Raw genomic sequence first — 60311 nt, forward strand, 5'->3', positions numbered from 1 at the left:
TTACCCCAAATTTGTTCTAGTGTTTGGGGGAATTAGGGAGACACAATGGTCCATCTATGCATATATAAAAATGAGCACATGTTTATTTTTGGAATTTTTTTTTAATATGAAGATGTGATTATTATATTAAAGCTGTCATTTTAGACAAATGTACATTGTTTGTATAAGTTTATCATAAACTCGTTTTCTAGGAGATCAATCCTTAACTGTAGGCAGGCTATCGCTCACGTAATCTTTGTTCTGCGAGAATGGCTTTCTCTGATAGCCCGGGGCGCAGCTGGCTCAATACCCAGCAGCACAGGAGTTTGGGGGCTTATATTATTGAACGACTCAAGTTAATCATGGAATACAGAGTATTTGTATTACGAGTACTAAGATTTACAAAATTATACTTTTTTTCTTGAGTATAAATCACAAAATATGCTTTAAAAGTTTAAATATAAAGTATGTGAATATATAGAAGTTCAAATGGTGCAAGTTAAAAAGAACGAAGGAAGTATGCCTTTGCTTGTTTTTCCATAAGTGAAACTGATAGTATTATTAGTAATGTATCTTGTTGACTTGTTGGTGAACACATGCTAACTGATATCGCTCACTAATCACTGTACACACTAACAACACCCACTTTGGTGTAATCACAAATATGTTCTAATATTTTTTTCTAGTTAAGCTTATATCTTTCGTTTGTTGCATAGCACTTTTTGGTTTTCAAAGTGAAAGAGGATTTAGTTGTTACTTTGTTTTTACAAAAGCTTCAATGAACTGAAAATTAATACTTGTATGTATATTTAATTGATGTAGAATTACATTGATTGTGGATAATATATTACGAGATTCGTGAAAAACTTCATCCGGATTTATGAATATGTATATGTTATGTCTTTGTCCGATTGTACATGACAATATATATCATGCTATGCGTTGTTACTGACTTTATTGTTAATTAACTAGATCTTTTTGTATCACTTTCAATTCACGATTTTATGTTTAGAATTATGATCGTGGTAAAAATACCGTAAAATACATGAAATGAAAACTCAATGGATATGTCAAAAGTTAATGATCATAAAGTTAAGTTGATGAATAGTGTTAATAGTCAATGGAACAACTAATATGACATAATTCAGGTCAATGATCATATGAATAGTGTTAAAAGTCAATGGAATAACTAATATGACAAAATTCAATGGAGAAAGTATATTATTATTGTCGTCTAAAAGTATCAGTATGAAATATAATTTGAACTAAATGTAACAACTCAAGTATACTTTATAAAATACCCATTTGGTGCAACACGACTTAGCTTGGCATGGCACATTATGGGTTGTGCATCAATGCACGTGCCTGAATTACACAATCTTGGTAAGAAAATACTTTTTCTTAGCTCATTTCAAGCATATCCTGCAAAAACACAATGCAATGTGGAATTGCACAATCTAACCCTTGTCTAACTTTACTAGTTTCGTTTCTCTCTCTTTTTCCCTTGTTCCCTTTGTATGGGATAATACCGGCACCAATATGGAGCAGGTAACCAAGTCGGATTTTCGCATTTGGATCACAACCAATACTGGCCCATTACTATATCAGCCTATTTCGCCATCTATGTGGAGACCTGCTTCCACCCAAAGCCAACTTGACAAGACACTCACGCGGACCGACACGTGGCACCTGCTTGGAGATTTCTATAAATATCCCAACATATCTTACTTCTAAGGTACAATTTTCTTAACCTAACCACTCTCAAATCACAATTCTACTTATATCATTTCATTACCGACTTTAGCATCGGAGCGGTTATGCTCGGACAAATTCTGAGGGCAGCTAATCTACATTGATTGTGCAGATATCCAGTTAGACGATAAACCATTATCAGCCCAGATACAAGTTATCGAAGCTTACCAGGAACACCCTTCTCTCCTTAACTGCTATCCAAACATAGTGGTAAGCGTTTAATTAATACCGAAAAGTTAATTCCAAAAAAAACAATAATAAAATAAAATAAAAGTGACGCGGTTTGGGAGACATGCAATTCATTAGCAAGCATGCTCACAAAGTAAGAAACAGTAGTAGTTTGGTGTGGAGTACTCGTTAATAGTTAGTGGTAAAGGTTACGTTGTGGATCTTATCACAATTCACGAGATGGCGTAAAGAGTTGATGGTTCACGCCATCTTATTAAAAGTGTAGGCAACAAAATCAAGCAGTCGGTTATTTTTTCATACTAAGAGATCCTTATTAAATGATGGCTTCCAATGAAACTATACATTTTTCTTGCTCTTAATCATCAACTTTTTTTGGTGTTCATGCGGCGAACGTTCGATAAATTGCTCATCAATTGAGATAGGGTCGGCCACCTAGCATGAGGTAACTTCACTTTAATCACTTCAATCTCTCTGTCTAAAAAAAAAACTTCACTTTAATCATGAAATTTGAAAAGAGAATTAAAAATAAAAGTGTAAGAAAAGAAAATGAATTATTTCTTAAATAGATGTTCGTTCCATGCATTTAAAATTAGTTGTCATATTGTCACAACTTTCGTAACTATACAGTATAATTGAAGTAATTTATGCATTTTGCTTAACTTGATCTCAAGTTACTTGCTCATTTTAATTTTGGGGTGTTTCATTTACATTATTGATTGCTCTCATGCTCTTTACCATAAGAGTATTTGTTACTACTTTGAATGTTAATCAAAGGGTTGGCTCGGACCTGTTTCGAGCTAACATGTGGGCCATTCAAGCTGATTAATAAGAACAGGAGGGAAAGCTTCCAGCCATCAATAACTTAGTACTAAAAGCGAAACCAGTGATAACACATGCCATCCAGTCTTCCACTGATTGAAAATTTTCCCTCCACTTTTTTATTATTATTATTTTTTTGTCTATCCTTCATAAAAAGTATTTTATAGCCTAATATTTACGGATTTACCTTCCACTTTGGTGATTATATATTTTCCATATACACTCAAATGAAATATTTTTATATGTATATATTTTACATTAACTACTTTTGTTATAAAAATGAGCATAAATATATTGTATATTAAAAAACTATAATTTGTTTTTTTAGTATACAATTGTTAAATTAATATCATACTTCACTATATAATTAAGTAAAATCCGTGCATTACACGAGACTTTAACTAGCATAGATTATAAGCTTGAAAATTCAAAGGCTTCTTTATTTTTATTTGCCTCGGATTTTCGTGCCAAAAATGGGTAGCTCTAGCTCTACTCTTGCATCTTCTTCTTATTAATCATTTATGTAATGACATTCTAGGTTCTAATGAATATGACCCCATAATTTTTGAACCTGAACGAACGCAATTTTTTCCTTCATCCTCCTCCTTCATATTCTCTGCCACGCAAGGAAGGACGCACATGCCAAGGGAGAAGAACAAGAAAGGTAAATTATATTTCAGTGTCCATTTTTGCAAGTCAAATAAGCGTAAAAGGATCAAGCTCGGAGTATTTTATGACTCATGTCCGTGATCTTATGTATCTGCCTTCCTCTTTTTTTATATTGTCAAGCAAACCATGAATGTTGTACCCCCAATCCCCAGTTTAGATCTTGTGTTAATATAGCTAAGAGAGCTAAACTCTCGCCTTGTTTTTCTTTGAGTGTCAACTCAGTTGTGAGCTAGCCTCTTTTTTGGACCGTTGTAAAAATAAAAAATAAAAAAATAATAAAAAAAGGACATTTTAGGAAAAGCTAAACATAAATGAATCATGTTGTGACTAATTTTTTTAAATTTTTTTTGATTATATTCAATACCATGTGTACAATTGTACATTACTCAAGTGATATTATTTTATTCAATAAATAGGGTTTTTTTTTTCTTTTTTTTTTACAGGAACTAATAGTTTAATTTTAAAAATAATACAGTTCTTTCATTTTTTTTTACTGTAGTACATCATTATTAGTAAAATATTAATCGGCAGAGCATACATTAGAAACCGTAAAAAAAATGAAAAAAAAAAAATTATGAAACAAAGGATACACAGTTTTTTTGTTTTTTTTTAGGAAAAGGATACACGTAGCTACTAATACATACAGTAATAAGCAAAAAAAATCTTTTGTCATAAAACTTGTTGTATGCTTTATTTTATACGGTTGATTATCTCCTTCAAATAATTGGCTAGTTAATTTTTAAAATAATAATTAGTGTTTCGGGTGAAAACAATGGGACCTTGTCGAAGGTCCGATGAAGTGGAGAAGACTAGATTCGATCCAAGTAATGTTGGGCCGAAGGTTTCCTGCACAGTAAACACACGTAAACTAGCCTCGGGGGTGTTGCCGAGGAAGGCCCCTCCGATGCTAAAGTCAGTACAGTGCGTAGAAAGAGAACACTATGCAAGAGAATTAGTTGCTTGAGGCTTTGCTTGAATGAATGTACAAATGTAATATTGATGGCTTTTATACCTCTGCATACATGGAGAAGTTGGGCCTTAGCCCAATTGGCTAACCTTGAGGACTGATCTTTGACTTTAGCACAATTGGAGAGATGAACCTTGACCTTGGGCTTTTAATTGGATCATTTAATGCCTAAGCCCAATTGGACTAAATTGGACCCAAACAATTTGCCCCCCAGACCCGATTTGGAAGGATGACGGGTCGGGTTTGATTTAATCAGAAAAGGAGGGAAGTGAATGATTTAATTAATCCAAAAATTTGAATTTAAACCGTAATTAAACCGTAATTAATGAGATAACAACAGTTAAGGCGGATAATTGTGGAAGTTGGACGGATAATGGGCAATTTAATCGCAAGGTCGTGTGTTTAACGGTTACTTAATGGGGTATTTAAGAGAAATTGAAACGCGGACTCCCCGTATTCCCATTTCTGGAGATATAATCAGAGGCGCGTCATCTCTCCTCACTTATTCACAAACACAAACCCAGAATTCTCGAGAGAACCCAAGAACCCGCATCAAAACTTCGCAAACTCCCCGAGCATTAAGCTTAGAAACTGAGACTTGCCACTACCAATTCGTAAATCGGCAACTTTCGCTTCAGATTAAGGTAAATTCCTTTGATTTTAGTTTATTTTTCTTCGAATTTGAACTCCTTCCCCTTTTTTTTCGACTTTTTTCTTCGAAATTATCAATGGCGAGAGGAGTTAGGGGTAGAGCCCGTGCTCCAAGAAGAGCAAGGCCAATTCCCGATCCCAGGAACAGGATTGGGACCTGGAATGGACGAAGAGCAGAGTCTGACCCTGCCGAAGGGATCAGGGCGACTCCAGTTTCCTCGGCTCCTCCTCAGAGAACGGAGGGGCCGAGCGCTTCTGGGCGGGACGATGAAATTCCCGCTGTCCTTTGGGATATCCTTCCCGGGTTTTCAGAGTGGGAGGATGCCGAAGTAGCTTCGGCCATGATAAAGAACCGCCCCTACTCATGGTGGGTGGAGAATGCCGAACAGTATCGGTTTGCCGAACAAATTGAGTTGCATTACGGCATCCTTGAAGCTGATGGGTATTGGTGCCGAATGCCCGTGGCATCCGATAGAATCCATCGTCCACCCCCGGGGTATGTGGGGGTGTACACAAGACAACTTCAGTATGGGCTGAGGTTCCCTTTGGACGTATTCGTCCGAGACTTGCTGATCCATTACAATATTTCCCTATGTCAGCTAACTCCTACTAGCATCCGAAGGGTGATGACATACTTATGGGTCTGCAAGTTCTTCAGATATGTGCCGAACCTGCACTGCTTCAAAAAGCTTCATCGGCTAGTGCCAAATATTCAAAGTGGGCACGGAAGTCATGGTTCTGGGTGGTACCGGATTGAGTCTCGGCCCCAGTACCTAACCATGTGGCCGAACGACTCTTCAGACAAGGACTGGAGAGGTCAATGGATTTGGGTTAGGGCACCCACGGACCCGGGCCACCCTTGCGTCTTCAGCGCTCCCCGGTACCTTGCTGAGCCTGATCCCGACATGGGAAGTTTAGGTCCCCCCGCAGATAACGGCCCAGATCCAAACCTTAATCAACAAAATATCTTCGGCAAGCTGCCGAACCGGGGGGGCAGCGGCCGAATGCAGCATATCCCGGAGACTTGGCTCCCCGATACGCATTATGTTTTCCAAGAGAACATGCTAGCAGCTGTCGGCCTCAGCCGAAAGTTTAAGGATGGTAAGCTTCTTCGGCTGGGGCCGAGGCTTTTTAATTATCTCTTTTTCTCCTTTCACTTCGCTTTTTTATGCTGTGCCAACCTAACTGAACTGACCTTTCCCCTTTTCTTTTTCAGAGCGGGACGAGACCAACGTCGGCATTAACTACGCTCGTCTTGGCGTCAACCGAGAACGAGTTGTAACTGATCGGGCCCCCTCTATCACTGAACCGCGACATAGAGAAGTTCATCTAGACTCTTCCCACTTCCAAATTGAGGTTGTTGCTCTGTATCAAAGGCAGAAGCCTTGGTGGAAGAAGAGAGATCCCTGGTTTCAGCTGCTGGACGAAGAAGCTGAAGCTGCCCGTACGGCCAAAGAGGTTGCACGGGTTATTGAAGCTTGTGAAGGAGGAGAAGGGTCCTCCAGGGCTGCTGAAGAAGAAGCTGCAGCTAGGGCAGCTGAAGAAAACGAGGCTTTGCTGAAGACCTCGGTGAGCTTTCAGACTTAATTTTGTCTGTTTCTGTTTGTTGTTTTGTTTTTACTCACATTCTTCCTCCCCCCCTGTCTTTTACAGTCTGAAGAGAGTAATAAACACAGAGAAGGGAAAGCCCCTATTCGTTCCGAAGACCAGATACAAGAAGAGTCCTCAGACTCAGACATGGACGAGCAGCCGCTTCAGAAAAGGCGCCGAAGAATGGCCATCATCGGCCCCCATGACTTTCAGCGGAGGCCGATGACCATCGGCGTCGAAATAAGGGAACCCGAGGAAGGAAATGATCGCCGAGGGTTCCCCGGCCACCACCTCAATCACCTCCAAAGACCCCTCTGCCACCTCCCGAGATGGAGGTGGATCAGAAAACTCCCGAACCTAAGGGAAGGGTCCAAGAAGAAGTTCAAGAGAGTGCTGCTGAGCACAAGAATGAGGATGCCGTGATGCCCAGTGCTGAGGGTTTCACGGCAGACATTGCAAGAGAGGTTGAGGCTTTCGTCCTCACCCCTGAAGAAGAAGAGGTCATAATAATTGACTCTTCTGAGAAGGAGGATGCTGAGCCATCCAAAGTTAAAGAAGCTCCGTCGTCATCCTTTCCTTCCTTCCAGACTCTGTAATCTGGAGAAATGGTTTCTCGGCCCCCCGAATTCCAATCCCAGATCACATCTGGGACCTCATATGGGGTCAGAACCGAGAAGGTGCTGCAGCCTACTTCGGCGATTTTGCTGGCACGTCCGAAGTAGATAGGGCAAGAATCTGGTCGCTGAAGGCCACTACTGGGATGGGCGAATCCAGCAGATCAGTTCCTGACCCAGCCAGGTCTAACCAACTGCTGATGATGCAGGTGATTTTCCTTGCCTTTATCTCCTCTAAAATTCAGCTCTATTTTTTATTTTAACTTGTGCTCCTGTTTTCAGTTTGTGCACAATCTGACTCTCACCGTAGAGCTGATAGATACCCTACAAGATAGGGTAGACGCTGCCGAGCACGACAAAAAGGTAGCCGAAGAGGAGTTAAAGCTTTCTAAGCTGAAGCAAGCAGCAGCTGAAGAGAAGCAGCAGAAGGGTGAAGAATACGAGAAAAAAGCTGCTGAAGCCTTCAAAACCTTCTGCGATGCTATGGAGAAGGAAGTTTTTCCCCCACTGATGGAAGGGGAAAAATTCCTCCAAGAGCACATGGGAGTGGACATCTCCAAATTCAAGGCTACCATTGAGAGCCGAATCCAGGAAGGAGCTGCTGCACAAGCTGAAGTGCAGCAACGGCTAGAAGCTCTTGAAGCCAGCAGAATGGCTGCTGAAGAGATGCTCCAAGCCAGGGATGTCCAACTCTCAGAGGCTGCTGCTGCCGCTGAAGCTCAGAGAGCTAAGCTCCAAGAAGGTGAGGATCAGCTGATGGCCAAAAAGGAAGAAGTGGCCCAGGCCCAGACAGAGGCTTCCCAAGTTCAGCAGCAGCTGAATGAGCTAAAAGGTTCCTCCTTCAAGCTCGCCGATGAGCTGAAGAAATCCAAGGAAGACTTGGAGGAGACCAAGAAGAAGTTGGCTGATGCTGAGGCTCTACTCAAAGTCTGTGTCTATACCTAGGAAGAATATGAAATGGGTTTCAGAAACGGGTTCAGAGTGTGCCGAAGAGTCTGCCTTCATGCTGAGCCGAAGTTGGACTGGTCCAAATGTGCTGAATGGGTCCAGAATCCCGAAGACCCTCATATGAAGTATGCAACTCCAGTCGAAGCTGAAATCCTTAAGGCTGAGGAAGCCGAAGAAGAAGCTGAGAGAATGGAGTTGGAGGCTGAACAGAGGGAAAGGGAGGCTCGGCAGAGTGCAAAGCCTGCTTCTTCTGCTGCTGGGGCTGAGACCACCATGAGGCCCAACAATGCTGACCAGTTTGATCCTCGGGCTGAAGCATAGGAACTCGGGCAGTCGTCTTCAGAATCTTGCGGTTCATCATGCGCTCAACTTTAGACTTGCCGCTTTCTGAATTTTTTGCCTTGTTTGTTTTTTGCTTCAGCTTGCCTTGTCGTACAAAACAATTTATTTTTTTGCTTCTGTACGTATTTCGGCAGCTGTTATTTTCCGCTTGTGGGCGGCTGCCGATATAGTTTCTTAACTTATTTGAACTTGTAGCTCAATTTCTGAGCATAAATTATTAATTTGATGTTCTTTTCTTCAGCTGCTTTGTTTTTTGAGTGCTTTACTGTTTCTTCAATTCTGCTGAACATAAACTTGCACTGGTAGTGCTTCTTGCCCCCCAGAAATTGAAGTATGGCTTCAGCTGAATAAACAATTTCTTTATTTCTTAAAAATGGGTATTCGAAACACTGGGCCAACTAAAGGCAATGCTTCGGATAATGGCTTTCTGGGATAGGAAATATCCCAGAATTGTCCATGGACTCATGCCTTTGGAGAACAAATCTTACTGAAGCTTGACTTCAGCTGAAAGAATAGAGTTCTTTAAAAGAGAGTCAGAATCAGAAACCTAGTTACCCGAAGGCGAAGGTTTGAGACGTGGCTGAATAAACAATTTCCAACAGTTGCTGTTATCCTTGATTTTCTGTCTATCATTGAAAAATGGATATCCGAAACACAGGGCCAACTGAAGGCAATGTTTCGGATAATGGCTTTCTGGGATACAAGGCTCAGTTAAGGCAATATCCCAGAATTGTCCATTACTGGAGAAGTATTTGACTTCAGCTGAAAGACCAGTGTTCTTTAAAAAGACGAGTTTTGTCAGCAATCTGAAACCCAGTTACCCGAAGGCGAAGGTTTCAGACGAGGCTGAATAAAAAACCCTTAAAGAGTAGATAGAACCAAGAAAACTTTGAAAGGATAAAAAGTTGCAAACATTTATATAAATGGTGGCTCCAAGGCCTTTCATTAGTTCAAAATGTACTTACAAAGATTGTCCTGCCCCGAAGGGTTTACACGTGATATTTTTTCAGTACATCAGCGTTCCAGTGATTTTTCAACTCAGTTCCATCCAACTGCCGAAGTCGGTATGTCCTGGCTGAAGCTCATCACAGATTTCATAAGGCCCTTCCCATGCAGCTGAGAGTTTCCCATGGATTCGGCCTTTCTGAACTGCAGCAGCATTCCGAGGACAAGGTCTCCAGTTTTAAGAGGCCTTGCATGGACCCTTCGGTTATAAAATTTGCTGATTCTCTGCTTATAAGCGGCCATCCTGTCTCGGGCTGAGTCTCTTACTTCGTCGAGGAAATCGAGAGATTCCCTCATCAGTCGCTCATTCTCAGCCGAGAAGTGGTGCACTCGTAGGCTCTCAGAGCCAATTTCCACTGGAAGAACGGCTTCGGCACCATACACCAGTTTAAAAGGTGAATAGCCCGTTGCCTCTTTTTCAGTTGTCCGAAGGGACCAAAGGGTTCCAGGGAGCTCCTCCAGCCACTTGGACTTTTGATCTTCCACCCTCTTCTTGAGGGCATTTAGGATCTGTTTATTTGCAGCTTCGGCTTGTCCGTTACTTTGCGGGTGGCATACCGCTGAATATGCCAGTTTGATGCCGAACTGATCTGTATACCGCTTCAACGGTAAGTTATCAAATTGCCTCACATGATCGAAGACAAATACTCTCGGGATGCCAAAACGAGTGATGATATTCTGCCAGATAAATTTTCTGACAGTTTGCTCTGTAATGTTCGAGGCTGCTTCGGCCTCGATCCATTTACTGAAGTAGTCAACACCAACTATCAGCCATTTTTTCTGGTACACAGCCTCTGGAAATGGTCCTAGTATATCCAGTCCCCATTGGGCAAACGGGAGTGGATTAAGGATCGGCTGAAGATCCCTTGCTGGCTGGTGGATAACTGGAGCGTATTTTTGACATTTTTCGCATTTCCGGACCAGCTCCTTAGCATCTGCGATCATGGTGGGCCAGTAATATCCAGCCCTCAATGCCTTGTGGGCTAAGGTCCTTCCCCCAATGTGGTTCCCACAGATGCCGAGGTGAATCTCCCGTAGGATATAATCTGCATCTGTTGGTCCCACGCATTTCAGCAATGGGCCTGAGAAGGACTTTTTCAGAAGTTCCCCCCTGAAGACAATGAACCTTGAGCTGGTTCTCTTCATCTTGGAGGCCAAAGCTTTATCTTTGGGAGTTTCTCCCCGAAGCTTGAAAGCTAGGATGGGGTCCATCCGACTAGGCTCTGGGTCAGCGCAGCACACTTCAGGTGCTTCGTCGACACTTCTCTCTCGACGCACTTCTACATATACAGATCTGTTCAGCTCGGTAAGAGATGAACTGGCAAGTTTGGAGAGTGCATCGGCTTGAGTATTCTGACCCCTTGGGATCAGCTGAACCTCAAAAGTTTTCAGCTCTGCAATGACTGACTTGGTCTTGGCAAGATAAGCTATCATGGAGGGCTCTTTGGCCTCGTAGCTGCCGCTAATCTGATATGCAACTAGCTGAGAGTCTTTTTTCAGGCAGACATGATCGGCTTCCAGGGAGATGCACAATTCTAGGCCGGCGATTGCTGCCTCATATTCGGCTTCGTTGTTCGAGGCCTTAAAATTAAAATTTTAGTGCATACTCAAAGGATTTGCCTTCGGGAGAAGTTATCACTACTCCTGCCCCCGAACCGTTTTCGGTGGAAGATCCATCCGTAAACACGGTCCAGACTTTCTTTTCATTGTCTAGCGCTTCTTGGTATGAGCATTCGGCCAAGAAATCCGCTAGAGCTTGAGCCTTAATGGCAGCCCTCGGACGGTAGCTGATGCTGAATTCGGTGAGCTCAAAAGCCCACTTGGCTAGCCTACCAGATTTTTCAACCTTGCCGAGAACTTTTTCCAACGGCTGATCAGTTAAGACCACTATCTGATGGCAATCAAAATAGGGCCTCAGCTTCCGAGCAGCTACTACTACCGCGAAAGCGACTTTCTCGAGTAGAGGGTAGCGAGTCTCGGCATCCGTCAGTGTATGACTGACAAAGTAGATCGGTTGCTGACTTTTACTTTCTTCCTTCAGCAGTACTGCACTGATGGTGGCTGGGCTAACGGCCACATACAGGTACAAAGTTTCTCCTTCTGCTGGGCTAGCCAGCGTTGGGAGTTGAGCCAGATGCTCCCGAAGCTGTTTAAAGGCGTCTTTTTGCTCTTCCTCCCAAACGAGCTCTTTTGTTTTCGGGAGTTTCAGGTCTTTGAAGAAAGGTAACCCCTTATCCGAAGCTCTGGAAATGAACCTCGAGAGGGCGGCCATTCTTCCGGTGAGCCGCTGAACATCCCGCTTTGTTTTCGGCTCAGGAAGGTCGAGCGCTGCTTTGACTTTGGAGGGATTGGCATCAATCCCCCTTTTGCTGACTATGAACCCAAGGAATTTCCCTGACTTCACGCCGAAGACACACTTCTTCGGATTCAGCTTCATTTGATGCTTTCTTAAGGTGGCGAAAGTTTCAGCCAGGTCCTTAACATGGTCCTCAGGTTTTTTGCTTTTGACGATCGAATCGTCGACATAGACTTCCATGTTTCGGCCCTTTTGATCGGAAAAAACTTGATCCACCAGATAGGTTGCCCCCGCATTTTTCAATCCGAAGGGCATCATTTTGTAATTGTACACCCCAGCGTTCGTGACGAATGCTGTCTTTGCTCGATCGTCGGGGTGCATGAAGATCTGATGATACCCCGAGAATGCGTCCATGAAACTAAGCAAGGCATGGCCACTTGTCGAATCGACTAGCTGATCGATCCTCGGCAAGGGATAGAAATCCTTCGGACAAGCCTTATTTAGGTCCGTGAAGTCAACGCACATCCTTCAGGTACCATTGGCCTTCTGAACCATCACCACATTTGCCAGCCATTCTAGATATTGGCAAGGTTCGATGAAGCCTGCCTCCAGCAATTTTTTGACCTCGGCTGCGATGTCTCGGTTCTTATTAGCGGAGTAATTCCGCTTCTTTTGCTTAATTGGTCGACACGTTGGGTCAACATTAAGCTTATGGGAGATGAGGTCTGGACTTATCCCGGGCATATCAGCTGCCGAGAAAGCAAACACATCTCTGTTGTCCCGAAGGAGCTGAATAAGTTCACAACGGGTATTCGGATCAAGGTCCATCCCGATTGTTACACATTTCTCAACGTCTCCTTCGGCCAACTCAACTGTTTCAGTCTGTTGGTCCATGTCCATTGCTGATGGACTGGACTCTTCATAATCTGGCCTGCTGCCTATGTCAGCAGGTGTCCCAGTCTTTTTGTTCTTCGGCTGGCTCTCTGAGTCTTGCTGTTCAGCTGAAGAGCTAGCCTTTTCCTTTTCGGGCCCTTTACCTCTGGGTACAGATCCCTGGGCCGAAGCACTTAGGCCTTTCGGCTTTTTTGTGCTTGGCTCTCTTTCTTTTTCTTTCTCCTCCTCATCCTTGTCGTCATCTGGGCGACTACTGGATGGCTTGAGGTAGTTGCACCTTCGGGCGTCCTTTTGGTTGCCCTGTATCCTTTCGGGGAAGCCAGCGTCTGAGACGTAAATCATCAGCTGATGATAAGTTGAGACGACCCCTTGGATCTCATGAATTATGGGTCTCCCCAAAATCACGTTGTACACTGAAGGAGCGTCAATGACCAAAAATTCAATCATGACGTTCCTAGCTGCCTCATCGCAGCCGATGGTGATAGGAAGTGTCACCTTCCCATCTGGATAAGTTGAAGCCCCGTTGAACCCGAATACCGGGTAGGGTACCGGCGTAAGGTGCTTGGGCTTCAGCTTGATTTGATTGTAGGCCTTTCGGAACAGAATGTTTGCTCCGCTGCCACCGTCAACAAGGACCTTACTGACGCCGTGGTTAGCCACCGTGGCGATGATCACCAACGGATCCTCGTGAGGGAACGTTATCCCCCGGCAGTCGGCGGCTGTGAACGTCATGTTCGGCACCGGCGATTGGGGAGACTGAATGTCAGCGTTGTTCACCTGGTGAGTCAAAGCCCTAAGGTGTCACTTGTGCTCCCTCCGAGAACATATTCCTCCCGAGATAACATTGATCGGAGAGAATTTCCCCTCCGGTTTTTTACTGTTCTTCCGGGGGAAGTCGAGGTCTTACCGAGAGTCCTTTGCTGACTTCTCAGACTCTTTTTTCTCGCGGTGATCCGCGATGTATTTTTTCAAGTATCCCTTCCGGACCATGTCCTCTATCTGGTCCTTCAGTTGGATACACTCCTCAGTGTTGTGTCCCGGAGACTCGTGGAACTCGCACCACTGATTTTTATTTTTTCGCTGATACCACTCTGGGAGTGGTCTCGGCTTTCGGTAACTCTGCTCCTCCTTCGTCACGCTGTAAATTTTGGCGCGTGGAAGAGAGAGCGGAGTGTAGGACTCGTATCTGCCTGTGTATGAGGCAGATTTTTCCTTCTTTGGGTCGCTGGCCGAAGATTGCTCCGAGGCCTTTGACTTTCCCTTTGCCTTATGGCCTTGGCCTTCAGACAAGGGTATTTGTCTTTGTTTCCCTCCCCCAAATTGAGGTTGGGTTTTCGCTTTGTTCCATTCTTCGGCTCGGATGAACTTATCCGAGGCATTTAGAGCTTCCTCCAAGGTCTGCGGGGTATGCATGACCATGAAGTCTAGGAACTTCCCGGGCTGAAGGCCATTCTGCATTGCAAAAACGGCTAGCCCCTGGTCCAGCTGAGAGACGCTGGATGACTCGTTACTGAAACGGGTCAGATAGTCTCGGAGGCTTTCGGTTTCCCCCTGTTGCAGACTCATGAGTTCTGCAGTAGTCTTCTCTCGGCGGTTTGCCGTGGAAAACTTGCTCCTAAACTTGGAGGACAGATCATCCCACCCTGTTATGGAGCCTTGCTTTACTCCCTTGGAGATCCACGCTTGCGCGACCCCCTTGAGAGTGGTTGGGAAATATTTGCACCAAGTCGCTTCGGATCTGGGGCAAAGATGCATATGAGTCTCATACGAGGCCACGTGATCCTTCGGATCCGAGGTCCCGTCATATGTGATGTGCGACGGTATTTTAACCGTGGGCACGTGCTCTTCCAGTATCCATTGCTCGAATGGCGAACTGGCGGGTAGCATAACGGCCTTGCCCTTGTTCCTGGCCGAAGGGACCGCGCTCCGCCCTCTTAGAGAGGTAGGAGTGGTTTTCGTCCCTGGCTGGGAAGTTTGGGCCTCGGCCGCAGGGAACGAGAGGCGACTGTGCACGCTCGGTTCCTTGCCGCCGAGTCGGTCGAGGACGCTTCGGCGAACAGTCTCAGGTTGTTCTCGGTGGGTGGATTCTGGCCGAGAAGCTGAGCTGCTGCTCTTATGCGTTTCTGGTCGGGAGGATGAGGATCCTTTGAAAAATTGAGGGTTCTTTTTCCTCTCTTTTTCATTTTTCCAGGTATCCTCTTCCCACTCTTCCAGTTCCCGGAAGGAAGGAAGCTTCCCACCATCATGGTCTAGCTTCCTCCGTTGATGTCGGGTATACGGAGGAGTTCGATCACGAGGTGGTGGCATATTTTGTGCCCTCATTGCCTCCATGAGCACTGCCAGCGCTCTTGCCACCTCCTCCGAGCTGGGCCCCGTCAAAGGGGTCCTCGGCCGAGTATGGGAATGAGGGCGCACAGTCGATGGTTGGCTTTGGGGCACTGCATGTGTCCTATGATCGGACTCACCCCTGCTAGACCGAGAGCGACTCGGCCTATGATGAGAGTTATGAATTACGGGAGAAAGGGAATCCTCCCTGTATGATCCTCCCCCCGAGCTGGCACCCTTGGGAGAGTTCCGGTCCGACGAGGGTGATGGTGTAGGGGTTTTAGGCTTTTCGCCCGCTCCTTGACGGAGGCCTTTGCTCTTGCGGTTCTTAGCCATTGCTACTAAGATAATTGCAAGATGATCTTGGTTAGAAATTTGGCTTAAAGATTTTTGAAAGTCGTCCCCACAGACGGCGCCAAATTGTTTCGGGTGAAAACAATGGGACCTTGTCGAAGGTCCGATGAAGTGGAGAAGACTAGATTCGATCCAAGTAATGTTGGGCCGAAGGTTTCCTGCACAGTAAACACACGTAAACTAGCCTCGGGGGTGTTGCCGAGGAAGGCCCCTCCGATGCTAAAGTCAGTACAGTGCGTAGAAAGAGAACACTATGCAAGAGAATTTGTTGCTTGAGGCTTTTCTTGAATGAATGTACAAATGTAATATTGATGGCTTTTATACCTCTGCATACATGGAGAAGTTGGGCCTTAGCCCAATTGGCTTGCCTTGAGGACTGATCTTTGACTTTAGCACAATTGGAGAGATGAACCTTGACCTTGGGCTTTCAATTGGATCATTTAATGCCTAAGCCCAATTGGACTAAATTAGACCCAAACATTTTGTAAACTAGTAATGTTGCATTGATATGATTTAATTTTGGAATATTTCTATTTTCCTATCAAATAGTACATTGTTTGAGTTGATGACTTATTATATATTGTGTAGTTTCAATGCAAAAACTAAGTTTTGATTCGATCTCCAGGATTGTATCCGATGATCGTTGTGCATACATGGAGTTTTTTTCGGTCTCCATTTGTTTTTATGGTGATGATGGTTGCAAAGGGGTCACAGGACAGATCTCGGCTTGTGATGAAGATGAAGATTTTGTTCTGTTTGACGGAGCCTTGGGATATCACAATTCTCATGAAACCGTAAATCCAACGGGGCCTAGACGTAGTTATCGCGGTGATCATTTTTTAATTAGCGTCGACCTCGAGGATGGCGAGGGTCGTGAAATAAGTTGTGGGTGTGTGGGATATGATTTCAGCAACGCACATATAGTTTATAATATGCGCATGTGTTCAATTATCCGAGGCAAACATGGTTTTGCAGCTCTTCATTACACTATTTTCAGTGATGCAATTCAAAGTAAACTCAAGTTTACATTATCTCCTGTTACTTTTTTTACTAATGTAAATTATCAAGTTTATGGGAAGATAGTTACAAGTTATAGCAGCTACAAATACAGTACACACTATCAGAAGAAATACTACCGGAGTATGGTTTTTAAAAAGGGCAAGGAAGAGGCTGTAAAACTTGGTGTTATACCGTTGTCAAAATCAGTGGTTGCTGTGCCACTTAATGGAAGTAGTTCACTGATTGTTTCAGCAAAGCTGCATGTGTTACTTAATGGTAACCATATTGAGACTGTGCAATATGTGCAGACATTTAACCCACGATGTCCGAAAAGAACACATTCCAAAAAATCACGAGATGAGTCTACGGGTAAAAACTTTCGTTTTCAAGCATCTATCAAGTGGACGAAATTTGATATCTAGCTTTTCATTTGATCCAGCCCAGAGTATGTAACCCTGCAATTATTTAAAATACATATGAATATATCATATTGCTACTAAGATGAGTGATATGTGTGTTTTTATAATTGTTGAATGTGATTGGTGATGATCTTGGGTTTCTTTGATTAGATATCTTGGTCTGTAGGGAATTTATATTTCGTTTATTGTTATGTTTTGTCGAAAATTTTGTCTTAGTGTGTAAATTCTGTGTCTGAAGATAGATGTGTTGATTATAGGAAGGAATGATACATTCAATATAAAATTATTTGGAGTTTGTGTCTTTGTGATACCTACTTGGGTAATCTATGAGAGATCATTTGAACTGAATGATTATAATGTGCTTCATTTATTGAAAACATAGGTGCAAGGTATTGTTGGTATTAAAGCGTTATTAATAGTGATTAACATGCTATTGTGCCAGGTTTTGTGCTACATTTTATGTATATATATGAGTGCAAAGTAACTTGTTGAATTTTAATTGTTTCAGGTATGAATTACAAGTTTAAAGAGGCTCTATGCTATGTGATCCTATTGATGACGGTGAGAGATTGAAGAGGAAGCAAAAGACTAATGTTTAATTGTCCTTTAAATTAATCACAAAAGACTGATGTTTAATTGTCCTTTAAATTTTAGTTGGTTGTTATCTATGATTAGGATTTGTGTTTTGTTGCTATCTACCGTTGGAGCTCAGTTTGGTGGAATATTCTTTCATGTCAGATCCATTTGAACTAATTGTGTTTGTGATTGCTATTTTATAGTATGAACTTGATATTTGGCATGATTGATTGAGAGTATTTGGCCATATTTGCACATAATAATTTTACTTGAGCTTGATTTTCTGTAATTTCTATATATTATATGCAAATCCTTTGGAGCTGCTCAAGGAGTTAAAGATTCATTAAGGGACCCTTGTATATGAACTCTTACAGCTCTGAAATCAATGTCGGTTGAGCTCAAGCCATCATCAAACTCTTCAACTTCAATCATTTGCCCAATCTAATTCTAGAAATACATCTTAATTGATAGATTTGTGCTGGCTGACTTTGCATAAAAATTAATACTATGATTTTTTCTTTGTTGTTATAAGACACTGATCTTATTCTGGTATACACGGTTTTGAACAAGATACAGTTCTTGATACCTGTTCATCTAGTGAGTAGTACAACTTTGACGAGTCAACCTTCTGCGGACCTGTCTTCCGGGTTTTGAAACAACTAGTACAAAGATGGCGGTTGGGTGGGGGGTGTCGACAATGGGACTATTAATTTCAGATGGAGGGAGTAAATGTGATTGTTGAAAGACACTCGATGACCAATAAAAGTGATGCATCTAAATTGAAATTTGGCATCTTTCTACTGCTAATAAAACACAGAAGGAAATTACAAAGCCCGTAAACTATAATCGCAATTGGGCCTTAGGAATTGTGTGTTAAGTCCATCACATAACTCCAATTGGATTGCTAATTTGCCCAATTGAGATAGGCTTAAATTGATAGTCTTATTGTTGGGTTGTGAGTTTGATCTACACTTCTGAGGCCCGGCCTGGAGAAGGGTTGGAAAAGTGTGTGTGTGTGTTTTTTTTCCCCAAATATTAGTTTTCCGTATATACTTGTATAATACAAGGAAAGTCGATGTTTAAAATTTTGTTGTAATGCAACTTCATCCTAAAATACATGTATCAATATTATTATCTAATGTGATAACTAGTGTTAATTAAAATATACGACCAAAAAAATCATCTATTTTGAGCAAATTAAACAACTAATAAAAACAATAACATGTACTAGTGTACTACTACGAACATGATTATCTCTGCAAAAAATTACTTGTGGAACTCATCACCATTATCTCCTTTTATTAAAATCTGTCAAATGAAAAGCTAGCAAATGCAATAATACAATTATATTTTCAAATTTGTGAATATAATTGGATACATTATTTAACCCAAAAAAAAAATATAGATACAATAGAAAAGGATATCCTATCCTTAAAGTCATCCTCTCTTAGGCTCTTACCCAATATAGTTGCATTACCAAAAGAGAAATATTTTATTAAAAAGAAAAAACATAAAGCACAAATATTATTGTGTAATGGGAACAATATGCCGTTTGGCTGTTGCTTTGCTACTCACGTGTGAATGTGATCTCTGATACATGCCAATATTATCTGACAATGTTTAATAATTTTGACATGAACTCTGTTTCTTTGTAACTTGGTGTAATATTTTATATTTACATCCTTTTCGATAAATGTAGGGGACATTAACATCAAATTTTAGGCAATTAACATACCAATTAAACAATTAGAAAAACATCATTGATTGACCTAAGCTAGCTAGAATCAAGAAACCACTGCCAATATGTGAATGAATTAGGATGTCTAGTCAAGGAAATAATGCGCTTAGAAGACTAACAAGGTTCAAACACAAACTACTCTATTATGGTGGATGGTGGATGTGATAATGATTTTAACTACGAAGTATGTATTAACGCAGGGATTATGATTACGTGTGTCAATTGTTTCCTTGGTGCTCTTTTGGTGTATTGTAGATACTATGTATAGTGGCGGATCTAGGATTTTTGAACTTTATGAGTCACCGTCAATAATAATTGATCTATTATTTCAATCTAAAAATTATATAGTAAATTTATATTTCGCCAAAATGATTTCAATCCAAAAATAGGACATAAAAATACATACTATAAAACTATTACATTAAACTAACTTTATGATTTTTTTACTTAGAAACAAGAATTAATTAAAAAAAGTGAGATATCGATATATATATATTTTTTTTTAAGAACTACGGACTAGCTTATTACTTTGTTAGTCAAATAATGTAATGCTAATAGTTTATGTACCATGAGATTAAATAGAGCTATTCTATTTAGCTTAAGCTAACTATTAGTTTGACCGATATTAATCAATCTCAAGCATATATACTACATTACTATGTATTCCATGATATCAATTGAGCAAGGGCATATTCTGATTTACTGAAGTGAGCTAAACTGTTTATGAGAAAAGGAAATTAAAAGCTGAATTGAACCAAAATTAAGCTGAAAAGAATAGATACTTATTCTAAGTAGTTGCAAGGAATTTTTTTAAAAAATCAATTTCAAACTTAAACCTTTGATTTTTTTATTTTTTTTTTTGTAAAAAGTAATAAATTAAAGCAGAATAAAAAAGGCATAGATATACTGATGAGGTCATATGACGGCAGATAAACGAATCATGTCAAGATACAGCAGTCACCTGAAGCTGAAATTTGATTCTAAAGGCGTAATGATAAAGTAATTCCGTACGATTATGTCTCCATTCACCTGCCATTTGATTCTCATTGCTAAAGCTGTTTCCAGTGCTACTCCTATTTTTTGCATTAGTAAGCTAAGGCCTTAAGTTTAGGAAGAACGAAAATATGGCTTTCAATTCCTTATTCCAGGGAAATGTTTTCGAGAGCTATTTTTTATTAGATCTTACCGAAATTATATAAAGAAATAGCTTTTCTTTGCCGGCAAAAAAAAAAAAGTTATGTAAAGACATGTAATTTATATAATGTTTTTGAACGAAACAAGTAGAGTCTATATATATGCAAGGAAAAAAAAATGATCAACACGATTATGAAAAAGTTTGAATAGTGACTACTCATGACCGATTTTCGGTCCACACAATTCATTTGTTGTATGAAAATATTAACAATTGATGATGATTTAGAAGTAAATTAATTTCCTATACTAAAGGGAAATGTGAAACACATACAGTTGCAAGTAGATCGAACAAAACAATTGAGGTGAGTGCACACACATCACTATATCAGAAACTCAATAATTCAGCGCAGCATACACAAACATTATATTGCTTCCCACCAAATTTAAAGTTGCACATAAAACAAGTAAATATATATCAAGTGGGATATGTTGGACCATATAATATTTCACCAACTTTCAAATTTATCATATCAAGCCATGTGAATTTGAAACTAAGTTACAAGGATAACACAAGTATATTTCTACGGTAGTTAACGGTGGACAAAAATGAACATCAAATAGTACTTTTGTAGTTCCGTTTCATATTATTAGTAATGGTGATATTGAGACTTTAATATATTTAAAATTGCGAAATTTAGTAATGGTGATATTGAGACTTTGATATAATGGATATATATAGTACATTAATAACTACTTAAAAGTAATCTCTACTAACAAAAATTCCGAAAAATATCATCAATTTTGAGATAATACAGAGATCATTTATACTCAAAAGTGGTGAGTTGCAGTTGAAGTGAAAGTGTTCACCTTTGCATACTCTTCAATAATAATGAATGAAATTAAAGGGCTAAAAATTGCAATTGGAGCTCCAAAGTTAAGTACTTGATTGCATCACTAATAATGAGTTCATCTAAAATAACAATTATTCAAAATGTATGTGCAATTTAATAGTGAAAATCAGAAAACAAAGGAAGTTATATAGATTTTGAACATAATCAATTATTTGCAACAATATAAGAATCACATACCTCGACAATATATAACCTTTTACACATTGTTCAAATATATTATTTGGTAATTAATCGATAGCGAAAAAGGGGTAATGCAAGGATCTTTATGCCAAACCAAACAAAATTGCTTAGACTAATAACATCGAATTGAAACTAATAAAGGTCATGAAATCTCAACTTTTTTTTTTGTATGTAAAAACAATAAATAAAGCAGATATATATCATAATCAATCAAAAGGATGAAGTTATTAAAATAAAAAGATTTTGAAATTAAAATCACTACCTTCACACCACTAATTAACCTAAATTTAACATATATATGACCTAAAAAAAGTGCTAGATTTAGCAAAATTTAACAAGAATGATTGATTAGTACTCCGTTGATATTACCTTGGAGATCTCCGATTCATAATTAACTCGAAACGAGTACGAATACTCGTTTCAGATGAATGGAAATTTGAGCACAAACATGATGATATTGAGTCAAGTATCTGCTGATGCAGCATCATCAAGATTCTCATATAATCTTACAATTAATTAATTAATTAATTAATTAAGAAAAGGGTTATTTGTGAATCTCGATGATGCTGCATCTGCAAACACCAACTATGAAATAATAGAGAGATTATATTGAGGAAGAAGAAGGGTGAAGCTTTTGAATTGAAGCATCTTATGAGTAAAGTGAAGGTTGGGAAAAAAGGGCAATAAATAAAGGAAAATTTAGATAATAACTAGGGTTTGATCAAGTTTTAGGGGTACAATTTTGTAAAATGAGCACCACCAAATTAAAAGCTGCCAAGCCCACCATGCTACTACATTTCATTTTAAAGTCAAAATTTTAATGATTTATATTTATTTAATAATTCTATTTGAGAACTTTTGAAGATATACCTTAAAAAAAATACTCAAAATATTAATTCAGGTCTAGCTTCTATTTTTTAAACTGACACATTAGAAGTTCTCCTCATAACCTCATGAGTTCTTTCTTCTTATCTTAAAATAAATAAATAAATTTATACATGTGTACAACTACGACTTTAATTCTTTGGAGCTTCAAGTGCAAATAAGAACATTTAGGTCAAACATGAACTTGCAAAATTATATGATTGACTGGATAAACCGATGGTAACTCAATTCATTTCGACTCATTTGTAAATCAACTAATTTTTAGAGCCCTACTAACCTAAATTTTTTTTTGTTGGTGTTCCATCCGGTTTACATTTTGGGATAATTTGGATTATGGGTTCAATTTTGGATGGTTAGATTATCATACCCTCCAAATTGGTGTGGGGGATTGAACAGGCGGTCGTCCCTACCAAGTGCAACCTCTATTACCATACATTGCACCAACAACCAATTGATATCAACCAAAATAATGGTATGAGGGCCAATTCATTTAGACAGGTGTTTGATTTCAATTCCTTAAAATGTCGAATATGATTATGTTTTTTGTTTTTCTTTAAAAAAAAATTCTAATTAATGAAATTAATTTAAAATAGATTGTATCATTGTATGCATATGTGAGGAAACATTTATAATTATGTCTATAATTAAACAATCACAGAATAAATAGGGCTAGATTAGTGAGTAGTGACTTAATATTTTATATACAAGTGCTTATCAATTTTAACCATCACAATCAAGGGCCTCAAGGCATTAAAAAAAATTGATTGAAACAGTAAAAAGGAATCAATCTAGCTTAGGATATTAATATCTAATTTGACACTAAGTCCATTTAGTGATAGCATGAATTGAAAAGGCTAATCCTTGTCCATGTCACGCTTGTACTAATGAATCCTAAATTAGATTACAAGATCGAATAATAAATTTATCCTTTGGAAGTGGAAAAATGATACTTATAGTGATACCTAATTAATTATACTTGTGGGATATCAATTATTTGATCTATTTGGAGTTAATGGATTGGGAATTTGGGATCGGGGTACCAGGCAACTAGTCTTGGGTGAGGCTGATCTCATCCAATATATAAACTAGAAGTATCGTGTAACATATAGTCAAATTAATATTTACATGAAATGTTATGTTAAGATGACTAGTCGCACAACCCGCCTTTGCTTTGTAGCAACATAAAAACGCAACTTTAACAATTGTTACCAGTAATAATAAGATTTGATAATTCTTATACCACTGTATGAAATGAATTTACAATAATTTATTGTGAGATTTATCCGTTTATGAAACATTTTGATTTTAACGTCACACAACTCAGTACTTACTCATTATAATCCTTGTCGAATTCCTCCAATGGTGCAACTTGATAGTTGCTACTTGCTACCATTTCAGGAGAATCCAAAGGGATATAATGCCGGGATTTAGCTTAGGTTTGTAAACTGATAAAATGGCACTATGGAAGTATAAAGAGAAGAAGGGCATCAATTCGTAAAGTAGATTAATATTGGCATATTCCAAATCTACTCATCAGCCATAACCACGGTTGTGAAAAGCTTAAAAATGGTGGGTCCATGCTCTCTTATTTGCGGAATTTGGCACCCAATTCTAACAAGAAGTTATTCATGGGACCTCTATGTTTGATATGTATCTTCAACATAACCAATTTTATGGATCAATTAGAGTCGAACACTGTATAAGACATTGGAGGAGAGTCCAACTAATAAATACAAGCCTTGTAGGGCTACATTTTAAAACAAATAGCTATTGGGTAGACTGGTAGAGTAACCCAATACTCCAATAGAGACTTATAGGCTTATAAAGTCATAAGTTAGTCATCCTCCCACTTGTTGAATTATCTTAACACCATCATAAGTTAGTCATAAGATAAAATGTGAGACAATTAATCCTAACTCACATGCGTCTAATTATCTTAACACCATCAAATTACCAATTTCACCGAAAAGATAGAATAAAATAATTACAAATACTACGGAGTGGATACTAATTAGTCAATTGCTTTCACAAAAAAAAAAAAAAAAAAAAAAAGAAATTAATTAGTCAATTGTATTGACTATAAAGATAAAACCTTTTAAAAAAATAAAAAGGTAAGGGTTCGTTTGACATCGTTGTGGTTTTCTGTTTTTTGGTTTTTAAAAGTATATGATTTATGTCACATAATGAATAAAAAATTATTTGAACTTATTAAAATGAATATAATTTTGAAAACTGACAATAGAAAAGTGGAAACACCTTTTTCTTGTTTCTTGTTTTTGGTTTTTAGTTTTTTAAAAAATAGAAAACTAAAAACCAAAAATGATGTCAAACAAGCCCTAAATTCTTACTTACTCTCACTCTAACCAGTTAGTAGTAAGTAGTAACACTAAGGGCCTGTTTTCATACGATTACTTTCAATCTCCTATAAAATATTTAGTTCAATTCAGCGAAGTAAGTTCAGTCAATGAGAACAGACCCTAACAATAGCAAGTACAGACGTACCGTTGTGATTAAAAAGTAGCCAATTAGAAAAACATGGACAAAAGTTATGGGCATTCATGGTTTACATTTATTTAGTGGCCCAAGACTGTAGAAGCATGAGATGAATTAAACAGGCCCAAACAGTAAAATCCAGTTTGAAAATCCACCATTTTTTTTTTTACTAAAAAATCCATCAAAAAGTAGCTTTGAGAGAATGCTTAATCCTTAATTGGAGTGACAATGTTTTTTCTTAATGTACTCGAACTCCGCAACCCGCAAGTGACCTAGCCTAATTTGGGTTCTCATTACCCCACTTCTCATACTTATCTATATCTTAACTTTATTAAATTATACATACTAAATTATCAACTGATCTTAAACTTAACTCTTGATTTTAGAATAAAAAAGAATATTAATAAAACCTTATTAACTTTATCTAATCTTCTATATCTTATAGTTTAACTCTATCTTTTAATTTTTAAATGAATTATACTAACTCATTGAATATATACATCCGAGTACATACACTTGCTCATTTAATTATCAAATTAGAAGAAAAAAAAATAGAATGAGGTTCAATTGAAAAAAATAATACTTACATTGTATAAATTGATTTTATACTATATATATAAACCAATTACTCCGTATTTGAAAAAATAAAATAAAATGCGGAGTAGTACTTTAAATTAGCTTAAAATAAATTTTGAGTTGAGTTACAAATTAAGAAGTACGAGTAATTTTAGGCTATGAATCTATGATAATGTGTCAAAACTAGTTTACATTACTTATTTACCGTACCCTATATTTTTGCGTACTTGCCGTCACAACAATTGCACATCGACTATATTTTACTTCCAACTAATAATTCAAAGGCATTCAACGCAAAAACTATATACGACTAAAATTGATTAAACAAACTACAAACTCAATCGATTAATTAATGAATCAACTACAAAATATAAAACTAATAGCATATCAACACCAAAATAATCTAATAAACTACTCCGTAATATATTATTAATATAACATGTTACAATCTCTAGTTCTCCAACCGATAAAAAAAGGTTCATCTAATTAAAAAAAAACACTTAATATATTACATAATCATATAAACAAAATTATGATGAATATGTACCCAAAATAAACCCCGAACTACCTATATTCCCATTATAATCTAATTATATTATTAATAATAGTAATTAAGCACAAGCTTCCCTAGCATGAGAAATTGGTGTGAAAACAAGCTCCAAATCAGGTGGAATGAAGTATCCATTCTTAGGCGGATCAACTCGTTTATTTCCAAAGGAATACCTCCTCTTCTTCGGTGCCGGTGGTGGCGCTTCCGATACCGGAATACGACATCCGTCATGCTTCGGCGTCATACAACCATAATCATAATCACACTTATTCATACTACTACTCTCCTTAATCATCTCCATATTCTCTAAGGAAAACAAAGGGTTTAGTCTTTTAGGTTAAGAAAGCGAGAATAAAGGGAAAGGGTTTAGTGAACTTGTCTATATATATAAGTTTTTTCTTGGAGGGGAATGAAGTGTTTGGCGTACTCTGGAAGTTGCTACATAAAAGTGGATTTATTTAATTAAAAAAAGATAAAACCGTGTGGTGGATGGAGGTTACAGCTAAGCATGAGATTAGAGACAGGTGGCAAGATGAGAGAAAAAGGGAGAAATCTTACGTGGTGAAGTTAACTACCGTAAGTTGGGAAGTTGATCTGTTGATTCAAAAATGGCGCGAAATAAGATACGAGAAGCGAGGCCTAGTTCTTTCCAGCTCCTAAGCGAGCAAGGCTAGACTTCCACACACTGCGAAGCAGAATAGAGAAGGGCAGATTTGAAATGAGTACTATAGAACAGAGCAGATTTCAACAGTACAGAGCAACTCTAAAGAACAGGCCTAAGCTAGATTTGGTTTGGGTAGTGGGGTGGGCATTATTAATGGGAAGAGGAAGAGTGCGCACAAATTGAGGTTTGGTCGGTGAGACACCAGACTATACATAGGGATGTCACTGGGGCGGGTCTAGTAGGAGACCCGCCCCATCCCCGCCCCGATGGGGCGGGGATGGGTCTAGCTTTGGCGGGTCGCGGGGCGGGGATGGGTCTAAAATCCATACCCGCCATGGGTGATGGGGCGGGGATGGTTGTTATGTAATACCCGCCCCGCCCAGACCCGCCCCATACCCGCCCCGCCCCGCCCCGCCTGACCCACCCCGTACCCGCCCCGCCCCGCCTGACCCACTCCATACCCGACCCATACCCGCTTTATACCCACCCCATACCCGCATAAGACCCGACTAGCCATAGCATAATACGATTAAAAAAAAAAAATTACTACACCTAATGAAATCTAACCCAGTAACCCACTTACCCAATACCCACCCTCATTCAGTCATTCACTCATTCTCAAAACAAAAACCCTAGCCTCACTGCCTCACTCTCTCCTCTCACAGTCTCACTGCCTCACTGTCTCAAGCGCTGAATCTCTTCCTCAAGCCTCAAACCCCTCTCTTCGATCCTTCTTCTTCAACCTCGTGGTCCTCGTCTGCAATCAAATCTCTTCGATCCTTCTTCTTCAACCTCGATCTTGCAAGGCTGCAACTCATTCAATTTAGGTAAACGTTTTCGCATTATTATCTTTGAATTTTCTTAATTCAATATGTTCAATTAAGAATTTCTTAATTGGGTTTTCGATTGAAAGTATGTGATTCGTCTTTTATTTATGATTTGTTCGATTGCGGTTTTCAATATTTCATTTGATTGAGCTAGGGTTTCGTGTTATATTTGTATGATACTTTCAATCTAATGCAATGTAGTTGATTACTGTTATTTTTTGTATGATAATGTATGAATATGATGACCTCCAAATTTTTTAGTTTATTAGGGTTTTAATCTAGAATTTTCATTACTTGTTTTTTTTATATTTAATTTCACAAAATAGATATAATAAAGTCGAAATATGTATAGATTGTAATTAGTTTTTCTCATTAATTTCAGACTTATAAGTTTATGTTTATTATTTTAGCTTATGTGTGATAACTAAATTCGGATTATGTCATTTGACCACTTATTCGATCATTATAGATTTAGTTACTTTTTTTTTATTTAATTCATTTACTAAGATCAATCTCTGTAGTACACACTAACTTAACACACTTTGTATATAATTAAGTGGGGATGAATTTTGATTGTATTGTAGTTCAAAATATATATACTGATTTTTTACTAAATTTGAATTGAAAATGACTGGCTATTAGCCTATGAATGATGCATGGTGTGTGTGAGCGTTTGTGTTTGTATCTATGTGGCTCAGTGGCTATAAATTTGTGTTGTAGCCTGTATGTAGTGGTTAGTGACTTAGTGTGATAGGTGGTTAACTGGTTATGCAGCAGCAACAATATATTAACATAGCAGTTACAGTATGACATTATGCATTGATAGGCCTTTCAACATGATATCTTCCGATAGCTGTGCTAGAAGCATGATCTGCCTTTGCTGCTGTGCATTGCTAATTTGCTATTATTAATTTATTATTGCTGTTTCTGAGATGTCAAATGTGTTCAATACTGTAGTCAATATGTCTAGTGCATTAATTGTCTTTATTTAATTTTTACAGGGGAGAATGACATCTAAAAATCAGAATAACGCTAGTGTTCCCACTTTCGCTAGTAATACTCCAATTGCAATAGATGATGATGAAAGTCCTCTAGAGACTAATTCCGATCCTTCTCTCCTACCAATTACTAGTAGGCATACTTCGGCAGTGTGGTCTGATTTTAAGAGAAAGAGAGTTGGGGATGTGATAAAAGCTGAGTGCAACCATTGCTCCAAGCTACTTGCTGGTGGGTCAAAAGAAGGAACTACTCATTTGAAAGATCATATAAAAATATGTCCAAAGAGAGTATGTCAAGATCTTCGACAAACAAGAATGTTTGGTACAAAAAAAAACTTGAATGATAAGAATGACACGATGACATTGGCTCCTTACGAATTCCACCAAGAAGATGGAAGAAGAGACTTGGCAGAGATGATTATTTTGCATGAGTATCCAATTAGCATGGTTGAGCATATTGGTTTTAGAAAATATAGCAAGACACTCCAACCTGGATTTAAAGTGCCGTCTCGCAACACAACTAGAAAAGATATTATGAAAAGATATGAGCTTGAGAAGGAGAATGTTGCAACCTTGTTGAGGAAAGCAAAGGGTAAGATTGCCTTAACTACTGACATGTGGACAGCTGACAACCAGAGAAAAGGTTATATGGCGGTCACCTCACATTTTATTGATAATACATGGAAGTTGCAAAGTCGGATCATAAGGTATTGTTTTCTGGTTACTTATAACTTGTTTATTTTTTTTGGTTGTCTTTGTATTGCTATAGTTTTTTGTGTGAATTTTAAAATCATAAGAATTATAAGTTGTGATGATGGATGATAATAATGAGCCCATATATCCACAATAGTATTGAATAGACAAATAATATATGTTATTTTCATTGGTTTTGGTAGGTTTTTATATGTCCCCGCCCCTCATACTGCTGAGGTTCTTGCTGATGCTTTGAAAGAAAGCATTCAATCATGGAATCTTGATCTTAGGTTGTCTTCTATAACCGTGGATAATTGTTCAACTAATGATGCAATGATGGAAATTTTGAAAGGAGGGTTTCCATATGGCTCACTTTTATTGCGAGGTGATTTTTTTTCATATGCGTTGTTGTGCTCACATATTAAATTTGATTGTTCAAGATGGTTTAAGTGCTGTGGTATCAAATGGTGTTCAAAGAATTAGGGATAGTGTTGTGTTTTGGACTGCTTCTGATAAGAGAGTACAAAGGTTTGAACAAGTGGCTAAGCAAATAACTCCTGAGTGTAGTAGAAAGTTAGCACTTGATTGCAAAACCCGGTGGAATTCTACTTATGAAATGCTTTCTATTGCTACTAGTTATAAAGAAGTGTTTGTTGTTTTAAGTGCTCGTAATAATTTATATAAGAATCCACCGACCCCTGAAGATTGGGAAAAAGTTGAGAAAATATGTGAACATTTGGAAGTGTTTAGTAAAACTACCCTTAATTTTTCAGGAACAAATTACCCTACGGCCAATCTTTATTTTCCTAAAATTTGTGCTTTGAGAATTGCTATTTCTGGTTGGCTTTTATCTCCTCATGATTACGTAAGGAAAATGGCCGACATTATGTTACAAAAATATAACAAGTATTGGGCTAGTGTGAATGGCTTAATGGGAGTGGCAACAATACTAGATCCTAGATACAAAATGGCTCTTATTCGCTTTTATTTTGCAAAATTTTTTGATGAGAATGACTTTGAAATTGAGGTTAGTAGAATTAGTGATCTTCTACGAAGATTGGTTGATGAATATGGGTCTAAGATGGGTAAAACTCAAGGTAGTAGCAACCAACAAGCTTTTGATTTGGGTAGTAGTAGCAAATCCAATGAAGAGACCTTTATGCAAGAATTTGCTGAATTTTTACAACAAGATAAGGACTCAAGTCATGATATATCAGATTTGGATAAGTATTTAGATGCTGCTAATGTGCCTCTAGTCCAAGATTTTGATATTCTTAACTGGTGGAAGACAAATGGAGGCACATATCCCATTCTTCAGCAAATAGCATGAGATATATTGAGCATTCCTGTTTCTACTGTTGCATCAGAGTCCGCATTTAGCACAAGTGGTCGGGTTCTTAATCCTTATCGTAGTCGGCTTTTACCGGAAGCTGTAGAAGCTTTGATGTGTACTCAAAATTGGATATGGGCTGCTTCTAAAAGTAAATAGCTAAAATAAAATTTTATTTAATTAATAATATTATTTATTTATTTATTTTAATTAATTCACATTGTATTTGCAGATTGTGGAGAATTTAAGGATGATGAATATGCTAAATTAGTGGGAGAATTAGAGGAAGGACTTGAAACATGTGATATCGATTCTGGAACAAGTGGACTTTGCACCGAATAATTCAAGGCCTAATGAATTTCTTGTTATGTATTTGAATATTTGTAGACTTGTAGTTATTTTTAATATTTGGACTTTGGACAATTTGGAGTTAGCGTTTTTTTTTTTTCTCTTATGTACTACTAATTTTAAGTTTTTTAATATGTAGTAATGTAGTATGTATGCCTAAGGTGTTGCACTTTATGAAAATGGTTGATCTTGCAGTGGTTTTTGTTGGATTTGAGTTAATGGGATTTGTATGCACTGCTACTTTTTCATTAGTCTACTATGAAGTCTGCAGGGTTTCAGTTGACACTTGAAACTTGAAAGACAGTTGCTTTTCTCAATACTAAGTTGGCGGGTATGGGGCGGGGAATTGGCGGGGATGGGGCGGGGGTTTGGCGGGTATGGGGTGGGGGTTTGGCGGGTATGGGGCGGGGACGGGGATGGGGCGGGGGTGGTTTTAGAGTTGGACCCGCCGGGGCGGGGACGGGGATTATTTTCAGACCCGACATGGGGATGGGGATGGGGATGGGGATGGGGATGAAAATGTGAGGCGGGGATGGGGATGGGAATGCCAAAATCCGCCCCGCCCCGCCCCGTTGACACCCCTAACTATACACTTTTAGGTATGTTCTCCACTTCTCCACCGACGTACCTTATAATTTATGTACGACTATCATACGTTGTTATACGTAGTATCATACAAAGTATTAAGTATGTTAATGTTGTATGATCTAGAGATGTAAACTAAAATCGTCATTACTTTTTTTTTATTGTTCTCAAGTATTTTAATTACGTCATTATAACTGTGAGTATATTAACTATTATGTTCATTATTTGCTCGTTTATTTTAGTAGTATTCAATATAAATAATTAAATAAATTATATTTTACCGTCCAAAAAAAAAAAAAAAAATACATTTAAGAAACGAATACTAAACCATACAAGCAATAGTCCATAGCTGTATCACTTGTATCATGTTGATAGAATCATAGAATCCATGAGCTCAAATATGAGAGTATGAGACAAACCACAAAATTTTAGATACACTTTACTGCAAAGTCAATTAAGGGAGGTGAAGGCCCGGAAGTGGAGACATCTGATATGGGCTTCAGCCACTTTCACTACATTCAAACACTTTTCTTTTCTTATATTTAATCAAACCCTTTCAGCAGTCCATTGACCAGGCCCAATTAATCATTTGGGCTTGAAAAATGCCCACTTTAATCCCTTACTTTTTTTCTTTTTTCTTTTCGTATTTTTTATGTATTTGACAAAGAGGATTTCAAAAAAAAAAAATAACAGTACTCCCTCCGTTATTGCTCGTAAATATTTGCTCCGCTTTCCTTTTCCATCCGTTTTTAAATACTTGTTTCATTTCCTTATTTGAAAAACTTTTATAATAAATAATCAATTTTTATCACCAAGTGGACCCAACAATATTAATTTCATATTCTCTCTCTTTCAATTCTCTCCACTACTTTTGATTTTTTTACAATTTTTTAGTCTTCCACCAAGCCCACTACCTACATATTTTATTACTTTACCCAATCTGCGTATGGAGAAATAGAGCAAATATTTAGAATTAGAGGGAGTATTTGATAAAGAACTATTCAAAGCATATAGGAAGTACAAAACTTCATGTCTAACCGGCCTATAAGCTGTGGTTGGTGCAATGTGGGCCGGTTCGCGGAAAATGGGCCCATGCCTGACCGAATATTGGCGACTTAAGTCTAACTTGTATAAATGTATAATGGTCCTATATTCCTATAATAAGTTTTCAAATTGGAAGGCATCTCTCAATTCTTTACCAAATTGTTTTTTTCTAACTAAATAATTATCAACAAAACAACAAACATAAAACATAAATCTAATGAAAAAGTCTATCTTTTAATGATTCACATTTTAACTGTGCATTGCATGATGAAATACAAACTCGTAAAATTCTTGTTTGATAGTTATAAAGTTCCATTGTTAATTGTTACCCGTTTGAGTTAGATATTAAGGGCGTGTTCACATTTAATAAACTAAATTGAACTGAACTGAACTAATAGAACTAAAATGAATATTTTATAAGAGAAGAAAATTAAGAGCTGAACTGATTGGAACTGAACAGCTCCTAACTCTTAGCAAGTTGTACTAATTAGTTTAACTAGCTGGTTAAACAGACAACTTGTATACAAGTTTTTGGTAAACAAATGTTGTTTATTTGCAAATGCTATTATATTTTATTTAACAAATTAAAATGACTTATAAGAAAGGGGAGTCTTTGATAACATATTGTAAATTTGTATTATATGAAGTAATAAAGTTGAAATAGTTATTTTATCATTAGTTTTTAGACTCAAACTTCTCCATTAAATCTTCAATTCTCTCTTAACAAAACATTCTCACTAAAGATGTAAATAAAATAGTTAAACGTCTCTTTTTACGCAAAACTATGAGTAAAAAAACAACCCCCAAAATTCTTAAATCAAACAAATAAGGGCAACTGTCATCCTTGTATAACTCAAAAACGATTCGTGCAGATGCTCAAATCTTAGACAAACTTACGCCATAAAATTCCTTCTTTTTGAGTGCTAAAATCATCACTGAATCACTGATAGATCGTTAAATAATGACAACGTAAAAGTACAACTTCACAAATCACAATCCACAACACAAAAATAAGATTATAAATAAAAAAAAAAAGGTACAGCATCACAATCCAATAATATTTTATACTACTACTTAAAGTGTGCAAAATCATAGAAAATAAAGATGAGATAAGAAAAAGGCACATACTATAAATTCCTAAAATATTCTTCTTCATTGATCTTAAAACACGTACGGAAAAAGTCACTTTTCTTGTTATCTTTATTTATACTCTTGCCTTTTTACATTTAATATACTAACTCCGTTTCTTATTAGTTACAATTTTGAGGTATTATTTGTGAGATATAAAATATTCCAAAGTTGCAACTAATACAAAACGGAGGTAGTATATAATATGATCATATCATAATTCACGATGATAAAATATTTGTAGACAACATCAACCAGTCATCCAATTATTTATCCAGTTCAATTGGCCTACGGCATATCATCTCATATATTTCCAAAGAAAAAAAAAAAACAAGTAGTTGTAATATTTATTTTTGGATCTTATAGTATACGATATGATCTTGCTATATGATCTATGTCTCGTACTTCGTATATGACTTCCGATATAAATTGCGGCATACTCTTGTGAAAATGTCTACATCGAGAAAGAGATTTATAACACTCTTTTTTTGTTAAAAAGGCTGCAACCTACATCTTTCCCTATTATGGCATATCTCCATATATACCTTCTATATCTACTTATTATTAGCTTGCGGCTATTATCCATCTTAAATTGCTAACTTTAATTGGTAATAAGGTAGTCTCCATTGATGAAACCAATTGTTACAAGTCACATTATTTTTGTCAACATTTGTGCCATGTTGGTCGATTCTTATTTCCCATTGTGTTTATAAGACACACGTGTTAGATTCGTACGTAATATAGGATTTACACATAGTCAAATGGGTATAGAAATAGAGAGATTGGAGTAATAAAGATCGTTTTTTTATTATTTTTTTTTGTACACAATTAAGATTGATTTTACGATAGGAAACATGGACATAATTATGCTCTTAATATTTAATATATTACTTACTTCAGTTTGATCTTATCAAAGTAATAGATTGAAATATGTTGAATTAGTTTTTTGTATTTATATATTCCTACAAAAAATTAAAAGGATAGAAAGGTACATACACTTAACTACTTAAGAAGTCAAAAATCATTACACTTGGTTGATGGAAATTATATTAATAACTTCTCTATCATATATATCTTATCTATAGGTAATTTGGTAGAGTTGTAACATGCATTGTGAACTTGATCGTTGAAAACTATTCATTGAGAATAGACATTTGAATGAGAGAGATAAGATCGAAACTGAATTTTGAACATACACCATTGAAATTACTTTTTCCTTTGTTTTTATATTTCAAAATCACTTTCTCCTTTGTAGTAGGCATATTTAGCTTCAATTCTTTTATCCTTTTCTCGATCTCTTTTTTTTTCTTTAACCTATACTATATTACTATACCTTATATTCTTATATGTCTTCATACTCTACATTTCTTGCCTTTACAAGTATTGTTCTGTTATAGTTATAATTGGCATGATATTGCTCATTTCTTAGTACTTCAAATATGTGCTTATTCGCAATAATGTTTGACTTCATTCCATGAGTATTACCCACCATTATTCCTACGTCATGCTTAAATTAAGAGATAAGGTTTTTGGTCGATAACTAAGCTAAGGTGATATTCTATTCATTTCGCCTGATTTAATCTTACTTTTTCTTATTTGACCTAATTTGACTTAGTCTGGTCTAATTTAATTTCCTAACTTGAAGAATTTATGACTTTATATTGTTCATTAAATCTTAACCAAACAGGATATTGTTTGATTCATTTTAATTTGTAAATGTTGAAATTTCTTCAATATGATCAAATCCGATCAATTCTAAAATAAGCCAATAGAGTACATTCATTGATGGAGAGAATGAAAAGAAAAACAAAAGGGCAGACAATGTATGATTGGTAATTTGGTAGTCCTTTAAAATTTTGAAAGTGTGTTGTAGTCGTACTTTCACAACAACAATGATGATCTCAACTACATTATCACACATGGAAGTCACTTAAAAGAACGTGTTCAAAGGACAAGATTGCCCATTATTATTAATCAAAATTCAAAACCTCACTCTTTTACCATGCAACTTCCAATTATATGCTTACACGTATACTTCTTCTATGATCTGGTGATCTCTTAGAGATTCATTAAGTTTACGTGGACTTAATACTGTTTATCCACGTGTCACTTTGATTCATTGCTTTCCGTCTTTGGATAAGAGTGTGTCAAGATTCTCCGGCAGCTGCATAAAGCTACTAATTTAAGTAACTTTTGTCAGTCATCTTTATTTATTTTTATATAAATAATACAATTAGTGTAATACACTAATTATAATGTATTTTATTAATATTATTATTTATAAACGAGTAGCAAAGTTTAATTCAAAGTGGTCTTACTCAACTATTCATGATCATTTTGAATGAAAGTTGCTTTAAAAAATAATCTATAGTCAGAGGAAAACATGTGTACAAAAAATCTAAACTTAATCACTATTGTAGATTTGTAGTAATGTAGTTAACTTCTTATTATTGTGCAAACTTTGGAACTTAGGTAGGAAATGAGTTCAAGAGTTATACCGGCCAAGAATGAAAGGGGAAGAGAATGTTCCAAAGAATCGGGTTCCTAGGGTTATATATATGTGTAACGTACATACATCTTGATGATCATCTGATCCTCTTTTAGATTGAATTAAGTATTTAATGCGTGTTGACCTCAATCAATCTTTCAAATATTAACAAATTTTGATTTATGATCGATTTTATTTTAATTAATTTGATCACAAAAGAAAACATTGGAGATTGGAGAGAAGACCAAACATGCAACTCTATTGGGATTAGGTAAGCGGAGTATCTCACTTTCTAATCAGGCTTACTCATATAATCATATTCTTGTATGTTAGTTCTCTTCTCTCAATCCTATTGGATTATCAATATGAACAACTCATGACATGACTATTTTTCCTAGTACACATGAAATTCTTTCGTGTACATTTAATTATTGTATTGTATGGCGTAAGCGATTAATTAAGTTCAATCATTCCCAAAAAAAACCTATGCGTGGTTCAGAATGAAGGAACTAAACCGCAATCAAAGATTCAAACGATGCATCAAACGTCATTGAATTGAATGAAGCTAAGAAGTCCTCGTACAAATCAAATCACATTTTAATGTAAGTTGCTCAAAATGTCGTTCCAAAGGTTGAACCCATATAATATTTGCACAAGCATATTACATATACACTATGTAGTGATTGGGCCACCCGCCAAAAAAGAAAGGTCACATACTCACATGGTTTATACACTTATACACCAATATGCATTTGGAACTTTGAGAGTGGACCCTTCATTCCAATCTCACTAAGTTATTCGTATGTTTTTTGATCGATCTACATTAATTATATTCAATCTTATTCCAATCAATCATTGAATTTTCATACGGTACTAATTTTATGAGACATTTGATTTAAACACAGTTTTATATACGAGTATACAATGATTAGAGAATCATGTACATCAAACTTTAGTGTTAATAGGGCTAGGACATTGGACACCACATATGACATTGAACAGTACGGAAAAACTTGAATATTATTTGGAAAGAATTTATCAGTTTAATTTACAATTGAAATTTACATACAAAATTAAATTGATTATTGGAGAGTAGAAGAGAAAAGGAATATGACATTTTGAGATGTTATGTTGATATTAGGACATGAAATCACGGGCATACTTGTGATATCATGTACTCAATATCTCTACTTAAAAACCATATATAATATTCTTAGTGATATCACTATTAAAAACCATAGTATAAAGAGGGTTAAAATTTAAGCAATCCAAAGTAAAAAAATACTCCGTATATTGTATAAGTACTCATCATATTTCAAATGTGCATAGAACACTTTTTTTAAAAACTCAAATTAATAGAACATTAATTGATCATGAAACGCAATTAAGAAAGAGTTGTGTCCAATTTATCTTCCAGATAAACAAAATGGGGTATAAACGTCTTTTTAACTATCAGTGGATGGGTATATGCGTCTTTTCATGTACTAGTTTGGGGGGATATGTGTAAGTTTCTATATACAAGGTGCAAATAGTAATTGAACATCTCACCAAACGTATTGAAAAAATGACTACGCTTTTAAAATATATTTACAGTAATTGCCATCAGATTAACAAAATTCGTTAATCTGGCATATTAACTTGTATTTGCCCATTAAAAAAGCAGGTAATATAAATAACTCACGATTGTTTATTACTCCGCATGACACAATTTAATACGAAGTACAAAGAAATAGGGTGTGTATGTAGTAGACAAACACAAAGTATAAAACTACAAATGAAGCCTCTCAATTGTTTGGAAGGTCTGAAAAATGGATAATATGTAAGGCGGTTGGAAACTGAAAATAGTAAGAATAACGATGGAATTAATAATTAGAAATAAAATCCCAACTCCCAAAGCAGTTTCTCATATTCCCATGTACACCTTCTACACTATCCTATTTTTGGGGGATTACTACGTTACTCAACTAACATGATGTTTTCTACGTTAAATACCTCAAGCTTTTGCATATAACACATTTTGTGTGATGCTACTTATTACGTTCAACGTTCTAAACGCCGACTCGTCGATCTTTATGTTAAAAAGACAAGATTTTTAAGTCATCTTTTGTTTGTGGGACTTTATACGTAACAAAATAGACAAAACATACTCCGTAATCCCTTATTTTTTCGGTTTATCAGTCTGAAAATAAATATAAAGGAAAAACATATTTTATAATTCTATATACTATGCAGTAAGATTTTATTATAGTAGCTTGTAAGATAACAAATTAACCCCTATAATAGTGAACGAATAACTTCTATAATAATGAACTAGTAACTTGTATAACACTAACGAAATAATCCTCGTGATGGATGGACACACCGTGTGATCAGCTACATATAATTATTTGTAAAAACTAGCTAAGGTCAAATAAGGGGTAAAATAATATTTTATAATATATAGAGTAATAAATTTAGAAAAAAAAATATTACTTTTTGACAGAAAAGATAAAGTCAGTTGGATAAATTAAGTTCGGCAAGAAAAATAAAGATTATCCTATTTCAAGGAGTAATATTTCAATCAAGTTATTTAAGTTTAAATTATTAGTTTCAAATAAGTAAAAAATAGGCATATAAAACTCAATTTAACTATGCAATTGAGTGTAACTCGACTAAAATGTAATCTTGCACTACACTTTCTCCATCCTATTAAGTTCTCCATGTGCACTATTTATGTGGTCAAATTAAAGTTTTCAAACTATGATTGCAATTTATACGGAGTAGTTCAGATTCTAGAAAAACACTTGTATATGTGGTATAATTTTGGAACGATTTTCCTATAAATTGTTTAAATTAAAATTAATTCTCACTTTGGGTCGTTTTAAAAACAAATTCCCTATACGGTGTCCACGTAGGATCGGGTCACTAATTTTTTCAAGCATTTTTTAATATGTAAAACCGCTAGTGGTAATAACCGCAATCACCATTGGCGGTTTATCAATAAAAGTGCTGACTTGTTTTTTTCTCTTTTTTTTAATGCCTAACCTTTTGTATTCCTCTTTACTTGTTTTATATTCTATTTTCCCACGATCATCTTCTTCACTTAGTCCTTTTTCACAATAGCAAAGCAGGGCAATACTCTGAACTATAATTCTATCAATCGTCAATTGTCATTGCCAACAGTCTTATTAATTGGTCTACGAAATCTGATTTCTTAATTGGTCTACTTTTGAGAATTTTTGTCAAGGTGTATTGCATTTTCAGTTGGCTACTAATGGCATTATGTCTTATTAATCCCAATTCCTTATCTTATTTTTTTCATTGGTTAACAGCTTTATCAGGTTTGGAATATATTAATATCAGTGGGCAGTAGGAGGTGGGACTGTCATAAAGTGAAAAAAAGTTGCAAAAAAGTTGCAGTTAGAAACGCTAATACTGATGTTGGTTTTACAAATACAACCGTTACCAACAATTGCGGTTGTAAAATATAAAACCGCTACTATCAATTGCGCTTATATATGCAAACCGCCAACACCAGTTGCGGTTCTACACTGAACAAAAAAAAAAGAAAAAAAAAAATCAAGGTTAAACCCGATCCTACGTGGACACCATCTAGGGAATTTGTTTTTAAAACGACCCAAAGTGGGAATTTATTTTGATTTAAACAATTTCTAGGGAAACCGTTCTATAATCTTGTTGGATTTAGTTTTTTATATAATAAAATTTTAAAAAATATTAAGTTTTTTTTTTTAAAAAAAAAAAATTTACTTGTACCTAATTAAATAAAGACAATAGTTAAAAATGTGCATCGGAGATCGTTAAGTATGAGTAGTTAATATCTCCATTCTCCTCAAAAGAGGTTTATCATAAAAATAATGTCAATTGATGGTAGCAAAATTGTCATCATCATTATGAGCTAAAAGGTAAATTAATAAGTAATCAGGCTACTAATTTAGCATGCAATAGATACAATAAGGTGGATTGCACTACATATTTAATTATCATTATAAAACTTAATTTAACGATTGAGCTAGATGTATACCACTAATCTAAAAAAAGACATTTGATGAGATTGTCTCGATTTATATGAAAGGTTTGGAATATCATATTAACAATAAAAAAACAATTGATCACTGACAACACATCCGACAAATTATATATGCCTTTACGTAAAAATATACATGCACTAAATAATAGTTTCACATTAAGGACTTAATAAGGTTTTGTGTATATATATGTACATGTAATTATGTTAATATACAGTGTCTGCTATGATTTAATTTCTACAAAGTGAAATATTTAGTAACATATTTTTTCATAAATAATTGATCAAAGATGATTAATTTTCTCAAATGTATATATGTAGTTATTTTTGTGTAAATGAGCTAAAAAAAAATACAAATTCAATATGTGATTTAAGCACAAAAAATCCAATATATATATATATATATATGAAAGAATCAATTTTCATTCACACATGTTATATGATTTTTAATAGTTTATTCATAAATAGATAGTGATTCATATATAAATTGAGGTAAGTCTTGATTTGACTCAAGATATATAAATCATAGTAAGACAAGACATCCACAAATGATTATATATATATATATATATATATATATATATATATATATATATATATATATATATATATGATCACAAAATATAAATAGATACATTTAAGTTAGAAAACCAAAATAGTTGCAAGAAATCTATATAATCATCCTCACTCTATAGCTATGTATTTTTTTAGTCACTAATCCAACCTCTCATTTGTAGATGGACACTTTTAAGAAGAAATGACTATGACAATTCATAACATGCATGTCACAAATTTTAACTATTGAGGAATATGAAATATATGGACGGAACCAACTCAAGATAATAAATTGTCACTTTCACTTCCCAAATTAATTTTTATACAAATAAATTCAATGTTATATATTATACTAAATTTCGCCTTCCACACATGAGGTCTCTAATTCAATCTTCAAATTACAACATACTACATACTTCAGAATAATTTTAAAATAAATTATTTTTAAAAAATACAAAAAACTGTAAAGGGACCCCACTGTACGTACCGTGTAATTATGATGTAACTAAGTGCTAACTCTAGTGTTATAATATTATGTTATATCATTAAGGTAGGCATAGAAAACGAACTCAAGGCCACCATATTATAGAGAAATAGTAGTAAGAGAGGGGGAGGAAAAACTGCCCTAACAGGGTGAAGCAAAGTGTTGCCAAAGAAAGGGTGACGCTTGTCATGTAGAATTAGCCTTCACCTATCTCCCTCTCTATATAAAGGCCCCCCCACTTCACCTCAAATTTGAACAACATTATTCCCAAACAATTACAACAACAACAATTTTCAACAACACAAAATCAAACCTTTGCTTATTTTGCCTCCTATCTTTGTTTCCCCCCCCCCCCCTTATTATTCCCCAAAAGCCAACAACATCAACAACAACAACAACCATGCAATACTCTTCTCTCCTTTCCTTTCATTCTCCTCTTCTTCTTCTTCTTCTTCTTGTTTCTCCTTCTACTTCTTTCTTAATCTCACTATTTCTCTTCTTTTTATCTCTCCTATTTCTTGTTACTCTTTTCCAATTACTATGGTTTTTTTACCCCAAAGATAGAAGACCTCTACCCCCTGGCTCTATGGGTTGGCCTTATCTTGGTGAAACTCTTAAACTCTACACTGAAAATCCCAACTCTTTCTTCTCTAATAGACAAAAAAGGTATACATATTAACGCACATTTTCTGTTTATGAATAAGACCCTATATGTTCAGATTAAGTTGTCACATTGTCACAACTAACCAGCTTATATTTATCACAAACAGTTCATATTATATTGTCAACGTGACAGTTAATTCTGGATAGAGCTAGCAGCTGTCATGTCAAGGGATGTGTGCGGTTTGTGTTGATGGATTATTTTTTGGCTAACAAATTACATGTTTTTGTGTTGGGTAGGTATGGTGATATATTTAAGACTCATATATTGGGATGTCCATGTGTAATGATATCAAGTCCTGAAGCCGCAAAGATAGTTTTAGTAAGTAAAGCTCATCTTTTTAAGCCAACATATCCACCTAGTAAGGAGAAGATGATTGGTCCTGAGGCTTTGTTTTTCCACCAAGGAGCCTACCATTCTAAGCTCAAGAAGCTTGTTCAAGCTTCCTTTCTTCCTAATGCTCTTAAGGGTGCCGTCTCTCAAATTGAAAATATTGTCCTCGACTTTCTTCCTACTTGGGAGAATAACTCCATCAACACTCTAGTTGAGATGAAAAAGGTATGTATACATATATAATATGGTCGGTTCATGTTATGCAATTAAACTACCCTCTTTATGTTAAATAATCATGTTCTGTTTTAATTAATTTTCGAAATTATATATATATATATATATATATATATATATATATATATATATATATATATATATATATATATATATATATATATATATATATATATATGAGTTAAGGATGGTTACCTTGGTCGTCTTCATTATGATCAACTAACTAACTTGGTTGGTAAAATATTTTGACCAGTATGCATTCGACGTGGCAATAATCTCGGCCTTTGGTGACAAAAAAGAGTTGGAGGTTGAAGGCATCAAGCATTTGTACCAATGCTTAGAGAAGGGATACAATTCTATGCCCCTAAATTTTCCCGGAACTCCTTTTCACAAATCTATGAAGGTTAATTTCACTTTCTTTCAACCCCACATTATCCTTTTTTTTTCCATATTCCCTTGAAAAGAAAATAACTGATAATTCTTACCTAAATTCTTTCACGCTTGTCCATATCGATTTTGTGACTCTTATGTAAGACGAAGATATGTGACATTTTTTTTTACATCATACTTTAATTTGCCCAACTTTTACCCTCGACCCCCCATTATTTTTTTTATTAATATAATTAATTAGTGACTATATAATAACATAATTAATTATTGTTTTATTGTCAATTATAGGCAAGGAAGCTTCTAAATGGGACATTAAGGAAGCTTATTGCAAAACGAAAGGAGAATAACAACATAGATGGAGGATTATTAGGAGTGTTACTTAAATCAAGAGAGCAAGAAACATCAAGTAATTATGAATTAAGTGATTCACAAATTGCTGATAATATTATTGGAGTCATTTTCGCTGCTCATGATACTACTGCTAGTGTCCTCACATGGGTTCTCAAATACTTACATGATAATCAACATCTTCTCGAAGCTGTTACGGTAATTATCCTAATCTACTATCTAATGTTATCGAGATCCTAATCTGTACACCCGGGTGTACCGTATATCCAGCTGTATATAACAAATTCTAAATGTTATCGCATAATTCTTGAGACATGATGTGATTTACGTACATCATATAGAAGGACAAGTAATAATAATTACTAGTGTACAAAGTGGTACGAGTATTTAATAATGATAGGAGTATCTTTGTAATTGATTCATTAACGGATGACTATGTATATGTATCATATATACAGACATAGATCTAATCTTGAGGATACGGATAATATTAGTATATACTATTATTTGATCCTTTTAATTAATTTATTATTTGAATAATTTCTACGGATCATATGATATAATCTGAATTGTAGATACGGGCAAATTAATTGTAGTTTGTTACATGTGTATCAATTAGTCCATACTTGTTATAGTTACGTGCTTAAACACTTGAGATTTGTCTTTTCTTAGATTTCCATGAAAGTTGCCTGTTTTGGTTCATTTATAAGCAACAAAAGATTCACTATGTATTAAAATAACAATACTGTCATAAAAATAATATTATGCTCCTGATTTTTTGGTGATTTCTTGGTTGAGAAATTTTTGAGATTTAATTATTCTTAAGTTATCTCATCAGCCGTCACAATTCACGTTTACAAATTGCTAGCAAATCTAAAGTTGAATTGTTAATTTTATTTGTTATTTACAAATCCATATTTCAATGGTCATTCAAATTTATGTTCGGAGTAAATTAAGAAATTAAATGTTCATTATTAGGGACTGTCATCTAATTTTATAAAAATTAATAAATTTAAGAAATCGTTAAAAGTTATACAAACTATAGGGTAAAAAAAAAAACCTTAAATACTACGTATGACTATTAATAATGTATTTTTGTATGTATATTAGTACTATTAGTATATATTCCGTACTTTGTATATATGTATTTATGACGGAGTAATTTATATATTTATTTGGGGTTGCAGAAGGAACAAGAAGGAGTTAGACAAAGTTTGATAGAGGCTAACCGTGGTCTTACGTGGGAGGACACTAGAAACATGCCTTTGACTAGCCGGGTATTCATCATCTCTTTGTCTTTTCCATTTCAATACCATTTTTTAACTAATTAAGTAATTAGATGATGTTATGCATCATGTAAAGTAAAACTCTTGTTAGGTACATTTTGATATACACTTTAAATTTAAAATATCCAGTTTTAATTATTATTTAATCATAATTAGGTATTACTGGTAAAAAAAATGTACTTAGATTATGAAATACCAAGCCAAATTAGTATCACTTTAAAAATATAATACTTAATTTTTACGCGGAAATTAAAAGTTATAATTTTTTATATGTAGGTGATTCAAGAGACGTTGAGAACAGCAAGTATACTATCATTTACATTTAGAGAGGCAGTCCATGATGTTGAGTTTGAAGGGTATTTGATTCCAAAAGGGTGGAAAGTGTTACCATTGTTTAGAAGCATTCACCATTGCGCTGAATTCTTCCCTCAACCTGAAAAGTTTGACCCTTCAAGATTTGAGGTACTTGTAATTTTCCTCCCTAGTTCGAGTTTATCTAAATCTATGAAAAAGACTATAGAATGAAGTAGATCGATGTCAATTTTCTATGAGCAAACATATTAAAACACTAATGAAATCTTACTCTTCTAGTCAAAGATTATGTCTAAGATATTTTAAGTTTTGTAATTGTATCGAAATAATATCTTATGTCTTTTGGCTGTACGTATATGTGTATGGTATGACTAGGGAGTATTACTTTACTTAGTCGAGATACTAACTATTCAAATTACACTATATAAAGTTTATTTTTTATTTGAATATAAGGTCTATTGTGTTGTTTTGATAGTCTCTATGTATGCAACTTTAATTTAAAATGAAATGTTACTCGAGTATTGAGACTAGTAGATGACGGGTTGTGGTGAAAATATTTTATATGGTTCTATATAACTGAGATCAATAATAGTAAAATAAAGAAAATAAAATATATAATTTGAAATTTTACTAAAGAAAGTGTAAAAAAGTAGAAATGTTTGGGGCTATGAAGGGGATTGAAAATATAAGGTTTGCAATGACTAGATTATGTATGGCAGGGAGTATAGGGACTTGGGGTAAGTGTCAATATCAGTGGAATATATGAATCTTCATGTTTTCAGGCCTTTGGAAAATTGGAAGATTAGGGACCCTCTATAAGATCTCTACTAGACTACTAGCATCAAAGCACGTGACTTTCTCTTGGATTTTTTTTATTTTAATTTTTATTTTTCTGCATAATTTTATATGTGCTATTGTGTTCTCAAACTTCTTGTGGTATAATAATTACGTAATAGAATACATGAAGATCATCTATAAAGAAGTTGGAGTATTTTTCAATTCAAGCTGGTTCAAGTCAAATTTAGATAGATGCATCTCCCCAATTCTTCATTGTTAGGCTTTAAACATTTGTTTACAAAGTACTTTGAAACTCTTATTCTACACAATTTTAATTGTAATGCGCTATCATTTCATATATAATGTGACGAATTAATTGAGGCCAATTCACCCCTTTCCTTTGAACATAACTATGCCCCTTCAGAAGTGATCTCGTTTTCTAACTTATGAAAAAAAAAATGGTGCAGGTACCACCAAGACCTAACACGTACATGCCATTTGGTAATGGAGTCCACTCTTGTCCAGGAAGTGAGCTAGCCAAGCTTGAAATGCTAATTTTCGTGCACCATCTCACCACCACCTACAGGTAAATCTCTTCCCCGCTAAATCATTGCAGTGTTCAAAATTGCCTCCTTAACCATACATATTTTTGGCTATGCTAATTTAATAGTTTATGAGATTACGAGAGGGTAACGCTATTATTCTGATAACATCATATCACAGTAAGGGTCTGTTCTGATTTACTGAGCTGAGCTGAATTGAGCTGAACTAAATTGAACTGAATATTTTATGAGAGAAGAAAATTAGGAACTAAACCGAACTGAACTAATTGAAACTGAACTGAACTGAAAATAAGCTGAAGCCCTAATATCATACTACATATATTATTCAAGATAGGTTTTTGAAAGTTACTCTAGATTTTAAATCCACATGTGATTTGTAGTTTAATGTTTATATGAGAAACCTAAATATGAGATCAATATCATATTATTCCCTATTCAATTATATATGGCGCGTCCCAATTGTCTTTGGATGTATCGAAAATTACTTTAAAATACGAGTCAAGTCTCACTAGGGGATATTTTGGCAACATGGATCTTGTGTTATTTACCTTTAAGGCAAGAGCAAGGAAAGATTAGGGGATTGATGAGGCTATGAAGGTGAGTGAGTGTCATGGTCCTTCTCATGGACAAAATCTTTGAGAACAAAAAAGGATCTTTTTTGTGGAGTAAAGTACAATAATTGGGTTTAAAAAAACCCCAAAGAAATTACAATAATCAAGCTAGAGTGAGTGGGCAAACTTTAAAATAATTTGTACATATTGGGACCAAAATTGGACCACGACCTTATGGTCTCCTTAAGCTTTGGAGATGGTCCATGTAACCTACACTTTGTGGCCCAGTGGGCCTTACCCTGGCCCACCAATTCCCTATTTAAGAATGTGACCTAAATCTTTGGAAGAGGGGAGTGGTACAGTAATACTTAGCCTAAGCTAGTCTACTATGTAATGAATCTAATCACGTGAATGTCATGCATTGTGGAGTTATATGGGGTCAATTACTCAATTGAATTTGCAATATTTGACCTTTTATGTATTAAGATATAATTGTACTTAAGAATTTTGAGGCTCAATTGAAATTGTATTTAGTGGTCCTAAGATATGGTCCTCAATAATGTAATGGTACTTATTCAGAAGCTAGGGTAGTCATATCATTATACTCCATAGTTTTGGGGTTGAAAGGTCCTTAACAATGAGATAACATGATTGAGTGATGGTACCGAATAAGATCCTACTAAGTTTTAACCTCATGTAAAGTCGATATACAAATTTAGCAGAATAGTCAAAGAAACTACCAATCTAATAGTGATGTGTTAGTCAGTTAGTAACGTGATCATTCTACAATGAGATTTGTCTCGTTGCATAATCAAAGGGTTTATGAATGTTGCTTAATTTGTAGCCAATTTTAATTTTCATGAAAGTTAGTTATACATCTTCTTTTTCTCGATAGGAAGTACTCCTTAACTTATATACACTTGTGAAGATATATGAAAATGAAGCATCAATATCAAAATCCAAAACACAACCAACAGTTCACATGATTTCTTTCTTAGGTAGTTCAAACTTGCATATCAACACACATACAAGCAAGGCCATAATTCATATAGTATTTATATATACTTTATTTCATTTCATAACTTAATAAATAAATTATGTAACTAACAAATTATAGATAAACCAACGGTTTAAATACACTAAAAGAGCATATTCTACATCCACATCAAAGCAAATTAAATGTTTTGACAGAATAATTTTGAGAGTTTGGGTCCTATTTGACTTGTAAACGATATTAGTATCTACCAATGATTATTTATCCTACTAGGATATATATTTGCCAGCTAGCGTTACTCTACAAATCAAATGGCCCAAACAACTTCATTGCCAGCTGTTAAGACTTAATATCTATCAGATCTCATACATGATCAACTAAACTCTCCACATCAAATCTTACAAAATGAACATAACCCTTGCTGATATAAACTATAGTGGTACACATTTTGCGTACAGTGCGTGCACCACATGTGTCATGTGTGTACGGTAGTATTTAGATGCAATGTGTGCCATGTGACATGATAGAGTAATATTGAATTGATGTTACTACGTCTGTATGCATTTATATAATCATATTTTGAAAACAGTATAAACTGAATGTGGTTACGATATGTTATTTCAGGTGGAAAGCAACAGGAGATGAAGATGGAATACAATATGGACCGTTTCCTGTTCCAAAGCATGGTTTTCCCATAATGGTGCACCCATGAAAGTGAATGAAATAAATTTGGAGCAAATCTAGCTATAACATCTTTAAGTTTTAGCAATAATGAACAAGAATACCAAGGAGAAAAAGAAGAAGATGTAAAAAGTGTTTGATGGAGGGACCAAAAGCCACCAACAGAGAAGGCAGCGTACTCCATTTTAATTCTTAACCCTTCTTTTAATTCCTACTAATCCTTTCGTTTTTTTTTTTTTTTTTTTTTTAAGGAAATATTCCTTTTACATGTGCCTTGAAAGTTTTAATGCACATGTATTTTATTTTATTTTATTTTTTAAAATTAATTTTTAGGGGGAGGGCCCAATTATGTATCCTCCATTGAGATTAGTAGTAGTATCACTATCATTAAGATGATAGTAAATGTAAGTAATAATGTAAGTTTGTGAAGAGGGAAAATGAAATCCAAAAGGTTGAGAAATTAAAGATGATTTCAGTTTGGGCTGAAATTCTTTATTTTATTTCTATGGTATGGTATTCAATTTTGTTTTATTAATTGTGCACAAAGTCAAATATATACACCATTTTTATTTCTATATAATCCTTAAAAAATAATGTAACATTATCTTCAAATTTGGTAGTGCACCTAAGATTGCCAGTTTGCCACGTTGGGTGAAAAATAAGCACAATTTGGAATTGGATATTTCAATATTGAAACCCATGAGAAATGTGCATGTGACCCATGGGACACCAGACTCAGAACCAAGTCTGTGAAGTCATATTGCCAAGGGCCCAACTTATTAAGGATCCTTGTTCTTGTTCCTTACTGTAGTTTCTGATATCAAAAATATGTTGGATAACAGATAATGAATAATAAGATCAAATCAAATAAGTTTTGATAATGATTAAACAAGAGATATAAATTCAATGAATAAAACACACTAATAACTCTAAGGGGGCGTTTGGTATAAATTCCGTAAACGGAATGGAAAGAATTTATATAAGTAAGGGAAAGGGTAATGATACACGTTACCTTTGATATATGTTTGGTATCTTTATAAAATGGAAACAAATTGAAGAGTTTATGATTGAGGAGGGAAACACATTTTGTTTCCACTAGTTGGATAAGGGTAACAATTTGGGGGATTTTGTTACCCTTTGGAAATGGTATTTGTTACTTATAGCTCATACAAAACTAATAGAAACGGAAACACTTATTTGTTTATGTTTCCTATGTTACAAATTTTCATACCAAACACCCCTTTAGTCTATCTAGATTTAGCCACAATCATGGAGAACACAGTTTGTCAGCCGAATATTTAGTAGATTCGCGTTGTATTAACAATTTTATGGTAGTTTCAAATCCTTTCCAAAAAAAAATCACATTTTACGTGGGTATACCTAATTACAACGCGATTTTTTTTTTTTTATATTTTTTTTCGAAAGAAAAATACACAAATACAATTAGGTATGTCTTCTTTAAAGTCTGAGAGTCTAAGACCTAATAAAAAATATCTAATGTGACATATAAATTGTTAAAAATAGATACTCTCTAGTGTCTCAAAGAAATACAATTGGATATTCTTAAACAGGAACCAGTTATAAAATTACAATATTCTTATCTTGACTATCCATAAATTAGTGTTGAATCATTTTTCAAAAATACATAAACAAACAAACAAAACAAAAGATGCGGATACTTTGTAATTGTAGGAATACACTGTGTCGAAGATAATCTGCTTCCTCAAATTACCTGATCCTACAAAAACTAGGCTTTTGGAGTTTTGCAAATTGTCTATTACGTAGTATAATTTATAAAGCATAAAACATGAAAACCATTATCATATAAAAACAAGATGTAATGTGGCGGATGACAATGCTTCTCCTAATGTGAATGGAATCTTTGCACAAAATTCCTCCGATTTTAACACTAAATGGTCAATTCAGATAGCTCCACAACTTCAGTATTTTTACAAACAAGGTTTAAATTGGGATAAAGTTGTGTGGAGTACAGGGTAGGATTGTGTGTCTTCGTTCGTATTTCACCTGTGTCTCCAATCTTCTTGCTTCCGTGACAAATAACTTCATATCAGGCAAAACAAGTTCACATAGTTCTTCATACGTGCTAATAGGCTCAGATAATGCAGAATAACAAACACAAGTTCAGGTTAGGACTAATAAGTTCAGAAAAAGATTGCAAACAGTTATGTTACCGCTGCATCACAGCTGAAACAACTTCAGAGGTTCATGGCACATCAAAGTAATAGCCAAGCTAAAACAATTAGTTATTTAAGATTCACAGTACATCTACACTCTGTCTGCCGACTGATTATTTCATCAATCAGTGAAATATAGTGCATCCCAGAAAAACATTCCTGCTAAGTCAATATCTACATGTCTATTTCATATACAACGTAACATAAATCCAGTTCCCAGGTCAGCAAGCAGTTTCAGTAACAATTCTAAAATGAGAAGCTCAAGCAACTCAAGGATGATGATAGTCATCCTTGAACTATCAGTAAAAAAAAGATAGTGACCCTCCACTCTTAACAGTCAAGGTGAAGTAGTTATCATTGCTCTAATTATCACATTACTATAAGCCAACAAACCATAAGAGATTTGGCAGCTTATAAGTTGCTTGTTTAACATAAATTCTCGCCCAATTATACAATGGTTTGACAAAACTTTTTTGTAAGCTTATATGAAAAAAGCAACTCATAACTAATTTATGATCTATGCTCCTATAGTCGACATGAACAGCAGCGACAACACGAATTTCAGAGAGCTGCACCAAAAGGTTGTACAGTGACCATATTCTGCATAGATACTAAAAAGTCACTTTCAGAATAACTCCGTACTGCTGCTTACCTCAGCTAAGAAAGCATCAATGAGTTGTCATTGATAACACACAAGTAGTCCGCTATAAGATAACGGTAGATGCAGTTATCCAAGAGGAGAACCTTCTTATCTAAAGATCGCAATGCAGTTGAATAGCAAATAAGATTTTTCAGATCAAGAAAACTTCTAGCTTAATAACCACATAAGCACATAACCAAACACAGTCCCTTTGGAAATCAGGACAACCCTGTTGTTTGTTTGTGAATGATGTATACATATATATACTCACATAAATGCATATATATCAGAATGCAGGACGGAAACCAAATTTAAGACCAGTGGTAGCCACAAAGATGCAGGACAAATACAAACCTGAAAGCTGCCCCCACATTTCAGTATCAGTGAGCACCTAACTATAAGCAAATCGCCTACCAAGCATAGCAAACTGTTGATTCCAGGCTGGAATCTCTGGTCTCCATCCACAATGGTATGGACAAACGTCTATCATGCCAAAGCTTGCCACAATTAATTAGTGCCCTTAAATATTGCTAAAAAGAGTCTTTGTTCTTACAATGTCAAGATGATAATTAGTTTGGTAACGTCTGTTTCCGACTCCCAAAGTATGGAAAATGTAAAAGACACGTCTAAAGAAAAGGGGATCACAAGTAATGAATGACAAATATCTGACAAAACGACAAAATGTCTTTCTCACTTCTTCTACACCACAGTGTACGTTCTAACAAAATTATTGGGAGAAGGGGGGGGGGGGGGGGGGGGGGGGAGGAACCTTACTGTACACACTAACAATCGTAAAAGTATTCACAAACATTTTCATGAGTTTTCTCATCCTTGCAAAGGCTCAGTAGTATATGTTAAAGAATCATTGGCCAATTTATCTAACCGGTAAGAGAAGAAAAAAGACCTAAACAGATTGGCACTACATCAGAACCAAAGCCCTATGATGCAAGCAAGAATAACAACCTTAAGTATTACAATTTCCTGTTTCGCAAACAAGAAAGAAGGTCATACAATTTTAAGTCTTAAAATCCTGCCAACACAGAAGATCCAGCTGCTGCCCACAAACCATATGTAATCACTTATTAGTTATTACCAAAATGGGCCGGAAGACAGATTTTGATGCTGAAGTTTAAGTGTTTAAAGAATTATTTTAAAAAAAAAAAAAAAAAAAAATTAAAAAGGATTGCAAAAAGGTGAAGAAAAGGAACCTTTTTTTTTTTTTTTTTTAATGGGAGAAAATTCTACATAAATAGAATTTTATCTTTCTTACACCCAAGGAAAAGTCCATGTTACATCATTTTAGTGTCATGAATTCAGGCTGCTAGTGCCAGAAGCTCTGCATATGTTACACAATCAGAAACAGAGTTGCTAGCACATTGGAGATGGATCACTGTCTTTTTCCAGATCATCCCCCCCCCCTCCAAAAAATAAAGAAAAAGGCTGCATTGCTTGACCTCACCGATTCCCCATGACTGATTAATTCTTAGCTTAGCTGGTCTAGAGGCTGGTCAAAGGAGGTTTAAGCAATTGACTTCTAAGAGAAAAAGGTTTATGGGCTCCCTCTTATGTGGATTCGACACTCTTAACAGTTATACAAGTTATTGAGGGTGAGAATTGGAGAATGTTACACATAAGGAGTCCAACAGCAATTTAGAGGTCAATGAAGCCCACAACTAATAGAAAAAGACTTGATTTAATTTGGATTGATTTGGTAAAGGCCTCTTGTATCACCTCAATATGACAATCCAGGATATGGACAATAGTTTAAACAATAAAAAGGCCAACATCAACATGATATCTTCACAGGATCCATAGATATCCATCACCAACTGTTGCAAGGGCATACTCGATCAAATATCAACAGTACATTGAAAATGGACACTGATCACGTGCTTAGTTATACAATCCCAAGTAATAACATAAATTGATGATTTTCAGATCACTGCTCACCTCAATTGATTGGTTTTTATTAAAAGCATCTCATCATAAAACTTTGCATTGGTTTGTCTAGGTTTTTTTTTTTATTTTTTTTATTTTTTTTTTTTTTATTATTATTTTTTTTTTTTTAATGTTATGTAACTGGGACTCCTCTAATCCTCATTGCAAAACTTTTGAATTTTTGGACCCAGTCTTGATACTTTTTCATCAGACACCAGCAAAACCATTTAACAACTGAAGCTTGGACGTCAAACTCAACCTACATCTATTCCTTTTTCATCAACAAATCAAAGTATTGACCCTAATAGATTTTGATGATGCTCAGGAGATAGACACACACCAAACTAATTTGTGGCAACATACAAGAAACAATATAGCTGAACACGCAGCTGAGACCTGGAAGGCTGGAACTGAAATTAAGAGACCTACTTTGGATGTTTCTGCAGATTGGCTTTCAGATTTTGAATGATTAAATGTTCATATGTACTTAATTGATTATAAAATTCGTGTAAGGTGGTTAGTATATTAGTTCAACAAAACTCATAGTGTATGGAATGGTTAATGTTAGTAATTAATTTGATTTTGGGTCTTATGCTGCATTGCATTAGTATAATAGGGTTTAATTTGTCTTGATATCCTTAAATATTGCATCATGTGTGCATCTCACAATGTCGTCACAATGATACATTTCCTCAATTGATTATTGAGGCACAAAGAAGGATATTAAAATGTCATATTAAGATTAAGAGCTTTACTGATTACCATTAAGATGGTTCATTGTGCTTTAACTGATATCCTTTTCCTTATAGTCAGATATGATCACACCTTAATTGGAAAAAAAAGGATTGCTGTTGAGATTAAATCATAGAAAATTAGAAATGTGTGCATTCTTAAGGAGATAAGTTCTAAACTTGAGGCATTATTTTATCTAAGGAGAATTTTTCCTCGATCATTCTGTACCACTCTACTATTCCTATGAAATGTTACACCACTAAATTTATATTGTGAATTGTGCTATTATTCTAAGTAGAGCTTTGTCATTGACTTTTGTGAGTTTTATGGCTTAAAACTTGCGTTGAATGAGGAATTAGGATAGGATCAAGGACGTTCAAATTTATTGAGTAATCAGAATTAAGAGGTAATTGTTAAGGAGCACTAGTTTCAATGTTGGCCGGTTGACCCAATGCTTTAGAGTCAATAGTAGTAATGGAATAGCCATTTAGAGCCATAGAGTTTTTCTCATTTTTGTTGTAGGTTGTATGGATTATAGAGCAATATAAACAATCAAACAAATATATCACTACACTCATAAAAAATAGACGATATAGAGAAGCTTCAATTGGTTCATCAAACTATCACGAAGGTGCACAAGAAAAGAACAATGAAATTAGACCTGACTTAAAGCCTCATATGAATGTATTTCACAGCACAGGAAAACAGAATTATTCAAACCATTAACATGGATCTCTTTGATTTCTTGCAATAAGTAAAAAATAATCTTCTAATGGGTCAATATACATCTTCCCTCAATTTATCAATATAATACAAGAAATTGATAAATTGAATCCTGGTCACTCGTTAGTAATTGTATTAGGTTTATCGTCTTCCATAAACAGTTATCTCCATCAAATATTCAAGTGTGTGTGTGTGTGTGTGTGTGTGTGTGAGAGAGAGAGAGAGAGAGAGCACTGGAGATCTAGTGACGCGAACACCCAACATAAATGCCTTTGACTTTAGCTTCTGGTTTCTACAAAATGATTTAACAGCTCAAGGAAATATGCATTGATGATTGCAGCCTGTACGGCAGCCTAGGGCTTATCAATGTTCAAAAGTATTTTTGTTTGGGGAAAGGAGGGGGGGGGGGGGGAGTGTCAGGGCAACAATGATAATAATATGATAAATAGGATAGATGCAAAACCATATTCATATGGAATTGAGATCAACAAAATCAAGACAGTCACCAAAAGCCTATCTAATTGCAATCAGCCCAAGTATCCTGAGATGAAGAGGAACATAAGAATCAAAAAGGCAATTGTAAGGGAAAAGCAAGGATACTTTTTAGCATTGCCTAAAAGCTAAGATGAGGACCCTAGTGGTAAAAGGCTTAGTATGTATTGGTGTTTACGAGATCTCTTACTGCAGAATTTGAAATACAAAAATTGTAAATTATCACATCAGTATAAGGCATGTTTGCAAATTGACCCTTCACCCAACAACTCTGTTCCAATACCCCCAACGACCGCAAGCAAAAAATTACACAAATCTGAGAATAATCCTATTTGGACAAAGCTAATGCAATATAGACTCTGGACGAAAAGTGAATAACTATAATCGTACAGCATGTACTGGTACATAATATAGACCCTACACTTTGATATTTTCAATCAGAGCTATGGAGAAACATAAAACTCCCACAACTTGAAAGAAGTTAATCTTCTCATAGTCTTAAAATATTTTGCAGGACATTTGCAGTAAAAGCAGATTAAGATACTAATCATTGCAAATAAATATAGAAAAATCATGTTTCTCTCAGTCAAATAAACAATGAAATGAGAGGAATTGGAAGGGAAGATGATATTGTACAAATCTATCTGAATATGATGAATAGAACAGATGGGACTGATTAAGTAGATCCACAAAACATCAAATCAATAACCATAGAAGTAAATGCATATTGAGGAAATGCTGTAATTGTTCATATTCCATTGCATCTATCAATTATCACAAACACCTAATACTTGTACTGAATCATATTCCGTATCTAGTAAACAAAAGGAATAAATTTGTACCTAACTTTGCTCATGTACTCAAGATAGCTCTCTCTGAATGTGTCTATCATCAATGCTTCCTCCAACTTTGCTTTCTGATCATAATACAGTATACAAACACCAATTGTGTAAAGGCAACTCAGTGGAGCCCGGAGTGACACAAAATATGTGAGGAACAAAAGCATCGTGGACGCATAGATAGGATGACGAACCCATCTATATGGCCCAAATTGAACAACTGAAGTCGGCTCTACAATCTTCTCTGAGTACTTTGCCAGGTACAATGAGGCATGGTAATGCATAAAAACTGTAGCCATAATGAGACCCCATATGCCAATGTTGCTCCATCCTCCCGGAATAAGATGCAATTCTGGTCCCTCAAATGCTGCAAGCCAATGTCCAATCATAACTCCTACACCGAACAAACCCCGGTACAAACTAGGAACATTCACATCCCACTTGGGATCATATGACCTAAGAAAATAATCCCCATAAAGCCGCTTCCGAATGCTTACATTGAGAAAGAAGAAATAGTGATAAACAAAGAAGAACACAAACGGCCATCCTTCTAAAAACCCATTGAAAAATGCTGGTGGAACTAGTGTAAGCCAAGTGAATGTAGAAGTAACAATGGCAAGTTGCTCAACAATACTAGCTTCGCCACGACAATGCTTTCGGAAACTATAAATACCATAAACCCCAAGCCCAATTGCCACAAGCCATGGCCAAAACAACCATGACCAACTAAAGTACATCCAAACAAAAGGGTTGAACACAAAATCAACTGCCCATTTCACCGCTGCAATAGCAACTGCAGCAATCCCAACCCATTTACAAGCACCAATTGGAGTCAATTCAGACAACCCCTCTTTAACAGAATCAAAAGACAAGTTCCTAAGGTTTTGTAAAATCACTTGGGGCTGTAAATTTGAACTGGGGTTCTCAGCATAAGCAGATTTAACAGGTTGAAGTACATGGGCACGCCCAAAATTAGCTGAATTTAACGAAAAAGCAGAGAAATTAGACAAATTTACCGCGCTACTGGGGAAGGAGACGGAGGATTGTCTTTGGCACACCAGGTGTTTGTTGAAATGCCTAGCTGAAATTTTGCTGGTGAATTGGAAAGTGAGAGGATATTTAGTAGAGTACAGGGCAGCTGATGGAGTGCCCATTGAAGGGTTTGTGTGTTAGATAACTCTGATACTATAAAGTGACAATCTTTACCAGTGTTAGTAGAAGTTCAGTGGCAATCGCACTGAGGAAGGAGAGAGAGACAGAAAAACGATAGACATGAAAGAAAAGGTTTGTTATTTGGATCTCATCTGAAAGTAAAAGTTTGCTGTAATATGGTTTATTATTTCTGTCCAATAGACTAATGAACAAGCCCAATTTCTACTCGCAGGTTGTCTGGCCCAAACTCATAAACTTTTTTACTTAGGCCCTGTTTGATTCACCTTAATTTTGCTGGACTTAAATTATTTTTACTGAACTGAACTTATTTTTACTGAACTGAACTTAATTTTACTGAACTGAAATTATTTTTACTGATTTTCTATTATAATTCTTCTTTAAGAAAACTGAATTTTACTAAACTGAACTTATTTTTACTTAACTGAAATTATTTTTACTGAACTGAAATTAATTTTACTGAACTGAACTTATTTTTACTGAACTGAAATTACTTTTACTTAATATTATTTTTTTAAGGTGAAAAGAACAGGGCCTTACTGCGAAGAGAACAACGCCGAATTAATGGTAATTTTAAGATGATTAGTGGTGGAGTCACTATACTCCGTAGTACACTATACTCCGTACTTCCGTAGTGTATTTGTAGAATTAGTTATATATACCCTTGTGTATTGTACACCCAACTAACTCAAGGTTAGTGTTTGCTCTTCATTTGATGATTAAATAAAAAAAACAATCATCAAAATTAGATTAAAATACTCACGGGACCAAGTGTATATAATAAGCTCTCGTGTATTTGTGTTTACTGTTTAATATTATTGATTTTATTTTTTGATGAAATAATATTATTGATCTTTACTTTTTTTTTTTGAAAAACATATTATTGATCTTTACTAATTTAATTAAATTTTACTAAAAGAAGCTAAGTACTATTAATTAAAACAAATTTTGTTAATACTATATATTTATTTGTAAGGTGAGATAATAATAGGTGGTGTAAGGTTTGACATGAAGCACTCAAGCACTCCATGCAATGGGTAAGTAGAGTTTTAATTTGGCATGATTTCTTTATAACTGATTAACGAAGTTGTGAAGTGCACAAAAAGTGTGTCTTTGGTGCACATGTTTTTTTTTGTTTTTTTCTTTTCTTCTTAATGACAGCATTTATTTATTTATTTATTTGATTTGGATGTCAAATACAGTATCTGATTTCAAAGGAAGCATTAAAACGGGCCACGTCAGGTCAATTAGCCTGCTGGCTTGGCTTGGGCATCAAGAAATAGAGTATTATTATTTGTTTATTTACTGTATTATTTAATTACTAGCTAAACCAAGTACATAGTCCACAATTGCCTGCTTAAAAGTTTACACTTTCTAATTACCTACACAATTTTTAGGATGTGATCGATTGGAAATGGTCATTGCATGTATTATTGTACTCCGTAACTAAAGAGTTATACACAAAATATGGTGTACTTCTAATCTTAAAACGTTTGAGATCTTGCAATATTCACACAAGTTCCTTAAAATCTTTTTGTTACGAAGTATTAATTAGTCATGTAAAATCTTGTAACATTTGTCTTGATTAATACTTTTTCAATATTAATTTTTTATAATTTCACTAAAGCATAATAAATGATATATCATTGACATAAAATGTGCATTGGTAAAGCTGAAAACTTCAAAATTGCTATCAAAAAACATGAAATTAAAGGAGTATATAGTTGATGTAAATTTTTATTATAATGGTGAAACTTACATGCATCTTATATGAAATTTTACAGTAAACGTGACACTCAATACTATAAACTTTAAATTTGTACAGTGTACATATTGTTCGAAAATTAAATATTAAGAACATACATTATAAAATATATACTTCCTCTGTTACGCATTATGTGCAACAATTTTCAGAAACGGAAGTTACACATTATGTGCAACAAAGTAAAAATTTCCATTTATAGTAAATATTTTTGTATAAAATGACCCATATGCCCTTACTTAAGTTCAATAACACACATTAAATTAATAAGATTGTATGTTTTATTATATTAAACTAAAATAATTCATTTATGATAAAATCCCTAATCTTAATCTCTCTCCTCCCTCACAACTTATCCACCACCATCATCGCCAACTGTTCACTCACCTCCATAACAACCACCACCACAACAACCATCACCACCACCACAACAACCATCACCACCACAACCACAACTACTTCTCATTCTCTTCTCTCCCTGCCACGACCCCAGCCCACCTCCAGGAAAAAATGCCCCACCCAGCCGGCCACCCATAACCTCGAACTCCCACTCCATTGCTGCCGCCCTGAAATTCCCAGATAATTTCCGACCAGCCACACTTAACCCAAAAGCCGCTTCTCTTTCTTTTTTCTTCTCTGAAAACCACCGCCGATCGAGTCACACTAGCCCTATTTTCCCTCGTCAAAGTCGTCGCCGACTCTTTTTCCCCTTTTTTTATAGCCGCCGATCATCCTCAAAACTGAACCCTAAAAATTGATCGGGTTTTGTTTGGCTGCGAATTGGTTGAGGTTAGTTTTCGGTGGTTATGGAGGGGTTTCAGATCTTGGTTGTGTCTGTGATTTGGGTGGGTTGGGGTTTCGGATCTTGGCAGTGGTGACTGGGTTACGAGTTGCGGTGTTGATGCGAGTTGTTTGGAGTGGGTTTTGGTGGTTATGGTGATGAGACAGGATGGGGTGGTGGTGGTTTCGGGGTGTGGGTAGATGTGGGTGGTGGTGGTTTCAGGGTGTGGGTGGTGGTGGAGGTTGCTGCTGGTGGGTGGTGGTGGAGGTTGCTGCTGGTGGGTGGTGGTAGGTGGTGGGCGTGGTGGATGTTGAATTGTTGCTGCTGGTGGATGGTGGTGGCTGATTAATTTTCCCCCTTTCTCTCTCCTACCCTTAATCACAAACCCTTTAATTTGTTAATCACCTATTAACAAATTTTATCTTGGGAAACGTGCAACAAGGTTTGTTGCACATAATGTGTAACGGAAGAAGTACTTTAATTGTATGCTACAAACATATTACCTTGGCATGCAATAAAACATTGATTAAATGAATATATTTCTAAGATTTCATACATAGAAATATATGGTGTTTGTTCATAATTGATAAAATATAAGTTCATTTTATCCTAGCTATTTAATTGTAATGTACAAATTAAATTAAACTTATTTGTTCATTCATTATTGTGTACAAGTGAAGGAGTAATCTCACTATATATTCACAAGAATCACAACTGGTTTACAACCTTTGTTCCAAAAAAAAGCACTTCTTATCAAACACTAGGCATAACAATGTTGACAAGTATATTACTAGCACAATTGCACAAGCAATTTTGGTCATTTTAAAATTGCACATCTTTAGCTCGATATCTAAAATATTTCAATATAAGTACGTAGTAACGTATC

General features: G+C 35.6%; 5 protein-coding genes across 6 annotated transcripts in view; 4 read left to right on the plus strand and 1 right to left on the minus strand.

The window, feature by feature from the left end:
* Positions 1-102, plus strand: part of LOC110684023 (protein BONZAI 1-like) — a 10870-nt gene extending 10768 nt beyond the window's left edge. Inside the window, exon 16 of the mRNA XM_021860414.1 lies at positions 1-102. This exon is cut by the window's left edge and continues 416 nt beyond it. The gene's annotated coding sequence lies outside the window, so the exon portion shown is untranslated.
* Positions 103-15996: 15894 nt separating this feature from the next.
* Positions 15997-17589, plus strand: LOC110683946. Its single transcript, XM_021860341.1, has 2 exons — positions 15997-16838; positions 17321-17589. The coding sequence occupies exon 1, from the start codon at positions 16048-16050 to the stop codon at positions 16813-16815; it is 768 nt and encodes a 255-aa protein (XP_021716033.1). The 5' UTR covers positions 15997-16047; the 3' UTR covers positions 16816-16838; positions 17321-17589.
* Positions 17590-26939: 9350 nt separating this feature from the next.
* Positions 26940-30934, plus strand: LOC110684024 (zinc finger BED domain-containing protein DAYSLEEPER-like). 2 transcript variants are annotated; one of them, XM_021860415.1, is made up of 3 exons: positions 26940-29051; positions 29241-30518; positions 30600-30934. In XM_021860415.1, the coding sequence occupies exons 1-2, from the start codon at positions 28354-28356 to the stop codon at positions 29518-29520; spliced, it is 978 nt and encodes a 325-aa protein (XP_021716107.1). In that variant the 5' UTR covers positions 26940-28353; the 3' UTR covers positions 29521-30518; positions 30600-30934. The 2 variants fall into 2 exon arrangements, with proteins under 2 accessions (XP_021716107.1, XP_021716108.1); XM_021860416.1 differs by lacking the exon at positions 29241-30518.
* A 9876-nt stretch (positions 30935-40810) lies between these two features.
* Positions 40811-48679, plus strand: LOC110684025 (abscisic acid 8'-hydroxylase 2-like). Its single transcript, XM_021860417.1, has 8 exons — positions 40811-41689; positions 41924-42242; positions 42505-42654; positions 42930-43187; positions 44177-44266; positions 44552-44737; positions 45832-45950; positions 48097-48679. Exons 1-8 carry the CDS (start codon positions 41424-41426, stop codon positions 48182-48184), a joined length of 1476 nt encoding a protein of 491 aa, XP_021716109.1. The 5' UTR covers positions 40811-41423; the 3' UTR covers positions 48185-48679.
* A 6785-nt stretch (positions 48680-55464) lies between these two features.
* Positions 55465-57030, minus strand: LOC110684027. Its single transcript, XM_021860418.1, has one exon. It carries the CDS (start codon positions 56864-56866, stop codon positions 55688-55690), a length of 1179 nt encoding a protein of 392 aa, XP_021716110.1. The 5' UTR covers positions 56867-57030; the 3' UTR covers positions 55465-55687.
* Between the last annotated feature and the right edge of the window lie 3281 nt (positions 57031-60311).

Source organism: Chenopodium quinoa, unplaced genomic scaffold (assembly GCF_001683475.1).
Source record: "Chenopodium quinoa cultivar QQ74 unplaced genomic scaffold, ASM168347v1, whole genome shotgun sequence".
Classification (NCBI taxonomy): Eukaryota; Viridiplantae; Streptophyta; class Magnoliopsida; order Caryophyllales; family Amaranthaceae; genus Chenopodium; species Chenopodium quinoa.

Coding starts and splice junctions, on each gene's coding strand:
- LOC110684027 (XM_021860418.1), bottom strand. CDS start 56,866: ATGGGCACTCCATCAGCTGCCCTGTACTCTACTAAATATCCTCTCACT.
- LOC110683946 (XM_021860341.1), top strand. CDS start 16,048: ATGGAGTTTTTTTCGGTCTCCATTTGTTTTTATGGTGATGATGGTTGC.
- LOC110684024 (XM_021860415.1), top strand. CDS start 28,354: ATGACATCTAAAAATCAGAATAACGCTAGTGTTCCCACTTTCGCTAGT. Junction 29,052..29,240: donor TTGCAAAGTCGGATCATAAG/GTATTGTTTTCT, acceptor TGGTTTTGGTAG/GTTTTTATATGTCCCCGCCC.
- LOC110684025 (XM_021860417.1), top strand. CDS start 41,424: ATGCAATACTCTTCTCTCCTTTCCTTTCATTCTCCTCTTCTTCTTCTT. Junction 42,243..42,504: donor CTCTAGTTGAGATGAAAAAG/GTATGTATACAT, acceptor TATTTTGACCAG/TATGCATTCGACGTGGCAAT. Junction 42,655..42,929: donor CTTTTCACAAATCTATGAAG/GTTAATTTCACT, acceptor TGTCAATTATAG/GCAAGGAAGCTTCTAAATGG.